Genomic DNA, 72,089 nt, shown 5'->3' on the forward strand with positions numbered 1-72,089 from the left:
CGATGTATACAGTCCGGCTTTCCGGATACCCCCTAATCCAGGACTCCCTCAGTAGCCCCTGAACCAGGCTTCAATGACGATGAGTCCGGCGTGCAGTATTGTCTTCTGCATTGCAAGGCGGGTTCCTTCTCCAAATACTCCAAGGTAATTATCGAACACTTCAACCGTGTTCGGATCCGCAAAATGATCCTCACATATCGCCGTAGAGAGAATGATATTTCACAAATGCAATCTGCTAGCAACTTTCTAGACAACATGACATGTCATCAAGGTCGGGTCATTATCCGAACCGTTTTCCCACATCCAGCCTCAGCGTATATTGTGAGGCGGTTTCCTTGGCACGTCTTGTCGAAGCAAAGATCGTGTCCCCTTATCACAGGATTCTCATCGATACGGGTATGGGTAATCCAACCGCACCACTAATCGCGGCGAGTGGGAGTCGAACGGGTTCCACTAGGCAAGTGGGTAGGCGCAAAAAGCATTTACCGCCCCCATAAAGAGATAAGGTCTCTTTCTCTTTACCCATGCCTTCTCCTTCCGCTAGCTCATTTCCCTTTGTTCGAGCCCTAACGCCCAAGCACTCTTCTTTTCCATCAAAGAGAAGTTTTCCAAAGATGTTCGGATCCAGAGCAGGAGGCAGATGGATGGCCTCTACCGTCCGGGAGAGGATATCAAGAAGCTCCGGGAAGCCGGGTATCTGGCCAAGAAGATCGGCCACCGTCTCCCACCAGCGGGACAGGTTGTCCCCACTCCGGAGCCTCACGAGAGAGTCGTGTTCCTTCCCCACTTCGTCCGCAGGCTCGGGTTTCCCCTCCACCCATTTTTCCGTGGAGTCATGTGTTACTATGGGATTGATTTTCATGATCTTTCCCCCAATTCTTTTCTCAATATCTCGACGTTCATCATCGTGTGCGAGGCCTTTCTCCGGATTCTGCCTCACTTCGGCCTGTGGCTGAAGATTTTCAATGTGAAGCCCAAGGTCGCAAGTGGCGAACACGCCGAGTGCGGCGGCGCCATGGTGAGCAATATGCCCAAGGCCGTTTGGCCGAAGGGCACCTTCAACGACTCCGTCAAGGAGTGGCAGCAATAGTGGTTTTATATCACCAAACCACGCGGCAAAAAGTGGCTGCAGCTCCTGAGTTCAGATCCGGAGCTCCACTGCGGCTCACGTCCTGGCCCAAGAAGGGCCCGAACTGGACCTCATCTGATGAGCTGTCACTGATCCAGACACGCGCTCAGAGCATGGTTGACAAGGACGGCAAACTCGTCGATGTAGTCCAGGTGATGCTAGTTCACCTGGTTCTCCCTTGCCAGCGTTGAGCCTGCACTTTGTGGGAGTTCGACCCAACCGAGCACCAAACCCTTCGAGAGCTCTATGATTCCTCCCACAAGGATATCTGTAAGGTGCTCTTCAAGTCCGGCAAATCGTGGCTGGACTCCACCGAGGACCGGGGGTATCAATTATCCCATTCTGCAAGCCCGGTAAGTTACAACCACGCCCAATCCATCCATGCTTCAGTTGGCATGTCATGAGGGAGATATTTTAATCATGTTTCATCGTGACCTCAGGGATGGATAAAGAAGGTGGAGCGGATACATTGTTCGGCCCCGCTGACGGAGGAACCGGTCGGACCTCTTCTAATGAAGATGCTGGTCCCCTGCGCCTTACGAGGCACCAAAGAAGGAGGCCTCCAAGAAGGTCAAGAAGACCCGGAGTGGCCTCCGTCGCCGCGAGGCTTCGGACGCCAAATCCGAAGACTCCAGCGACACTCCTTCTTCCTAAGACGAAGAGGAGGAAGCAGAGGAGGACGAGCCTCACTCTGAAGGTGGGAAGAAGCATGCAGCTTCCCCGTCCCTGGAGGCCGAATCGCCTAAGAGGGGGAGAGGTGCCCATCCAGAGGCATCCACCCCGGCTGCCGATAACAGCCCGGAGTGGGATCCCAGGGCCCAGTCCCTAGAAAAATTGTAAGTAACCAAAATCCGAATGCACCTATGCATCTAGGGTCATCTGGGTACAGTAGTTTTAACTGTCGCCACATCTTGTACAGCCCGGCGAGGTCTCCTGCCGGACAGTCCTCATCGGAGGATTCATTGAGCTCAGATGCTGTGGCGAGGGAGACGTCTCCGGGGGCTCCCTCTCCGAAATCCAGGCGCGACACCGAGGTGTCATCTCAAAGAGACCCAGAGAAGGGGGGCATGTCTCTGGAGCCAGACACATGGGGGCGGCGGCCCCACGGCGTGTCGACGAGGGGGGCAATCTCGGGTTCGGACCACAGCCGGATAAGGTCCTGGAGGCCTCTAAGGCTCCAGGATCGGGCGAGCGGCCACCCTCAACGGAGGGAGGGTTGCCTACTCTGCCGGTAACCTCTGTCTATTCAGAGCTGCCAGGCGGTCTATCGACGGCGTTTAAAGAATGCGTCTATTGTCGATGAACATCGGAGCCTCATGGGTGCGGTGGTTGGAAAGATTCAGTCTGCCGAAAGCGGGCTGAATGAATCCTGCCTTGGCCTTATAAAGGCTTTTGAGGTATGGTTTCTAAGAAACCTTTGAGGAATCATCATAATATGAGTAGTAGCCCCTGATACACTATCCGGCGAAAGATAGAGAGCCGGGCAGGGGATCAAATCCTCTTTTTTCGTGTGAACCTTTGTTAATGACGTGTACCTCTTTGTTTGAAAACAGGCGTCTGCGGAGAAGACGGCCGCTCATAGTGCGGAAATTTCCGAACTGAAGCAGAGCCTGGAACGGGCCGAGGAAGAACTTGGTCGTGTGAAGAAGCAATTAGAGGATAAGCAAGGTATGTTGAAACATTGTCTTGCGTTAGGCACGAATGAGAAATTGTGCCTATTGAAAAGTATTTGTGTTGTATGCCCTAGGGGCGAGTGCCGAATATGAGGCACTGAAGAAAGCTGTGGCTGATGCCAACGAGAAGGCTGCCGCTGAACAGACGCTTCATGAAAAACACGAGGCCAGGGTCATCACAGCTGAGCGGGAGCTCCAGGAGGCTGTGAAGAAAAGCGAGGGCTTGGAGCAGAGTCTAGTAGGGAAAGAATCCGAACTCGCCCAAACTCTCCAAGCCGCGGAAGATGCTCGGGAAGAAGCCCTAGGTGCTGTACAGGACATTCAGGAGGCCCCGAAAGTTGTGGCTGGTAAGGCCTGTTGTATTCATGGCTATTTTTACATGATAGTGGGGAGAACTCTAAGCGACAAGATGAATTCTTGTTTTTACAGGTGCGTTTGTGGATCTGCCTCGCAACATATCAGATGCCGCCCAATTTTACCGGACTGAGGAGAAGAAGTCTGCGGAGAGAAACTTCTGGTCGCAGTATTTGGCGCCGAAGTATCCGGTGCCTTTTATCGATCAGCTGAAGCAGCTGGTCGAACTGCACCAGGCGGCCGAACTAGCCATGAAGGACTTGGTTGTCCGGCTGTGGCCTGCGGAGCCAATTCCAAGCAGCTACTTCAGACTCATAAAGCGGATTGTGGGCGCCTGTCCCCGGCTTGATGCTATCAAGTGATCAGTTTGTATAGAAGGTGCGCGCATGGCATTCGCCCGTGCAAAAGTGCACTGGGGGAAGCTTGACGCAGAGAAGCTGATGACTGAGGGGCCGCCGGAGGGTAAGGAGCACCGCAAGCCCGAGTTATACTATGACGGTGTATTGAAAGGGGCCCGCCTTGCGGCGGATAAGTGTACCAAAGACATTATATTTCCCTGAGGGCATTCGTGCCGCTCTTTTTAGTATGGGATAATGGCACTGTCATTATATATTGCCTGTTTTGTTTGAACGTATGTTCTTCCTGTGCGGTTGTTTATTGTATGTAAATCCTGAGAGTTGGCCAGTCGTCGGCTTCTGGCCCCACGTAAAAAGAATACAGGGGTGTTCAGGATATATCTGAACACTCTTTATCATGTTTGGGTCCTTTTAAGGAGGCGTTTCTCACCATGAACCAGGCAATCGGACTATAAAGGCTTTACTACTCTCACTTAGCCATGGGAATTTGAGTATGGTCGACGCAGCCCCTAGTGTTCAGAAGGCCGAACTAGGGGCTCTATTGGTGCCTGATCGGAAGACCGATCCGTCGCACTCTGCATTTATAATGGCATTATGCGGAATAAATCTTTAAGGATATTTCAACCTCTCGAACAGCTGACCAGCTCTCGCTGCATCATGACAGTCAGTTTTCAGCTTTCTCTACTGAGGTGCTCGTCCGGCAGAACCGGGACACAATCGTAGTAGTTCTCCCAGCGCTACCTTAGCCGATAGAACGGAACGTAAGGTACCAAAACATGGGAGCCAGGCAAACCCAACCAATGACCCAAGACATGATTCGGAGCTGATGCATATAATGCTATAAGTTCGTGGTGCCGAGCGACCGAAAAGGTGGTCGGACTTTATTGTCGTACTATGAAGCCCCTGGCATAACCGGGCATAACACGAAGCGTGGTTGCCATTTTTTTGGCAAAGAGGCGTCAGCGATAAACGACGGCTGGTAAGTGTTATTTAAGTCTACGCATTGTAGTAGGATGATATGTCTATGCATATGAGTATGATGTATGATTACGAAAAGAGGTGTTTTTGGCAGAACCTGTGATGTCCGGACTGGGGGGGGGGGTTGTGAGTGGATCAAGAGTGGATCCGAACTGCCTTCTACCTGCATGTTCCTGCCCTTGTGTGTCCGGGCCGATTCCACGCCGCCAATCCTGTTCTGCTTCAAAGTTAGTTTGTAAAGGAAAATGCTTGGAGGCAGCTGAACGCCCTCTTGTGGTCGGTCTAAGGGTTCCTGATCGGACCCTAGAGAACCCAGCCGTTATACCATGAAGTAGCGCAGACTCATCGGTTGGTGTTTGGATAGTTGGCTGTCATATCAAAATTTTGATAGGCATGCGCGACTCGCTACTCCAGCAGCTGTATGATTTCCGCTCTAAGGGCGGGGTTCGGCCTTGCCCATAGGCATGATTATATCACACGATGTTGGCCTAATGGTTTATCACGTGGAATCTAGTCAACCTGGTTCATCCTGTTTGCATACGGTAAATTACCATATGAGGGGAAGGTGCCGAAGAATTACTCTTTGGCGTGGCATTTTTTTTGGTGATTCGAAAACAACCGTTAGGGTGGTGGGCCAATAAATTTGGCCTTTGCGCATGGCATCCATTAGAAGATGTTATTTGTGGTTTCGTACCCATGGGGGCTTTGTGTGTTATGGAGCCCCCAGACTACTAGGTCTAGGAGTATGGAAATTGAATTGCTTTGGTGAGTATGATCGGGGGAGATCGGCCGTACTTTTATTTTCTGGGGGGGTCTCTTGACTAGACGCCTCCCTCATTGTTTCCGACACACGACCGGTTATTTTGTTTTGAGGATTCGGCATTCTATATTGGTATGATTTGCCGTCCTTCTAGGAGTACCGTGAATTTCACACGGTTGATTGAGTGTGTGGCTCAGGCCGAGTAGGCTTGAGCTGTTCTTTGTCCGTTGACCGGACTGGGAGTTGCTGGACTTGGCACCAGCTTCCCTGACTTGACGTTTATGACCATAGCGCCGAGGCTTGAGGATGCCTGTTCGTGTATGCTTCTTACTATCTTGGACCATAGTGGTGTGTGGACATCGGGTTGTGTGCCTTTGGTTCTCCTGCTTAGGTTGAGGTAGCCAGTTGTGCCACGTATGCCCTTTGTTAGGGCGGCCGAGTCCGTACTTTTCGGTGGCCAGGATCTTGGTACACCTGTCCACTAGCAAATCTTGGTCAGCTTTAAGCTGCTCTTGCTTCCTTTGCAGGCTCCTTGCCATGGCCATGAGCCGTCGCTTGAAGCGAACTTGTTCTACTGGATCTTCAGGCACGCCGAATTCGTCATTGCCGAGGCTTACCTCGTCTTCAGAGGGGGTGTATAGTTGTCCCTCTCCACGTATCCCACCGTGGCTGGTCCGGCCTGCTTGAAGGTAGGCTGATTAGGGTTGTATTCCTCTTTGGCACCATCCGGATTGCTTTCATCTCTAGGGCCGGTATTGAAGTGGCGGGTCATGGAGCGGCGCCGAAGACACCCATGCTTTGCTTTCCCTCCTGAGGGGTTATCCTCCGCTGCCGCGTCGCCATTGGTTTCCTTCGGAGTGTCCACCATATATATATCTCATGAGGAGGTGGCTGTCCACCGCCTTATGAGCGGTGGCTCCTATACTTCTCGTGCATCGTCGTCCTATACCATCGATGTCTTCGGGGTCGAAGTCAAGCACGTCGGTTAAATCATCGCCCGTGGCTATGAAGTGGGTGGTGGGTGGGCAGAGAATTCCTTCGTCGCCTGCTTCTCACTCAAGCCGGACATAGTTCGGCCTAGAGCCTCCTGACAAAGAGAGAGACTTTAATGAGTTCAGCGTGTCGCCAAAGGGCGAGTGCTGGAAGATGTCCGCAGCGGTAAACTCCATTGCCGGAGCCGAACCTGGGCCGGCTGGCTCGAGGGTGTGCGGACTGGAACCAACAACCGGATACGAGTCCGGGGGCCTGAGGTTACAGGCCTCCACAGAGGTGAGACCTGTGTTCGGCTCCACCACCGATGAGTGTGCCGCCTGCGGGGCGGGGTCCACCCCTTCGTCCTTAGGCAACGCAACCTGCTCCGGATTTAGATCCGAGGCTACTGCAGGGGTGATATCCCGAGCTTCGTTCGACAACAGGTCTAAGCCGTGCTCATCGTGACTGTTCGGCGCTCCTGGCGCAGGCCCAAATCTGTCGAAGATCAAGTCTCCGTGAATATCCACTGTGTAGTTCAAGTTTCCGAACCCGACCTGGTGGCCAGGGGCGTAGCTATCGATCTGCTCCAGACGGCCAAGCGAATTGGCCCGCAGTGCGAAGCCGCCGAACATGAAGATCTGTCTGGGGAGAAAAGTCTCGCCTTGGACCGTGTTGTTGACGATTGAAGGCGCCATCAAGCCTTGCAGCGGTGACATAGAGGAACTCTCAATGAAAGCACCAATGTCGGTGTCAAAACTGGCGGATCTCGGGTAGGGGGTCCCAATCTGATGTGCCCGGGGTGCTTGCTATGTTGCTGTTTGGTATGGAATGCTAGTCTTGCGCGTAGCCCCTTGCCGAAGTGTGCTGTCGGCGGGGTGTAGGCCTGCGTTTGATTTTTAGTGCTGCCTCCTCGAATTCAGGTAGTAGCCTGCGCTTTGGGTAGTATTTTGTTCGATTCTCGAGTCCGTATTCCTCGGCTGCCCGGGCCTTAGTCCGTCTGTCTGTGAGCAGATTCTGATCAGCGTGAAGCTGCTGCTATTTACTTTTCAAACTTCTTGCAGTGGTTATAAGCCGGTGCTTGAAGCGTTCCTGCTCTATGGGATCTTCTGGTACGCCGAATTCATCGTCACCGAGGCTCACCTCATCTTCGGAGGGAGGCATATAGTTATCGTCCTCCAAGTATCCATCTGTCGCCTGTTCTTCTGGGCTGGCCTGCCCGTGTTCCTGTTCGGCTTGCTCGAAGGTGGGTTGATCAGGATCGTATTCCTCTTCGGCACCATCTGGATTTTCTTCTCCAGTGCCGGTGTTGCTGTGGCGGGGCTTGGAGCGGCGCCGGTGACGCCCATGCTTTGATTTCTTCCCTGGGGGGTTATCTCCTGTTGCCTCATCGCCATTGTTCTCTTTGGGAGTATCCACCATATATATATATATATCATATGAGGAGGTGGCGGTCCAGCGTCCTGTGGGCGGTGGTTCCTGTTCTTCTCCTGCATCATCGTCTATTCCGTCGATGTCTTCGAAATCGAAGTTAAGCACGTCGATCAAGTCATCGACCGTGGCTATTAAGTGGGTGGTGGGTGGGTAACGAATTTCTTCGTCGCCAGCTTCCCACTCGAGCCGGACATAGTTCGGCCAGGGATCTCCTGACAGAGAGAGAGACCTTAATGAATCTAGCACGTCTCCGAAAGGTGAGTGCTGAAAGATATCCGCGGCGGTGAACTCCATAACCGGAGCCCAATTAGATTTGATGGGCACGGATGCGCGCGGTCCGAAACACACGGCCAGAGACACAGATCTCCTTAGGAGCGGAGTCTGTGTTCGGCTCAAACGCCGATGAGTATGCGGCCTCCGGGGCGGGGTCCATCCACCCGTCCTCGCAAGGCACGCCCTGCTCTAGAACAAAGTCCAGAGCCATAGCAGGTGCGATGTTCCGAATACTGTCCGACTGCAGATCTAGGTCATGCACGTCGTGATTGTTCGACGCTCCTGACATGGGCCCGAATCCGTCAAAGATCAAGTCACCGCAGATGTCAGCAGTGTAGTTTAGGTTTCCAAACCTGACCTGATGGCCAGGGGCGTAGCTGTCGATCTGCTCCAGATGGCGAAGCGAGTTGGCCCGTAGTGCGAAGCCGCGAAACACAAAGATCTGTCCGGGGAGGAAAGTCTCACCCAGGACGATGTTGTTGAAGGTTGGAGGAGCCATCGAGCCTTACAATGACGACACAGAGGAACTCTCAATGAAAGCACCAATGTCGGTGTCAAAACCGGCGGATCTCGGGTAGGGGGTCCCGAACTGTGCGTCTAAGGCTAATGGTAACATGAGGCTGGGGACACGACGTTTACCTAGGTTTGGGCCCTCTCAATGGAGGTAATACCCTACTTCCTGCTTGATTGATCTTGATGATATGAGTATTACAAGAGTTGATCTACCAGGAGATCAGAGAGGCTAAACCCTAGAAGCTAGCCTATGGTATGATTGTTGTTGTTGTTGTTGTTGTTGTTGTTGTTGTTGTTATGTCCTATGGCCTAAACCTTCCGGCTTATATAGACACCGGAGGGGGATAGGGTTACACATAGTCGGTTTACAGAGAGGGAGATCTACATCCGAATTGCCAAGCTTGCCTTCCACGCCAAGGAGAGTCCCATTCGGACACGGGACGAAGTCTTCTATCTTGTATCTTCATAGTCCAACAGTCAGGCCAAAGCATATAGTCCGGCTGTCCGGATGCCCCCTTATCCAGGACTCCCTCACACGTACAAGCCTAAGTTGGTGTTCCTTTCTGAAACACGGCAGAGCAATGCGTACATCAATAAGCTCAGATGGAGGCTTGGCCTCAAACATTGTATCATGTAGGCCGGTACAGTAAAAGGTGCTGGCATTGCACTTTTCTATGATGATAGTGTTGAGATAATAAAGCTCGCCGTTGGCCCGAGGTACATCGATGTGTTAGTTCATTTGACACCTAATGGTTTGAAGTGGCGGGGCACTTTTATCTACGGAGAACCAAAAACTCATGAAAGACACCTCATGTGGGAACTAATGATTAGGATAAAAGATAACTCAAGTGCCCCATGGTTGATGGTTGGGGATTTCAATGAAACGATGTGGCAATCCGAACACCTATTAGCCACGAGGAGATCGGAGAGAAACATGGAAAATTTTAGAAGAGTCCTCTGTGACTGCAGCCTGTTCGATATTGGTTTCAAGGGACCAGCATGGATATATAACCATAAATAGGACGGAGGTCAGAACGTACGTGCGAGATTGGATAGAGGGGTTGCGTCTGCAACCTGGACAGAACATTTTAGAGAAGCCATAGTCGAACACATCTGCTCGAGCCGGTCCGACCACCTGCCGGTCCTGATCAGATGTGGAAAGAGGAAGGAGATACATGTGGGTGCAAAATCATCCCGACCCTTTCGCTATGAGCATATGTGGGAACGAGTGGAGTCGCTGCAGACAGTGATTGATGAGGGGTGGAGTGGCCCAGGCAAAGCTACAGACCTCCGGGATGTGAGAACAAAAATCAAAAAAATGGAGCATGTGTTGAGGATATGGGCTGAGAGGGATTTTGGATCAGTACTAAAAAAGACGGCAGAATACAGAAGAAATCTGAGCATCTTATGGAACTCCCCAAACTCGGCTGAAAATCAACAGAAGATAAAGCAATGCGAGGCAGAACTAGATGAACTTCTTCTGCGGGAAGAACTAATGCGGAGACAGTGTTCACGAGCTACCTATTTGCGTGAAGGGGGTCGTAATACAAAATGGTTTCAGAGAAAAGCAACTTGGAGAAAAAAGAAAAATGAGATCAGCAAATTAATGGATAGTATTGGAGTGTGGAAAGAGGACAGAGAGGGGATACATGAAATCACGAGCAGTTTCGTCAAAAATCTATATGAGAAGGAACGTGGGGTAAAGGTAGATGATGTGCTGAAGCATGTGGAAACAAAGGTCACGGAAGAGATGAATTCCTTTTGAACAAAGCCTTTCACAGAGAAAGAAGTGAGTGACTCCTTGTTTTAGATTGGACCTTGGAAAGATCCTGGCCCGGATGGTCTACCGGCTAGATTTTACCAAAAAAATTGGGAAGTCCTGCATGATGATGTGGTCAGAGGGGTTCTAAGCTTTTTCGAGAGTGGAATAATGCCCGAAGGAATAAATGATACCGTAATCGTGTTGATCCCTAAAGGCAAAAACTCTCAGTCACTAAAAGACTACCGACTCATCAGCCTCTGCAACATAATTTATAAGGTGATATCAAAGGGCCTAGTAAATCGATTGCGGCCTTTGCTGGATGGAATCATCTCTGAAACTCAGAGTGCGTTCGTACCTGGACGTATGATCACGGACAATGCCACTATTGCATTCGAATGCTTCCATAAGATCCAACATAGCAAAAATAAGCATGACACATATTGTGCATATAAGTTGGACTTAGCAAAAGCATACGACGGGGTGGACTGGGGCTTTCTTGAGGGGGTCTTGTTAAAACAGGAATTCAGCTAGAAGTGGACAACCTGGGTTATGGAATGTATCCGCTCAGTGAGATATTCAGTCAGATGTAACAATGAGCTATTGGAGCCATTCATACCATCTAGAGGCCTATGGCAGGGAGATCCTGTCAGTCCATATCTTTTCGTCTTTGTCGCTGATGGTCTGGTTAACCTCATGAACAAGAATATTAGAGAGAGTAAGCTGACGCCCATAAAAATTGCAAGAAATAGCCCGGGAATATCAAATCTCCTTTTTGCTGACGACAGTCTGATCTTCTTCAAAGCTACAGTGGAGCAGGCACATGCTATGAAAGAGGTGCTAGTTTCCTTCCAGAGAGGCACGGGGCAATTGTTGAGCGAGAATAAGTGCTCTTTGCTTTTCAGTGAGCTATGCTCAGAAGGGATTAGAGAGGAGATTAAGAAAACTTCGGGAGTTGTGTCAGCCTCTTTTGAGAGCAAGTATTTGGGGCTACCAACTCCGGAAGGTAGAATGAAGGATGAGAACTTCCAACCGATCTTGGACAGATTTGGAAAAGGGTGTAATGATTGGTCAGGGAGATTCATGGCCTATGCCACAAAGGAAGTACACGTCAAATCGGTCGTCCGGGCTCTCCCATGTTTCACTATGGGTGTTTTCCTCCTTTTGAAAGGATTTTGTGACAATTTTGAGAAGATGATACATGACTTCTGGTGGGGAGATGAAGAGGGTCAGTGGAAAGTGCATTGGATGTCGTGGGAATGCATGACCCGACCTAAAAGAGCGGGTGGCATTGGCTTCAGGGATATGCACCTGTTCTACGTAGCATTGCTCGCAAAACAAAGTTGGAGGCTCATTCAGAACCCAAATAGTTTGTGTGCCAGAGTGCTCAAATCAAAATACTTCCCACATGGAAACCTCATAGATACGGTGTTTACCTCCGATGCTTCTCCGGTGTGGAGGGGGATAGAGGTAGGTTTGGAACTCTTCAAGAATGGGATTATATGGCGGGTTGGTGATGGGAAGAGTATTCAGATACAAAGAGACCATTGGATCCCACGTAAGAAGGACTTAAGACGACTGCTTTTGTCAGGAGATCAAGATTATGTTGGGAAACCAGCTTATGCAACCGGACAACAAGGAATGGAATGTTGAGTTAGTGAGGCAAATCTTCCACCCCTTCGATGCGGATGAAATTTGCAAAATTCCTATTCCAAAGTCTAATGCGGAAGACCAAATCTCTTGGCACTATGAAAGGAATGGAATCTTCTCAGTCAGGAGCGCCTATAGACTGGCCACCACAATCCAAGATCAGACCCAACAAATTCCCTCGAGTTCATCCAGCGAACCAAACACTAGAAGCATTTGGGATCTCATATGGAAGGAAAATGTCCCACCCAGAGTTAGCATTTTTGGGTGGTGTGTGGCTACGAATACGCTTGCTACAAAAAGGAACAAATTCAAGAGGACGCTGGAAGTGAATGCCACATGCGGTATATGTGGGTGTGGCGAGGAAGATGAATTCCATGCGGTGGTCGCTTGTACCAAGAGTAAAGTGATGACCTGCAAGTATATGGGATAGTTGTAGCCTCTTTCGATAAGTAAGAATGTCGAACCCAACGAGGAGCTAAAGGTAGAACAAATACTCTCTCAAGTCCTATTGGCCACTGATACGACTCTACGCACGCTTAACGTTCGCTTTACGTAGAACAAGTATGAAACTAGAAGTACTTTGTAAGTGTTGTTTGATAGGTTTGCAAGATAATAAAGAACACGTAAATATAAAGTAGGGGTTGTTTAGATACAGAAGCAATAAAGTAAATATTAGTAGAGAGCTTTTTGTTACGAGAAAGTTATTTGTCCCTAGGTAATCGATAACTAGATCGGTAATCACTATTGCAATTCTATTTGAGGGAGAGGCATAAGCTAACATACTTTCTCTACTTGGATCATATGCACTTATGATTGGAACTCTAGCAAGCATCCGCAACTACTAAAGATTCATTAAGGTAAAACCCAACCATAGCATTAAAGTATCAAGTCCCCTTTATCCCATACGCAAACAACCTACTTACTCGGGTCTGTGCTTCTGTTCACTCACGCCACCCACCATAAGAAAATCATAAACATATTGCAAAACCTACAGCGGGAATCCCTCACGCTTGCGTGACACGGAGAACACCACAGGATAGCACCAATAAAAAAACATGCAACTCAAACCAATCACGATCATCAATTAACCCATAGGACAAAACGGATCTACTCAAACATCATAAGATAGCCATACATCATTGGGAAATAATATATTGCGTTGAGCACCATGTTTAAGTAGAGATTACAGCGGGTAAGAGAGAGGTTACACCGCTGCATAGAGGGGGGAAGAGTTGGTGATGAAGGCGGTGAAGTTGTTGGTGACGATCGCGGTGATGATGATGGCCCCCGGCGGCGTTCCGGCGCCACCGGAAGCAAGGGGGAGAGGGGGGCCCTCCTTCTTCTTCTTCCTTGATGTCCCCCTAGATGGGAGAAGGGTTTCCCCTCTGGTCCTTGGCTCCCATGGCAGTGGGAGGGGCCGAGAGCCCCTCCCGAGATTGGATCTATCTCTCTGTCTCTCTCTGTTTCGCGTTCCCAGATTCTGCCCCTTCACCTTTTATTTTATATCCAGAGATTCGTAAGCGCTTGATTGGATGGAAAACCTTCGCCCAGATTTTTACAAAAAAATTAAATTTCTTGGCGGTCAAAGAAGGGCATCAACCGGCCTACGAGGGGCCCACGAGGGTGGGGGAGCGCCGCCCCACCTAGATGGGCATGGGCCCCTGTCTCGTGGCCACCTCAGGCACTGTTCCGCGTTGATTTTATTCCCAAAAACTCACAAATAATTCCCAAAATAATTCCTCCCGTCCATTTTTATTCCCGTTTGGACCTCCCGGTTTTGATATGGGGTTTCCTGAACCATAAAAATGCAACAGACAGGAACATGGCAGTGGGCACTGGATCAATATGTTAGTCCCAAAAATAGTATAAAAAGTTGCCAAAAGTATATGAAAGTTGAAGAATATTGGCATGGAACAATCAAAAATTATAGATACGACGGAGACATATTAGCATCCCCAAGATTAATTCCTGCTCGTCCTCGGCTAGGTAAATGACAAAAAAGATAATTTTTGATGTGGAATGCTACCTAGCATAATCTTGATCATATGTCTAATCACGGCATGAATATTAAGACATGAGTGATTCAAAGCAATAGTCTATCATTTTACATAAAAACAATAATACTTAGGGCATCCCAACAAACAATCATGTCTTTCAAAATATTAATGCTTCCAAAATGTTATCCCTACAAAATCATATAGTGTTGTATGCTCCCTTTTCTTAACACAAGGTACCCCTCATGCCTATCCCGGTGTCAGCCAAGAAGTTGTTTCATACTTTAGTATTCTCAAACTTTTTCAACTTTCACGCAATACATGAGCGTGAGCCATGGATATAGCACTATGGGTGGAATAGAATATGATGGTGGAGGTTATGTGGAGAAGACAAAAAGGGAGAAAGTCTCACATCGACGCGGCTAATCAACGGGCTATGGAGATGCCCATCAATTGATGTCAATGCGAGTAGGGATTGCCATGCAACGGATGCGCTAGAGCTATAAGTGTATGAAAGCTCAAACTGAAAACTAAGTGGGTGTGCATCTAACTTGCTTGCTCATGAAGACCTAGGGAATTTGAGGAAGCCCATCGTTGGAATATACAAGCCAAGTTCTATAATGAAAATTCCCACTAGTATATGAAAGTGATAACATAGGAGACTCTCTATATGAAAAACATGGTGCTACTCTGAAGCACAAGTGTGGTAAAAGGTACTAACATTGCCCCTTTCTTTTTCTTTTCTTTCTTTCTTTTTCTTTTTTTTTGAATGGGCTTCTTTGGCCCCCTTTTTTTATTTAGGCTTCTTTGGCCTTTCATTTTTTTTAAATTTTTTGGGGGCCAATGCTCTATAATGATGATCATCACACTTTTATTTACTTACAACTCAATATTACAACTCGATACTGGAACAAAGATATGACTCTATATGAATGCCTCCGGTGGTGTACCGGGATGTGCAATGATCTAGCGTAGCAATGACATCAAAAAGGACAAGCCATGAAACATCATGCTAGCTATCTTACGATCATGCAAAGCAATATGACAATGAATGCTCAAGTCATGTATATGATGATGATGAAAGTTGCATGGCAATATATCTCGGAATGGCTATGGAAATGCCATGATAGGTAGGTATGGTGGCTGTTTTGAGGAAGATATAAGGAGGCTTATGTGTGATAGAGCGTATCATATCACGGGGTTTGGATGCACCGGCGAAAGTTTGCACCAACTCTCGAGGTGAGAAAGGGCAATGCACGGTACCGAAGAGGCTAGCAATGATGGAAGGGTGAGAGTGCGTATAATCCATGGACTCACATTAGTCATAAAGAACTCATATACTTATTGCAAAAAGTTTATTAGCCCTTGAAACAAAGTACTACTACGCATGCTCCTAGGGGGAAGGTTGGTAGGAATTAACCATCGCGCGCCCCCAACCTTCACGCAAAGATAAACAATCCAAATACAATGCACGCCAATTTGGTTACATAGTTAATAGACCATACGTGCATGCTTCAGGAATCACAAACCTTAACACCAACATCCTTAATAAACACAACCATCTACTAGTACCTCCCACATATTATCATCTCTATATCGCAAAACTATTGCAAGGAATCAAACATATCATATTCAGCGATCTACAAGTTTATGTAGGATTTTATGACTAACCATTTGAATGACCAATTCCTGTCATCTCCCTAAATTGATATAAGTGAAGCAAGAGAGTTTAATACTTTCTACAAAAGATATGCCCACGCTCTAACAAATATAAGTGAAGCAAAAGAGCATTTTACAAATGGCGGTTTTCTATGTGAAGAGAAATAGGCAATCCAAACCTCAAATGATCTAAGTGAAGCTCATGAAGCATTCTATAAAGCCATACTCAAAAGAATTAAGTGAAGTGCATTGAGCATTCTATAAATCAACCAAGGACTATCTCATACCACCATGGTGCATAAAAGAAAAATGAAAACTGAATGCAAAAAGACGCTCCAAGACTTGCACATATTGCATGAATGAAACGAATCCGAAAACATACCGATACTTGTTGAAGAAAGAGGGGATGCCTTCCGGGGCATCCCCAAGCTTAGACGCTTGAGTCTCCTTGAATATTTACTTGGGGTGCCTCAGGCATCCCCAATCTTGAGCTCTTGCCTCTCTTCCTTTTCCTCATATCGACACATCCTCGATTAGACACTTCATCCACACAAAACTTCAACAGAAAACTCGGTAAGATCCGTTAGTATAATAAAGCAAATAACTACTCTAAGTACTGTAGAAAACCAATTCATATTTTGTTTTTGCATTGTGTCTACTGTAATATAACTTTTTCATGGCTTAATCCACTGATATAAATTGATAGATTCATCAAAACAAGCAAACTATGCATCAAAAACAGAATCTGTCAAAAACAGAACAGTCTGTAGCAATCTGAACATTCACCATACTTCTGGTACCCCAAAAATTCTACAAACATTAAGAGAAATAAACAAGTTGTATAGAAAGACAGTGCAAAAAGAATCAGAACCGTTTGGCGTTCCAGTTAAAAATGTAAATTCACGCACTACAGCCAAAGTTTCTGTCCTGCACCGTACAAACCAACAAGCATTGTAAACATCCTAAAGGCAAACCTTGGCACATTATTTTTATAATACAATGGAATTATACAAGGGGATAATTATTTTTTATGAAAAGTTTCTGTAATCAGGATTCACAAAGTTTCCGTGAGCATGAACAAAGTTCAAGGCTAGCTCCCACTTCAACAATGCTTGTCTCTCTCACTTTCACTTTCCTTTTTGAAAAGTTTTTAGGTTCCCCTCTTTATTTTTTTGTTTTTAAACTATATAAAATCACTCAACAGAAATAAATGACTCTCTAAAACTTCCGGATTGTCTCCCTGGCAGCGCTTTCTTTAAAGCCATTAAGCTAGGCATATAGTGCTCAAGTAATGAATCCACCCGGATCCCAAGGTATATCAAAGCCAATTTTAATTAACAATGATTTGTAATTTAGTAGTGAGCACAAAGTAATATATATCAAGAAACAACAAAGTCTAACTCTCTTCCTATGCATCGGCATGTCATAAAGGAACAATTCATGCACACATAGTAAAGGCCAATGCATAGTATAAGAAGATTCTTGCAATTTTATCATATTGGAAACATAAAGAGGCGGAGATGTAGTTCCTCTCTCATAATAATTGCAAGTAGGAGCAGCAAGCACATGCATATTGTATCTATCAAAATCATCATATGCAATGGTAAAAGGCAACCCATCAATATAATCCTTAGTAAGCACAAACTTCTCTGATATAGTGTAGTCGGGAGAATTCAAAAAGATAATAGGACTATCATGCGTGGGTGCAATAGCAACAATTTCATGTTTAACATAAGGAACTATAGCAAGTTCATATCCATAAGCATAATTCATATTGGCATCTTGGCCACAAGCATAGCAAGCATCATCAAAAAGGGATAGTTCATATGAATTAAAGGGATCATAACAATCATCATAGCAATCATCCTTCGGTAAGCACGAAGGGGAGTTAAACAATGTATGAGTTGAAGAGTTACTCTCATTAGAAGGTGGGCACGGGTGATCAATCCGCTCTTCCTCCTTTTGTTCTTCGCTCTCCTCCTCATCTTTTTCATCCAATGAGCTCACAGTTTCATCAATTTCTTCTTCCATAGTGAAAGTGCGTTATATCGACTAGAGGGGGGTGAATAGGCGATTTTTATAAATTCTTCACTGAGGAATTTGCTGGTGAGGAAATTCCTAAATGAAGAACTACTTGCAGTGGAATAAGTACTCAGAAAGGAACATAACAGAACACAAGCATAGTCATCAAGATGAAATGAAGACAAACACAGAGTACAGAAAGCGTAAACACGGGATAACACACGGAGGAAGATGGACAGACTAAAGAAATAGAACTGAGGAAATTGAGAAAGTCTTCAGTCAATGTCTTCAAACAGACATGAACAGGAACACAACAACATACATGGGGAAATGAAGGAGTTGAGGAGATAGAACCAGTTAGCTCGGTGGAGACAATGATTTGGTAGACCAGTTCCAACTGCTGTCTCAGTTGTACATCTGGTTGGAGCGGTTGAGTATTTAAACTCGAGGACACCCAGTCCCGGACACACAGTCCTCACCGTATTCTCCTTGAGCTAAAGTCATAGAGACCTCGCCCAATCACTCGTGGTAAGTCTTCAGGTGACTTCCGAACCTTCACAAACTCGGTCACTCGGCGATCCACAATTCCTCTTGGATGCTCTAGACCTTGACGCCTAACCGTCTGGAAGAAGCACAGTCTTCAAAGGAAACAAGCATCGGATCCATGCAGGATCAATCTCTTCAGTGATGCTCAATCACTTGGGGTTTTGTAGGTTTGGGTTTGGGATTTCCTCACTTGATGATTTTCAGTCAAAGTCCTCGGAGGATGGGTTGCTCTCAAATGACAAGTGTCAGTTTCTCTCGTAGCAGCCAACCAACTAGTGGTTGTAGGGGGCAGCTATTTATAGCCGGGGAGTAGCCCGACATGATAAGACATAAATGCCCTTGTCTGATATGACCGTTAGGTTGGTAGATATTTTGGGACAGCTGGCGCGTAGCACAGCAACGGTCGGAATATTTGAGGTTTGAATTACTCAGGGCTATCATGTTCCTCACTATGTAGGCAATTCACACAGGTGAATACTAACTCTTCAGTCAGAACAAATTCCTCAGAGACTAGAAGAACTTCGTCTCTGTCACTGAAGAATATGACCGAACTGTGCGAGATTTCCAATGGCTTCACTCGAAAGGATTGGTAGGTGTAGGATTTGAGTTGAGCATCACATGGAAATTTTTCCTTAGTATTTCCTCGACCCCCTTTAACAGTATGGTGTTTCCTATGACTCAAGAAAGAGAAAATGAAATAGTAAAAACAAGAGTCTTCACTCTTCATGTTCCTCGAACGATTACCAAGTCTTCAAGGTCACACCAATTTCTTCACTTTCAAAGTCTTCGGAAAGTCTTCAGAAATCCGAAGTCTTCAGTTGAAGAACTTCATTTTTAGGGGTCGACTTTCTCTGTAAATATCAAACTCCTCATAGACTTATAGACCTGTGTATACTCACAAATGCATCAGTCCCTTAACCTATAAGTCTTCAATACACCAAAATCACTAAGGGGCACTAGATGCACTTACAATCTCCCCCTTTTTGGTGATTGATGACAATATAGGTTAAGTTTTCAATGGGGATAAAGACGTGAAGTGTAAATACTGATATTGAGGAATTTGATTGCAAGATATAGAAGAACTCCCCTTGAAGATGTGCAACGTGAGGAATTTGCTTTTGAAGCAATGCACACTTGAAGAGTATAATCATGGAGATCTCCCCCTATATCTTGTAATTCATACACGCATTTGATATATAATAAGAAGAATTTGAAATGCATGATGAAATATGGTGACTGATGTAATTCAGCATGCGTGCATTAACATTAATGAGGAATAAGCATGCAGAAAATCACAGCAAAAGTATCAAGCCACCATAAAGTTTAAGATTACAACTCGATCCAGCAAAGTCATCAGAAGAACGAGAGTTGTAACTTAGCAAAAAAACACCCATATACATAGACCCGCTTGAAGACTAACTCAAATTTCTCCCCCTTTGTCATCGAATGACCAAAAGGGTTGAAACTGAGGACTAACGCCCCTGAAGAATATCATGATGATGGAGGAGTGCCAGCGTCGTCAGGGTTTTGAGTCGTTGTAGGCACTACAAAAAAACGACACATCCGTGACATTTTGGGCCGAACAATTTTTTTTCTGTCATACATATGACACTTCTATGACGATAATTGTGACAAAACCCGGTATCATCATAGATGTGGTGGGTTCCTACTTCTATGACAAAAAATCATGATAGAAAATGGGCTTTTCGTCCTGGGCGGGCTGGAGACGCAGCTTCATGACATTCTTTGGGCCGTCCATGACGGAAAAACCATGGTAGAAGCGAGGGGGAGGAAAATTTCGGGGAGTTGCCGGTTACGGTGGGAGGGGGAGCGATGCGCGTTTCTCTCGTACAGGTACGCGCGTGTGTGCGAGGCGTTGGCTCTAACTGAAGCCGAGCGAGGCGTTGGGCTCTAACTGAACCCGAGCGATTGCACTGCAGGCTACGCGTTACTGAACCCGAGCGATCGATCGATGGCTGTTAACTGAACCCGATGGAGCGATTCCTTCGCTACTGCTGCTAACTGAAGCCGATCGATGCTGCCTCTGGGATGAACAGTGAGCGTTGCGGGGGGGGGGGTTGGATGAACAGTGAGCGGTGGCGTTGCCTCTGGATGAACAGGAACCCGTGGTGTGGAGGGCTGGATGAACAGTAGACGGTGGAGGGGTGGCCGTGGAGGGGTGGTTGAACAGGACCCCGTGGTGTGGAGGGCTGGATGAACAGTAGACGGTGGAGGGGTGCCCGTGGAGGGGTGGTTGAACAGTAGCCGGTGGAGTAGCGCGGTGGAGGCTGGATGAACAGGAGCCCGTGGAGGCTGGAGGAGGTCGACGGTAGCCCGTGGAGGCTGGAGAGGTCGACGGTGGAGATGAACAGTATCCCGTGGAGTCCCGTTTTGCGGTACGCCACACCCCTCCCCCCGTTTCGACCGTAGCGCTCCAACACAAGTCCGTTTTGCGTACGCCACACCCCTCCCGATCAACAGGACCCCCGTTTCGACCGTAGGAGGTCCGTTTTCGTCCGTTTTGCGGTACGCCACACCTCCCGATCAACAGGACCCCGTTTCGACCGTAGGAGGTCCGTTTCCTCCGTTTTGCGGTACGCCACACCCTCCCGATCAACAGGACCCTTTCGTGTCGAACACAAGGAGGTCCGTTTCCTCGTTGTGCGGTACGCCAGGCCTCGTTTCCATCGCCTGTTCCGTCCAAGCCCTCCGATGAACACGACCACGCATTCTGTTCCCATTACATGACGCATTCCGTTGCTCCCCATGAACACGACGCATTCTGTTGCATCCCCATGAACACGAGCCCTCGTCGTACGTATGTGCGACTAGGCGTTCGAGACCCCGCCCGTATGTACACATATGTGGCCGTATTTTCTTTCTTGCACCCTGGTCGCTGTACGTACGTGTACATGCTACGTGCGTGCCTCTACTACGACACGTACGCGCATCTACTATGACACGTGCGCGACTCTACATCGACCAGTATATATGTACGTACAAGTTCGCGACCAGAATGACAACGCTACGTACGCTTCGACCAAGTGGGTCCCAACTGTCAGGCAGTTCCTTGCATGCGAAAATGTAGCTAGTGGGTCCCAGCAGTCAGAGGGGCGAATCGTTTTTTTTTGCCTGGATGCACTTCCTTTGCGTGCGAAGATGTAGCTGGTGGGTCCCAGCAGTCAGGGGGTGAATCATATTTTTTGCCCGGACGCACTTCCTTGCGTGCGAAGATGTAGCTGGTGGGTCCCAGCAGTCAGGGGGGCGAATCGTTTTTTTTGCCCGGACGCACTTCCTTGCGTGCGAAGATGTAGTTGGTGGGTCCCAGCAGTCAGGGGAAACTTTCTTTTGCGAAATACGGTGGCCCGTCCGGTGGGCCCCGCTGTCAGGTGGAGGAATCATTATTTTCCGCGTAATAAGGAGGCACTTCCTTGCTGCGGTCGTGGACCCAGCAGTCAGCCTCTCCACGTACAGTCCACGTCCGATGGAAGTCGTTCCTTGACCACACCGCGCCGAGAGCACCACGGCGGTGGACGACGGCGAGGCCTAGGAAGGGGACGACTCGGAGCCGGGGAAGACGCAGCAGTGGATGCCCACGCGAAGAGGAGTACGAGGGTTCACTGGTTCGGCTGCGGTGTGAGGCTGCTGTCGCCGTAGATTAACAGGGGGTGTGGGTGAGTAGAGGGATGGCCTGGCCAGCGGTGGGAGTAGTAGGGGGCGGTGAGGCCTCCGCGGCATCACAGCCGGCCACGGGAGGCAGGAGCACGCGGCACGACCGGCGCTGGTTTGGGCGGCTGGAGCAAGAAGACCAGAGGTTGAAGAAGCACTACAACCGTTGGATGAACATCGTACGGTAACAGGAGCTAGAATCGTTCATATTGACTAAGTTGACAAAGCCCTCCGTCCCCGTCAACTTGGTAGGCCCACAAGTCAGCCTCCCAGTATGCTGGGTTCCAGCTGGCAGGGGGAGTATTCATTTTTTTGTGCGTAATAAGGAGGCACTTCCTTGCGTGCGAAGATAGCTGGTGGGTCCGACAAGTCAGCGGGGGCACGTTTTTTTCGCGAAATACAGAGGCCCTTCCGGTGGGTCCCAGATGTCAGGTGGAGGAATCATTATTTTGCGCGTAATAAGGAGGCATTTCCTTGTGTGCGGCCGTGGACCCAGCTGTCAGCCTCTCCACGCACAGCCTACTTCCGATGGTGTCGTTCGTTGACCACGTTGACCACGCCGCGCCGAGCGCATCCAAGGTGGTGGACGACGGCGAGGCCCCGGACAGCAACGAGCCGGAGATGGGAAGACGCGGGAGTAGAGTCGCAAACGGAGAGGTGTACGAGGGTTAACTGGTTCTAGTGCGGTGTGGTTCGGCAGTCGGTGGAGAAGAACAGGAGGTGTGGAGGGTTGGAGGGATGGCCTGGCCAACGGTGGAGTAGCGCTTCATAGCGAAGCGTGCTAAGCAGAGCTGCTAGCAGCAGGAGGCGGGAGGTGGTCCCGGCGGCGCTGGAGGAAGAAGACGAGAGATTGAAGATGGATGCCGGCCGTTGGATGTAAATCCAACGGCTAACATGTCAGAATCATTTGTTGACTAAATTTACAACGACTTGCGTTGGCTTCGACCTATTGGCCCACATTTCAGCCTCCAAAAATGTGGCACGTATTCAACCCATTTTTTCAGAATTTACAGTCTTTTTTTGCGCGGTAGAATTTACAGTCAATTTGATCTTTTTTTTGAATTACAGCCATTAGCTGGGCTGGGTGAACAATTAATGTAGCTTTCATGCGGCCCATTTATTTTATTTCCTAAAAAATTACAGGCCATTTGCACTTTATCTAGATACACGATTTTGCTGGGCTGATTCTAATTATAATGTTGGGTTGGGCCAGCAATGTTATCAAAAAATAAAAAAGGGCTGAGCATTTTGTTATAAATATATTTAAATAATAAGTGATATTATTACATTCGTCCTTAAATCTTACCAAGCTTTTGTACACAATCACTAGGATTTTCGTGCCAAAACAATCCAGGATTTTATTTGTTAAGAAATTATTTTTATAAGTTAATAAGATGTGGGATATTGTTTTCTTACATATGTAAGTATCTGTTAAATATATGATGACAATAAAAATAATATATAATAACATATAAAATAATTTAAATATATATAATATAGTTAAAAGGGAAACATAAGTTGTACCTGGCGTTCCTATTCTTATATAGAAAAATAGAACAGACCGCTGCGTTTTCTTCAAAAAAATACATAAATTGGGCTGCCAAAAATAAAACCTCGGATGGGAGGTCCATAGGCCGGTCGATACATGACGGCCCTAAGAAAATACAAACAGGCCCTCCCATCCGAGGTCGTGGGCTGCGCATGTTAAAAATGAAAGCCTAGACGGGGCAGCCCAAAACCACGTCCAACACTTGCCAAAACTCCGTCCCTCGTTTTCTCTGTGTTTCGCACACTCAACATTGTGTGGGCATTTTGACTGTGCATCATATGAAGATGTGCTATGCATGAATGTTGATCAGCATGATGTTAACTGGCTGGTAGTTCCATTTTCGACCACGAATAAAACTTCCAACATGATGTTAACCCTGTTTGAAAAGGCCGTGTTAATATAAATGCTCTGCCTCTGAAAGTTGCAGTTTCTTATCTGAAACTGAACTTGCAGTTTCTTATCTGAAACTGAAACTTGCAGTTTCTTCTCGTCTGCACTTTTATACTCCTATGAAACTACATTTTTTAAGTGCTAAAAATAGATCTCTAGAATTCATAAAATTCTTCATATGCTCAATACTGCAAATCTGAAATTCAAAAGACATTCATATCTGAAAGTACTCTCAAAATACACAACACAAAACACAATTCACAACCTGCAAATACTGACAACCCTAAGCTCCTCCTGACAATTCACAACCTGCCCGACTATTGGGCTGGGGGGCAGTCCCCTCCTATTCCTCGGCGGCAGACAGCCGCCCCGTGAGACGATGTGAACGGCGAGGGAGACGATGGCGGGGAAGCGTCGTCGGGCCAACTGCTTTTCTCCTCTTGCAGTTGGGTTCGGTCGACGAAGACTCCACCGGCTCGCTCTGGCAGGACACCCTCACAAACGGCACCCTGTAGATGCTCGATCCTTCAATCTCTGGTGGATGCTCCATCTGGGATCGATACTCCCACCACCGCTCCCTCACGATCGGATTCGGTGAATCTGTTTGCTCCATGGCCCAGAGGAGCAGCTCTATGTACTCCGGCGCGACTCCCTCCGGGAGTATCGCCGCCTTTTCGCTCTGTTGCAGATATTTGGCCATGGATGTCGCCGTCGCCGCTAGTTGGTCCTTGTTGTCAAACCAAGACTGTATCTCCAACATCCTAGCTAGCTTCACAGGGTCGCCGTCTGCGATCCTCACGTATCGGTTGTACTCCTCCATCGATCTACTTCTCCACAGCACCTTCACTCGCCGGCGGTGGTTTTTGAATGGAAGAGGAGAGGAGCGGCGCTGGTTTTGGATTAGAACGGGAGAGGAGCGACGCTGGTTTTGGACTGGAACAGGAGAGGAGGGGCGGTGGTTTTGAAATGGAAGAGGAGAGGAGCGGCGCTGGATTTAGATTGGAACAGGAGAGGAGCGGCGGTGGATTTAGATTGGAACAGGAGAAGAGCGGAAGAGCGGCGCTGGTCTTGGAAGTATTTTTTTGTTGTTTTGCGTATTTTGGGTCAAAGTTTGACCACGTACTGTATGTGACAAGCAAAATGTGAATGCATGTCACCAAAAATTGTATCGTTTGGTTCGTATCTGAATGTACTTTCAAATTATATTATTTTTGCAACGTATAACATATATTTTATGTGCGAAAATCATGGTCAATTATGACCCAGAATAAAAGGGAGACTAGTTAATGTGGGGTCGCTTTCTTAATTGAAGGGTAAATTGATTTTGATTTTGATCCAGTCACAGCGCGCCGGCCCTCTCGCCCAATCCTAAATCGCTGCCGCACGCTCCTCTCCCTCTTCTCCATTGCAAAACCACCTCCTCTCCTCTCCATCATCTCCATTCCAAAACCACCGTCTCGTCTCTCCCTCTTCTGATCTTCTCCATTCCAAAACCACCATCTCGCCTCTCCCTCTTCTGATCTTCTCCATTGCAAAACCACCTCCTCTCCTCTCCATCATCTCCATTCCAAAACCACCTCCTCTCCTCTCCATCATCTCCATTCCAAAACCACCGTCTCGCCTCTCCCTCTTCTGATCTTCTCTCCATTGCAAAACCACCTCCTCTCCTCTCCATCATCTCCATTCCAAAACCACCTCCTCTCCTCTCCCTCTTCTCTATTGCAAGACCACCGTCTCTCCTCCCATCTTCCAAAGCTAGCACCGGACCACTCAGAACGACATCTATGGAGAGGATGCAGCAGCGAATCAGGCAGATCGCCGGCGGCGACCAGGCAAAGTTAGCCAGGTTGAAGGAGATCCTTAGTTGGTTTGACAATGAGTGGGAGATTTCGAGGACGGTGCGGGCCATGTGGCAATGTATGCGAAAGAGCGAGACGGCGGCGATGAGGGCGGCGATGTACATGTACTCCTCGGCGGCAGTCACGCCGCAGTCCTCCGAGTTCATCGAGTATCTCCTATGGGCGATGGAGCAGACAGATTCGCCCGAGGCGACAGTCAGGCGGAGGTGGTGGGCGTACAGGTCGAAGGTCGAGCACCCAGAGGATAACGAATCGATCGAGTATGGTGTGCCGTTCGTGAGGGTGCAGAGCCAGCCGGAGCCACAGGAGTATTCGTTCTCCCACCGCAAGAGGAGGCCGGATGGCGCGACGTCGCTTCCCCGACGTTCTCCACGGTTCCCTCGACGCTCGCCTCGTTTCAACGGCGGCGGTAGGGTTTAAGGTAAGCTTCGCACTAACCTAATCTTCCACCTGCTCATGCTTACAATCAGTGTGACAGCTAATGAAAATCATGCTTACAATCAGTCTCCGAGTACTACGCCAATCACCCTAAAATAGCTCTGGACCTTTGGGTCAAAGTTGTGACACAGTGTACAAATAAAGAAAAATAGATTGGTGCTTCTTTCAGAAAAGAGTACTCCCTAGAAAACTGCCAATATAAGCTACTAGTATTTGGTTAGAGGATTTGCTGCCGAGAAAGATCCGTCCACATAGAGCGCCACACATCCCACTGGTTGTGGTGGATGCCAATGCGTGCATGCAGCATGGTTGGTGTCGGTAATTTTTACTTGGCACACCTCGCACTCTGCATATATGCCGGTTCCATACGTACATTTGTGCAGTTCCACCAAAATGCAGCTGAATAACCCTGTTTGCACAGATAATGAAAAAGCGTGATTACATTATAGTGGCACTAGTTGATGAAACACACAAAATAAATAGAAGAAAATATTGCGATAGTATCATAGTATGCCATGCTGCGAGGGCGAGATGGGCCCTGCGACGCCTCATACGGTACGCCTCATACTGGACATCGTCCCAAGTCTCCCAGATACACCTTCTGCCAGTGATGAACATCAGTGTACAGCAGTAGTACAAGGAGGCGCCTTGAGACATTCAAATCTCTATTTTTGTACATATCAACTAAAATTAAGCACCCCAGTTTGCAGAAACGCTTAAACATTAACAATGGGACTAGTTGATGAAACATACTTTAACAAAGAGAAGCACTTTCTTTATCTACATTGGAAATGAAATGATAGAGATGACACTCGCTCTATTTTAACTGTATTATTACTTCATTTTATCAGTGACACTAGGGTCGAGCAGGTGGCAAACGAGGTGTACCGTGCGTCGCAAGGATGGAGGCCGGGGGTGCTTAGACTGGGATGCTGAAGCTGGCTCTTTCAGTCACCAACATGGATGATTCAATTCATGGGACCTTTTGGTGCAGTTCACCTAAAATGAAGCAATGTCCCGTGAGCTAGCAGCTTCTTCTTCAAATTTTTTAAGAAAAGGGCTCCAGCCCCGGTTCCATTTCCATCAGAAAACGAAACCCACAGAGCTTCTTCTTCATTAGTTGCAATAAAATTGAGCAACATCAAGGTTGGTTGTGAAGCTCCTGGAATGCTCAACTATAATTTGGATATCATTTGTGCAGTTCAACTAAGATCGAGCGTGAAATGTATATCTCTGTTTGCACAAAAAAGGTGGAAAGGAGGGTGACTAACAAGTAACAAGTGATGAAACATGCATCAAATGAAAAGAAGCATGTTCCTTATCTGAATGGCAATCCTACAAGGACAGTAGCAATTTCTAAAGCAGTGGCATTGCTAGATATTAGTGTGGGCATCAGGATTAACTATGACAACCGTTAAATACGACATTACTTTGGGCACGGGAGAGTAGGCGGACCAGGACAGTTGCATTTCTAACGAAAAGAACCAACTTATCTTAATGGGAAATTTTAGCAGGACATGTAAAGAAGTGCCATTGATTCATATTACTGGAGGCATTACATTGAAAACAACATTGGTTTAACGTGTCCTTACTTTTAACAGTGCGACTGCTACATTTTACCAGTGGCATTACATAAGAGTGGCTCGGGGCAACAAACATCAGAACAGGATATCTGGGTTGGTCCCATTTTTGTTCGGTATAGCCACCTTATACTGTGTGAGGCTAGCAAATCTAGTGCTGGACTTACTCTGTTGACTTGTCCCCCAGTCCCCACTTTCTTTCCTTTTTCAACCAATAGATCGGGTTTATATTGAGTTTGTACTGCGTTTCCCTTTATTTCCCTATTAGACCTAGAGACCAGTTGGATAGCCAGTCTCTGCTACTTTTCGCCCCCATTATTTCCTCTTTCGACCAAGTCCTAGATTCAGGTAACAAATCCTCCCCCACCCCCACCCCCTTTCTTCCTTGTTTGAACCAAGTAGTACTAGATTCGAGTGCATGAACTAGTTTTACCTCTTAAACGTAAAAAAATTAGGTGGTTTTCGAACAGCCGATCGATCCTATCTACGAGGGGGCCTGAGAAATAGTAAAAGTTACAAATGCAGCGACGTCAGGAGCTCGGGAAGTAGAGCAAGGCCGGTTTCGAAGGAAGTTATACCTGATGGTCGCCGGGATGTCGCTAGGTGGGCGGCGGGAGGCCGGATCTGCCCACACTACGGCAGCGAGGAAGAAGAGGTCGGAGGCCCTCCCTCGCCAGCGGTGCTTGGGAGAGAACGGCAAGGCAGGCTGATCGGGACGCGCCCAGCAGTGGGTAAGAGCCGTCGCCGAGGACGACCGCGTGAACGTTGCACCTTCTCACCTTCCCCGGCGGAGAGGATCCGGCTGGATCTGTGACCAGCGGTGAGCAGAGAGAGAGAGAGAGAGTGTGGCCACCGCTGTCGTGTTTAGATCTGGAGAGGCCGAGACGGTGTGAAGAGAGCAACACTAGCAAGCAAGCGCGGAGGCTCCTGCCTATATAGTGGAGTAGTACTTAGTTTTCTTTTGTCTACCGGAGCCGGCTTGACCTCGTCAATGACTGTCGAGAAGTCTTCATGCACGTGGCCCGGAGGCGCAGTTGTCGTCATTTTGATCTGAAGCGCCGGATTATAACATATAACACGAAAAAATGCCACATGACAAGAAATCATAACCTCACTGCCCAAAGGAGACAACATGAATCCCGACGGACAAACTAGACGAGGAACAAAGCTCAAATTAAAGATAAACTCGTAGAAAAGGGGTCCGTCGATAGATGTCCTAATTAACATAGCCGGCTTGACCTAGATGGCAGCCGAGTAGTCACTGTTCGTGCATGTGCCCCCAATGACTAGCCCAACTCAGTTGTCGCTGTTTAACCCTCGCAGTGATCCGAAGCACATGACACATAATTTTGCGAGATGACAAGAAACCTTTTTTTAGATTTCTCACCACAACTACAGCCATGTACAACACAGCCTGCACGATATGTAGACGATAGCCAATCCAGGCGTGTCTGCTGGAGTCTGGTCACATGCATGGACGAACTGATCTTCCGTGTCTTGCAGGGATCGTCCAGGCACCAACGTAGTACAACACTTCTCTAGTACTATCGCTCGTCTCCCTCTTCTATTAAGTCACCCGACTTGCGGGGCCGGGGAGTGTGCCTATGGTCGGTTCTCAATTGCCGTCCCACATGTGTGTGCGAACGCAATATGACGCGCGTTCCATTCGGAGAGCAGCGTGCCAGACCGACCGACCGTCTGGGGTGCGACGCGAACGCGACGTGCGTGCTGTATACTCCGTACATGTGTACCGCCGTTTTCTAGACGCTTTGCTCCATGGCGCGGGCGCAATCCATGGATACAAAATTAGTATACTGTATACTATTTAAAAGTCGAGGGCGGGGCTTTTCCTGCCCGGTAGGCGGCGGGACAGTTCCGCCTAGTCGGTTCGACAGAGACGCGAGAAGACGAGGGAGTAGGCTGCTGCAAACGTAGGGCTGTGTGATTTGACAGCGAGTTACTGCTGGACAGGTGGGGCCCCGTGATTTGACTTGCCATTATCATTTTAACTGCGGCGCTACGACCGGCGTGAGTCTCCCGATTCCTGACCACCTCCATACAGGTGCCTCTCCCAATGCTCCACCATGTAGTAGTAGAGGCTGGCTCTTGCATGAGAGCCCACTTCTCCACTTTTTCCTTGCCTCTCTTTCCTCCACATATGCAAAAATGCCATGTAAAGCGCACTATTGTACTTACTTGCTCCTACAGGTGCTTAAGCTTGCCACATAGGCATAAAGTCTGATGTGGCAAGTTAATCAAGAAGAGAGAGACTAGTTTGGTGACCCAAGGAAGAAACGGTGCTAAGCGCGTGTACCTAGGTGAAAAGACAATTTTGAGTCTATAGCTAATTAAATGAAGCAAACTTAGCAACACCATTTCATTGGAAGAGGTCACTCCTTGGCAAATGCAATAAATACTAGTACTCCCTGTGTCCCATTATATAAGAACGTTTTTGACACTACACTAGCTAGTGTCAAAAACGTTCTTATATTATGGGACGGAGGGAGTACGAAGAAAGAGATAGAGAGGAGTAAAAAAATACACTTATAGCCAACCTTGTTGTAGTATGAGTGACTAAGTGATGACTATGTATGACATGCCAACATCAGATAGCCTAACGCACCGTGTTAAATCTCCAAGGGCGCGACCACGCGAGCGACGCGACGGTCGTGGTAGGCGCGACCATGATACGGGCTGCTGGCAGCCCTTGGATCTGAGATCAAACGGTCGCATGCTAAGTTGCTGAAAATTTTAAGAATAACCCTCCAGGATAGGATATTCACCCATAGGTCTAGAATCACGCCATGCAACCGTTCGATCTCAGATCCAAGGGCTCTCGGAAGCCCGTATCATGGGAGAATGGAAAGCCACTACCCTGCCGTTCGCACGCTGGCAGTTCGCTCCTACTCTTTCCCGCACGTCCTTTAATACTACGGCGGTTCGCTCCTAGTCGTCCCGTCCATTCACATTACGGCAGTTCCACTAATCCTAACCCTCCTCCCAAATCCATGGCGTCCCAAATCTCCCCGATCGGCGGTGAGTACAAGGTTAGAACCATCACCGGCGATGAGTTCGACGTCATCTACACCCGTACTTCCGCGACGGTGAAAGGATGCCTTTCTCGCTTCAGACGCATGTTCGAAAACTCACATGATGAGTGGGTCGCTGGGCTAGATGTTGAGTACACCACAGTCGTGGGACGAGAGAAGGATCTAAAGGACGAAGAGAGGAAGAAGCCCGCCGTGATCCAGGTTTGCGTACATAACGTTTGCTTGGTCTACCACATATGCCATGCCGACGTTGAGTGCCAGGATTTTAAGAACTTCCTCGAGGACAAAACAGTCAAATTCGTTACTGTAGACTTTAAGAACGACAAAGAAGTCCTGCGTCGGATAGGCCTCGTTGTAGGCAACCCCTTCGACCTCCAGAAGAATCGGCTGGTGCCCTCTCGTCAGCCCTCAATGCTGACCCTGGCAGGAGCCATGGTTCATCCTTCGTACCGCAAACTGGAGAAACCTCATTACACGTTTCATCGTCATGCATGGCAGCGGAATGTACTAGATATAGACCACATCCACTACGCTGCAATGGATGGCTACCTTTGTTTCAATATCTACAAGGGTTGGATGAAGAGCAACAGCCAAGTTGGCGGTTCAAGCAAAGAAGTATCGGCCAAGAGGAAGAGGGACAAGGACGAAGTCGAGGACGTGGACGAGGACTCCGAGTAAGGTGGCAGTGTCGTTGCTCATGGCGGTTCTAAACTTCTAATGCAGTGTCTACCGGATTAGTTGCATAGTTTAATTTCAGGTGTGCTTAGTTTAATTTGAGGGGTGTGTTGTGCTGAGCCCCCAGCAGAACTATGTTATGTTTCTTCTCGTTACTTTAACTCTTCAGTATGTACATACTAGTACTAGTATTTCTTTAATAGAATTTAGCACCCCAATTAAGCACGTACTAGCTTTTTTAATAGTACTATATGCATAATTTGGCGACGAGCGCTCTCTATATGTACCACCTTTTTTTAAAATTTCAATTTTTGCTCCATGGCGCAATCCATCGATAGTGGAGTACTACTGTACAAAAGTATACATTTTTTAAAAGGCTAGCGTACTGTTCATCACATATATATATATAGCCAGTTAAATTCTCAACCTAGAACGACGTGCATGCCATGTAGTAAACCGATCCGGAGGAAGTATAGTAAAAATGAGGTGATTTTACCCAGCGATCGGCGGGGGAGCATGGCCTGTCATGCGGTCCCACGTGTCATGATGTACCAAGGCGATGCGCGTGTCCCTCTTGAGGCAGAAGCAATACTAGTACGTGGTTTGAGATGATGTCGAACCGAAGTGTGAAATAATGGTTGCTTCGTCCGTCTGGGAAGGTGCGGCATTGTGATTTGACGTCTCATTGCTCATTACTAACACTGGGCCGGTACGAGTGGGGTGCGTCCCCCCTGCTGTTCTGCACTGTTATTTGGTGCTTGACACGTCGACCCGGTTGCACATGAGATGACCCCCACATCCTTTGTCAAAATAAACAACACCCCGATCAATGCATTTCACTCTTCCGTGCAACGGACGGGCACCTTACTTGCTCCTACAGGTGCTTAAGCTTGCCACATAGGCATAAAGTCTGATGTGGCAAGTTAATCAAGAAGAGAGAGACTAGTTTGGTGACCCAAGGAAGAAACGGTGCTAAGCGCGTGTACCTAGGTGAAAAGACAATTTTGAGTCTATAGCTAATTAAATGAAGCAAACTTAGCAACACCATTTCATTGGAAGAGGTCACTCCTTGGCAAATGCAATAAATACTAGTACTCCCTGTGTCCCATAATATAAGAACGTTTTTGGCACTACACTAGTGTCAAAAACGTTCTTATATTATGGGACGGAGGGAGTACGAAGAAAGAGATAGAGAGGAGTAAAAAATACACTTATAGCCAACCTTATAGCCAACCTTGTTGTAGTATGAGTGACTAAGTGATGACTATGTATGACATGCCAACATCAGATAGCCTAACGCACCGTGTTAAATCTCCAAGGGCGCGACCGCGCGAGCGACGCGACGGTCGTGGTAGGCGCGACCATGATACGGGCTGCTGGCAGCCCTTGGATCTGAGATCAAACGGTCGCATGCTAAGTTGCTGAAAATTTGCAGAATAACCCTCCAGGATAGGATATTCGCCCATTGGTCTAGAATCACGCCATGCAACCGTTCGATCTCCGATCCAAGGGCTCTCGGAAGCCCGTATCATGGGAGAATGGAAAGCCACTACCCTGCCGTTCGCACGCTGGCAGTTCGCTCCTACTCGTCCCCGCACGTCCTTTAATACTACGGCGGTTCGCTCCTAGTCGTCCCGTCCATTCACATTACGGCAGTTCCACTAATCCTAACCCTCCTCCCAAATCCATGGCGTCCCAAATCTCCCCGATCGGCGGTGAGTACAAGGTTAGAACCATCACCGGCGATGAGTTCGACGTCATCTACACCCGTTCTTCCGCGACGGTGAAAGGATGCCTTTCTCGCTTCAGACGCATGTTCGAAGACTCACATGATGAGTGGGTCGCCGGGCTAGATGTTGAGTACACCACAGTCGTGGGACGAGAGAAGGATCTAAAGGACGAAGAGAGGAAGAAGCCCGCCGTGATCCAGGTTTGCGTGCATGACTTATGCTTGGTCTACCACATATGCCATGCCGACGTTGAGTGCCAGGATTTTAAGGACTTCCTCGAGAGCAACCTAGTCAAATTCGTTACTGTAGACTTTGGTAACGACAAAGAAGTCCTGCGTCGGATAGGCCTCGTTGTAGGCAACACCTTCGACCTCCAAAAGAATCGGCTGGTGTCCTCTCGTCAGCCTTCAATGCTGACCCTGGCAGGAGCCATGGTTCATCCTTCGTACGGTAAACTGGAGAAACCTCCATACACGTTTCATCGTCATGCATGGCAGCGGAATGTACTAGATATAGACCACATCCAGTACGCTGCAATGGATGGCTACCTTTGTTTCAATATCTACAAGGGTTGGATGAAGAGCAACAGCCAAGTTGGCGGTTCAAGCAAAGAAGTATCGGCCAAGAGGAAGAGGGACAAGGACGAAGTCGAGGACGTGGACGAGGACTCCGAGTAAGGTGGCAGTGTCGTTGCTCATGGTGGTTCTAATGCAGTGTCTACCGGAATAGTTGCAAAGTTTAATTTCAGGTGTGCTTAATTTAATTTGAGGGGTGTGTTGTGCTGAGCCCCCAGCAGAACTATGTTATGTTTCTTCTTGTTACTTTAACTCTTCAGTAAGTACATACTAGTATTTCTTACATTTCATCTTTTAGTTGGTATAGTACTACCACTCGTTTATTCACATTATATACGTACAATATATATGGCCAACATCATATAGCCAGCAGTTTAGTTGTCAAAGAATTTCAGGGTGCTTAGTTTTGTCAAAGAATTCCAGGGTGCTTAGTTTTATTTGAGGGGTGGGTTGTGCTGGACACCATTATTGTGACTAGCCTTTTTAATAGTACTATATGCATAATTTGGCGACGAGCGCTCTCTATATGTACCACCTTTTTTTAATTTCAAGTTTTGCTCCATGGCGCAATCCATCGATACTACTGCTGTACAAAAGTATACATTTTTTAAAAGGCTAGAGGGCGGGGCAGTCTAGCTTGGTCGGTTTCACGAGAGGCGAGGGCCTTTGTGATTTGACGGCTCATTACTGCTGGAAGGCGGGGCCTTGTGATTTGACTGCTCGTATAAATGCGCCGACGACCTGATCGAGGAGGAGCAAAGAACCGTGCGGTATACTCAAGTTTTCCACTGGAGTAGTACTGCGACGGAGGAGCACGAAACACGGCAGCCCAGTGCCATATGGCGATAAAAAATGATCTAATTTGCTAGTCATCTCATTGTTAGCATTGTTCTATTCATTCCCTCAAAAAACAAAAACCATTGTTCTATTCATGCCTCGCAGAGAACGTGACACGTGCGGCGAAACACCCGAAGCAAAAGATGAAACACAGCAGCAAAAGAAGAAGGAAGATTATCACCCCAAATGATCTAATTCGCCGCGGAGTCGTAACTGCTTCTTCATCGCCTCCACGACCTCCATCTCCTTGCGCGTCTCCTCCGCCATCTTCTTCATTCTGTCCATGACGCGGGATTTCTCGACGCGAGCCTTCATCATCTGTTCCACGGCCGCATTACGTACCTTGACAGCAGCCGGGTGCTCGATGCGGAGCTTCGCCAACTCCTCCTTCTGTTCCATGACGAGGGCCTGCAGCATCTTCATCGAGGAACTACTATTCTCATGCAGCTTCTTCCAGCCGGCGTTCTTCTCCTTCAACAGGTCGATCTCGTGGCAGAGCTTCGCCTTGTCCTCCTGAAGTCGCAGGATTTCGCCGGTCGCCTTCTTCTCCGAGGCAATGCTCTTCTTCAGCAGCATCACCAAGCCGGCGGTCAACTCCCCCTGCTGATTGAGCTCAGCGGGCATGTCGTCGAGGCTCTCCTTCAGCAACTCCGTCAAGCCTTGGATGAACTCCTTCTGCTTATTGAGGTGCTTATTGAGCTGATCGGGCATGCCGTCGAGGGATAACGACTCCAGCTCCGCCGGCTCGGCATGTTCGCCTCCGCGGCTAGGGCGCTCCTGGGAGCCATCGCCTGCCCGTGAGAGATCTTTCGAGGTCTCTGCGTGGCGGCGAGCCCTCTTTTTTTTCCGCAGCCTTGGTTGCCGCTCCCTTGTTACGAGTAGTTCTCGACCTAGAGCTCTGCTCACCGGCCATGGCAACGACGGACGAAGAAGAAGCACTTATGAGGAGGAAAGGTAGAGTAATTTTCGGTTAGGTAGTTCCCCTTTTTATAACCTAAGTACTAGCACTAGTAGTACTAATACCTGCATAGTGGGAACACGTTCAGGTTTGGTACGTAGTACTAGTAGGTGTGAGCAGGCTTTCGAATGTGATGGGAACAAGGTAAAGATTAATTGATGGTTTTGGTTTCGAGGCCCGAAACGGCTCCCGATGAGTTTAGTGGAACATAAATTTCAAGTAGACTACACTGCTCAAATGCGTAAATATTATGTTACTGTCAAAAATTGGCACAAAATACGAAGGAGACCAATGGAAGTACTACTAGCAACCCACGATTTAACTACTCGCATGCGCGCAGTGGAGTAATAATGTCTTTCTTCCGCCCTCACGTCCACTCAATTTGCATGCGCTGTATTAATTGACCATCAATGAAGTGAACGACTTTACACGCGTCAAATTATCACATGGGGTGGATCTTGGTACAAAATTGCGTCCGCCCGTGTACCCGCGTGTGCGTGCGAGGGAATGAGTGCGTGCGTGGCGTGCGTGCACATCTTCGCTTCGTGCATGTACCGCCAGTATGGCTCAGGGAGGACGAGTACATTCTTCTGGAACCAGCAGCACGTCACTGTGATCAATCCACGCAAGGAGGTCGCGACAACGCCTCCACATGTGCCACGTGGCTTCATGAACTGTAAGAGAGACACTGTGTAGCGTGCCATTGGTATTCTAATTTACGTGTTTTGCACATACTCGAAGTACTAGTAATTTACACGTGCATTGCACGCATCAGATTTTGCAACCAAATTATGAATAAATACCACACTATAGCATGTAAGCTCTTAGTCATATATGCGTGATGTAGCCCTTCGTTTAATTCTTATAGTTCATCTCATTCAAAATCAAATTAGTTTTTATAAAAAAGCTAAGAACGCGTGAATAGGAAAAACATGGGATTATAGTGGAATGTCGTATTGAATCCTACAGGATTGTACGAGTGTTTGATTGTGCATAGAAAAAACGCAGAATTCTTTCAAAGAGGTTTGAGTGGATGGGATGTTTCCTATGAAATCTAGTGCAAATGAATCATATGGAAAAATTCCTATGGTTTACAATCCTACGAATCAAACAACCAAGATAGGAAAAATTCCTAATGATTAGAATCCTCCAAAATTCCTTTGAGAATCCTTTGAATCAAAGAAGCCCTTAATCTATTTTATGATTCATGGAATTGTGCGTTGTAAAGCATAAAGTAAAAACAAATAATGGCAATTCAACTAGAAAAAAAGTTTGGGCAGTTATGATACGGAAGATTCTAGAACAAAAGAGAACCACTGTTGTTTTGAGGTTTGTGCATTATGCTTAAGTTCAACCATGGAGTCTGCTAGATTGTACATGTGGCAAAATCCGGTGGGGGGCTAGAAGATGGTGCGAGGGGCCGAGTGGAGGGAGACTATGAAGGAATGCACAAGTGCGAGATCGATATTTAGAGAGAGGGGGCGAACACGTGCGCTGTTGCACGCAGTGGCGGAGCCATGAAAAATAAATGAGCTAGGGGGCCAAGCATTGCTAATCCTTTACGAGGAGGGTCAATTCATGAAATTAAACCTTTTTAGCAGCAATTGTCTAATGATCACATTCATATTAGCCTCGATATATAGTGATGTTAGGGGGGGGCAGGGCCCTTACTGCCCCCTGTCTTCGCCATTGTGCACGCATCTGAGAGATGAAGCGGAAGGCATGGATGATGAGAGGGGGACGTTGGATATATAATTAATGTGGGTGTATTAGCTATTTATGTTAATCCTATATAGAGAGGTATAGATTGATCGATGTGGACGTGGGAGAGGTATAGATTGATCGATGTGGACGTGGGAAAGAGGGTGAGACCTCACTGGATATATCGATTGATCGGTTTGTGTGGAAAACTATGAAAGACCTAGCTATATACACACATACATAGAGGAACATCGATCGTTGCGCATGCACGCGTGAGAGATAAAGAATGCCCGGTATGAGGGAGAGGGGGATGTGTGTGGGTGTGTGCCTTCATGGGAGACCGACCTGAAGAAAAAGATTGCATGCGTGCGATAGATAATGCCGACTGGTAGTGTGTGTGCATGCATGCACGAGAGAAAGTTAGTGGTACAATTATAAAGAGAAGACTACTGTGTGGGTGTAAAAGAATAGGTGAGGTCATAATCAATGTAAAGTTGAATTCAAATATTTGAATAAGAGATCCTGATGTTTGAAACCCATGCATGCATGAATATAACGGAGATCTGCGCGGTGTGCTTTGGAAACGAGCATGTTGTAATGTATACACATTGAACAAGGTCAGACTGATTTGAATTTGAGATACCGATGGCAGACATCATTTGCCCATGTCGCATCCGTGCATGTAATTGGAGATGATGGGCGGCTTTCGCATCACATATCTATATCTATACCCCTATATATATATTATATTATATATATTTTTATATTGTGAGCGGGTAACTTTAACTTTGAAAGATGGTCGTTGGATGAGGCGAATCCGAAGGTCCAAAGATGGCAAATTTGAGCACTATTGGCCGTTGGATATCATCTAGATTCCACCAGATTTCGCCACATGTATAATCTAGAAGACTCCATGGTTGAACTTAAGCATAATGCACAAACATCAAAACACAAGCACTTCTTATTTGTTCTAGAATCTTCCGTATCATAATTGCCCAAATGTTTTTCTACATGATTTACCATTGTTTGTTTTTACTTTACGTCTTACAATGCACAATTCCATGAATCTTAAAATAGATTAGCTTTCTTATAAAAACTAGATGATTTTGAATGAAATGAACTATAAGAATTAAACGAACATCTACATCATGCATATATGACTCAAAGCTTGCGTGCTATAATGTGGTATTTATTCATAATTTGGTTGCCAAATCTCATGCGTGCAATGCACGTGTACCTTACTCTAGTCTAAATGGTGTTTGTGTGTGTGTGTTGTGCGTGTTGAGGTGCAAATTGTCTTTTTTTGGGTACACATTAAGCTTGTTCTTCCGAAATTTCAAGCCACGCCTTGTTATGCTGAAAATTGAAGCTAGCGTCTCTGTCTATCGTGCTGCGAAACTCCCGCCTCTTCAACCCGCACCTTGTTAGCCCGAAATATTTAAGATATATCTTTGTCTCGTTGTGCTCCGACAACTCCCTCCATCTCAACCCGCGCCTTGCTACACGCGCGAAAACTCCCACCTCCTGTGAAATCCTGACACGTGAAATGCCCGTTGTACCCCTAAACCGAAAGAACCGCCTCAAATCGGTGGGGGGTACTTTCATAACTTACCCCACATTTTGGACAAACGCGTCTCTAAGCCATGGTTCCCCACTGCCATCCCATCCACCCACCCATTCGTACACCGAGGCCGCGAAAACCCGCGACGAAACCCCACACCCTCCTCCGTTCGCCACCCAGCCGGAGCTTCTTCGCCGACGATGTCGTCCATAGCAACATCTCGACATCCCTTATCCACCATACCGGATGAGGATCCGTCGTCGATCTCATCGTCCCGCCGGTTCAGCCACCCCATCCTCCACCTCGAAGGAGCTGCCCTGATGTTCCCCTCGTCTTTTGTGCCACCTCCATTCCCACACCGTCGTCTTCACCTGCACCATCGGAAGAGCATCATCATCACCATTTCCTCGGATGAAGCTGCGGCCTAATCGGTGCCACCAAAGAGGTTGTACACTAATCGCCGCATTTTCTTCTTGATTCGATCTCATAGTGCTGCCGGCGCTCGGTCTCGAGCCGACACGGCGCGGCTCCATCCACAGCGGTGTCGCCGGCCACTTCCTACATGGCGTCGCTCCCTCGGTGGCGACGTCCACATTAGTAGGAGCTGCTGCTGCTTTAGCTCTCGCTCGCGCTGCTGCTCTGCTCTTGCTCTCGGTCCCCTGCCTGGTCTGCTCTTGTTATTGCTCTTGCTCGCGCTGCTGCTCTCGCTCTTCCTCTTGCTTGCGATGCTGCTCTGATTTGGCTACACTTCAGTCGACTGAATCGACTTTTGGGTCAGTCGATTTCCAAGGGGTGGGCTCGCCGGGGTGAAGGAAGAACTAGCCGCAGCGGGGAGGGGGGGCTCGCAGGAGAGGTACCCCACTATCTATCTTAGGGTTTAGGATGGGGGCGGTGGCGGGGCGGTGGCTTGGGGATCGCTGGAGAAAAAGCTCGGCACGGGGGTGGCCTAGAGGGATGGCCGGGGCGGTGGTGGACCAGCGGTGGGGAGTGTTTTCGGGGCGGGCGGGGCGATGCACCACCGGCCACGGGTGGCGGGGGGTTGCTGTTTGGCCGGTGGTGGCTGGCGGCTCAAGGGGGTGGAGGTTGAAGATGAAACGCAGGCCCTTGATTTCGTATCCAACGGCTGCAAAATTGACTGACTAGAGATGAAAAAGTCAGTCGACCAACGTGTAGCCTCACCTTGCTAGTGCGTTCAGTTTCGACAGCAAAATTCAGTTTCGATAGCAAAATTCAGTTTGGACAGTTAGGTTCAGTTTCAACAGTTAAGTTTAGTTTCGACAGTTAAGTTCAGAGATGAGCGGATGATGTATTTTACATCTAGCACTTTGTGGTTATGTATTTTACGTCATGTATTGGAGATGCTATTAGAATTCCACTCAGGTTAACGTTGTTCATTATCTCTCTTGTCCTGCTTCAGCCTCGGCGTTGTACAACTCACCGGAGCTGCTCCAATGACGAAACCCTCCATCACAGCGGAGCAGTACCTCGGGCTCCATCTCCATACGCCTAAGATCTTCTTCCCCTCCTCCGACAACAAAGTCAGTCGGAGCATCCTCACCGGCCAACCCAATCGTGCTGAGATCGACATGGCTTCGCCAAAGAGGTTGTACACTTGATGCATCTCTTTTTTACTCTACATGTTATATATATTGTCCACTCAGCACTCGTAGTAAGGGGAAATACGATTATTTTATCCTACTATATGACAAGCAGTGAGGTACCAGGCAACTTAGCTATCCGTGATGGACTCTCTTGAACACCATCATTATTTATCTCTGCGCGTTTGAGCTGTGCATTTGTCGATGGGCCTGGGAGTTGAGCTAGTATGGCAGTGGCCTGGGTCCAAAGTAATAGAAGTAGCACAAAAACATTTTTTTAGTGTAGGATTTTCCTTGCTCAAGCCTGCCTACTAGAATCGCCAGTGCTTGAAAGGAAAAGTGAATGAAAAACATAGGAATTGGAAAGTTTCCTATGGTACTACTTTTCATGAATTTGGTGCAAAGGAATGGAGCAAAGGAAAACTGTAGGATTTGTTCCTTTAGTGTCTCCTTGAAATAAAAACCGTAGGAATTCTAATTTCCACTTCTCCTCCTTTTCATATTCCTATTCATCAAGCACAAGACTAAGAGATAGTAGCATAATAGCATTATAACCGTACATTTTCTTGTGGTTTGACTTAATCTCACCATGCTTTTTTGCATCCTGTGATCTTCCAATTGTTGTGAATCAAACACCCAGATTGGTAGAAATCCTATGTTTTTAAATTCTCTATTTTGCACGTGCATTCCTATCCTATTCCTGTCTATTTCCTATCCCTGCATTGTTAGAATCCTCAAATTCAAACAAGCCCTTACTCAATTACTTCTGTTACAGATATGTGTCAAAGAAAACTTTGTGTGGTTCGTCCTGCTCAGCTGCTCCACCCCAGCTCAGCTGCTCCAACGACGGAAGGGTTCACCACAGCAGGGATCCGCTCTCCAGACTGTCTTTCGCCGCCTCAGATCTTCTTCCCCGCCGCTGGCAGCCACGACAACTGCATTACCATCATCAACTGAGCAGATGACCTTGAGGACTACACGGGTCCGCAAGAGAGGTCGCACTCTTCCGTGTCTGCTTACGTTATGCGTCACCTAATATGATGACATGCTACATTATCGCCGTGTTCACCTATTAGACTCTGAGTCAGGTCCAAACTAATGCTGAAACTTGAGTTTTTAAATGGTTGTGGGGTACATATTGGGGCAGCAATCAGTACTATCTGTCTACTATCTGGTTAATCTCTGGTGTCTACAATGAGTTTCATGTTGGGTGCAAACAAACATTAAAGGAGCCATTATATGTATTTTTTTAACTAAAGCTATTATCTGCCTGCTATCATTGGTTTTGGGTCTATCCACAGTTTGGTACCATCACTCTGGATTTGTGCATGCACTCCTTACATAATCTCACTATGTTTTTCCTATGCATGCCAGTTATTGTACACAATGGAACTGATCATGTAGAGCAAAAGAGACGAGCCTTGCATGGCAATAAAATTTCATGCAGACGTCGTTCCATGGTGGGCGCAAAGGCAGCCCCCCTCCACCCATTTCGGATCGTAATCAAGAGGAAGATAACTGTTCTGAGGGGGATTCAGAAGGAGAAGACCACTCCTATTTACCCCATGAGGTCTTCGCTCTAACTTGGCATGCCGATGTTGGTAATATCATGCATATGGTGCCTTGCATTGCTTATTGTATACATTAAAGATGTCATCTGCTTAGTTTAGACATGCTTTGTGTCAATGCCATCTGTTTTGTTTCTTTATCGTATATGTGAATCATGCAATGCCATCTTGTCTAGCCAGGCATCATATATGTGAATTTTGCAATGCCACCCTGGTTAGCTAGTCATCTTATATGTGAATTATATCATGCCATCATTTTTTTATTATGTGTTAAATTTGTCAACAATTTTAGTACATTCAATTACTCTTCCTGTGCATCAGCCATTCGGCACGGTCATGGAAAAATCTGGAGTGGAAACAAGGTCTTCAGAGCAGACAATGCTATCTGACGAAGCGCATGTCTTGCTGGTTACCGATAGCTCCTCAGAGGAGGATTCAGAGACAGATGACCAGTCATATTTCCCCCCTGAGGTGCATGCCCTAACTTGGCAGGGTTATGTTACTCATATCGTGCGTATGGTATCTTGCATTGCTATGTCATTTGCTTAGTTTAGACATGCTTTGTGTGAATGCCACCTGTTTAGTGTCTAATTACCATATATGTGAATTATGCAATGCCATCTTGTTGCAAGACATTATATATGTGAATTATGCAATGTTATCTTGTTGCAAGGCATTATGTATGTGAATTATGCAATGCCATGCTGTTTAGGCAAGCGTCATATATGTGAATTATATCATGCCGTCCTTTTTTTGTATTTCTCATTGCTTTTGTCGACAATGTTTGTATATTCAACAGCTCTTCCTGTGCATCAGCCATTTGAATTGGTGATGGAGAAATCTGGAGTGAAAACAAGGTCTTCAGAGCAGACAATGCTACCTGCTGAAGCAGATATCTTGCTGGTTACAGATAGCTCTTCAGAGGAGGATTCAGAGGCAGATGACCAGTCCTATTATCCCCCTGAGGTGTATGCTCAAACTTGGCAGGGTTATATTACTCATATAATGCATATGTTGTATTGCAATGCTTATTTTTTACATCATATACACAATATTGAATGCCATCTCCTTAGTTGACACATCATATATGCAATTTCCCTCTGCTCACTTCCTTAGTATATAAATCATATATTTGAATTATGTCATGCCATGATGTTTACATAGACAGCATGTATCTGAATTATGGCATGCCAACCCATTTTCTAAAGACATAATATAGTTATATCATCTCATCCTGTTTACATAGTCATCATATTTTAAATTATGTCATTCTATCCGTGAATTATATCATGCCATCATGTTTCCATCGACGGCATGTTTGTGATTTATGGCATGCCAACCACTTTAATAGACACATCATATAGTTATATCATGTCATCCTGTTTACATAGTCATCATATTTTGAAGTATGCCATTCTATCCTGTTTAGTTAGCCATCATACATGTGAAATTGTGGCATGATATCCTATTTAATTAGCCATCATATATGTGAAATTATGTCCTGCTATTCTGTTTGCTTAGACAACATAAATGTGAATTATTTCATGCCATGTTTTCTTCCCTACTATCCATTGCACCTGTCTATCTTACAATGTCTGTACATTCAATTACTTTTCTTGTTTATCAGCCATTTCAATTGGAGGGAGTGATGGCAGTATCTGTGGGAGTAAAAACACGGTCTTCAGAAAAGATCGTGCTACCTGTCGATGCAGATAGAACCACGGTTATACTTTCCCAAGAATCAGCCCCACCACACATAACCCACACTCATGCAGATTGTACCCCTACCCAGTTGGACAGAGAACCAGCTACACCCCTTCTAACCCCAACCCCAGCAGATAGACACCCAGTTCCCGTTGACACAACACCGTCTCCACCACAGAGCATCCAAACACGAGCAGTTAGTAAGGCAACTGCAGTACCCAAATCACGAGGACCACCACTCCAAACCCGAAGTCAACGCTTAAAGCAGAAGAAGAATTTTTCTCAAGTTAGGTTCCGTAGCTATGGTTCATACTACTTTGCTCTTGCATCACTGTATTTACTAATACCAACCAATTTCAAATTTGAAGGATGCAATTGAAACTCCAATGGTGCAACAGGTATGTTTTAAACCTGTTTCTTCAACGTGTTTGGATGTTTGCTGTTGTAACTTGCTCTATGTTGATCTCTGTTTCAATTGAATAAACAGTTATGTTCTCATGCCATGCACATTACAAGTGTTGTTATTGTTGTGTAGTTTCCCACACTTATATTCTGTCTATGTTGCTTTGTCTTAAATAGATATGATTCGAACTGTATCTATCTTGATTTGGAAACATAAACTAGAATGATATAGACCATACAATGACCATACTACATAGATATATGTTTGTTTCATGCTGTTATCCTGTCCACCTTACTACTGAACTGGTTTACCAAAATGAGTTTCATATACTACATTGTAAACCTGAGATGTGTTTGTTTGTTTCCCTTTTAGAACGCGGATAAAATATTGGAGAAGAGTACCCTGTTATGCAATGGTAAAGGAAGTAATGCAGATAAGGTTCAAGATAGTGAGACATCCCTGTTGGTCTCCAACAAAGCTGATAAAAACTATATTGAGGACACTAAGACAACCGCAAAGTCCTGTCTTGATGTAGTGTTCGAGTTACTGGCTACCACTGCTGGCACTAGCTCTTCGAACTCGTTGCCTGAATCAGTTCGGCTTCTTGAGTCTCAACTTCAAGTTGAAAGACATATATCAGATGTTATGCGACAGGAAGCCGAAGGACTGAGGAAGTCCCTGCAGAATTCAGATGCATACTTTCTGGTGCAATAGCAGGCGTTGGAGGACTTAAGCGCCAAACAAGAGAAAGTTAATAAGCTTGCTAAGCATCTTGCAGCATTATGGGTACCTAGGATATTGTTTCTTGAGCTCTTCTGAAGTGGTTTCAGTTCTGGACTTGTTTTGCTGCGGCGTTTATATGCTGCTGTGTTCCCTATATTTGCACTGGTGGCGAACTTTGATGCCCAGTGGATGTAATATGTGTAATAGCTGTGATAGCATAGTGTAAGTTGCTTGCTTATTTATTTCCTTGTTGTCTTGTTTATTTGTTTGCTTGTAGTCAGTGCAGTTCTTTTTCTGCGGTTTGCTAGTGGCCGCAACAACCTATGTTTTAAAACTAGGCCACAATAACCATGGGCTAATATTTACTGTAGTGACACTGCACCTACGGGCCGTAGAAATAGTGGGCCTTCTATGGGCCGTATAAATAGTGGGACTTCCACGGGCCGTAGAAACAATGGGCCTTCTACGGGCCGCAGAAACAATGGGCCTTCTACGGGCCGTATCATCAATGGACCTTATACGGGCAGTATGATCGATTGGCCAAACATGGGCCAATAACAGGCCGCATTATGGCCGTAAACGGGCTAGAGTTGGAATCTTCCATTCATGGGCCGACCATAACGGGCCATCGTTAATAGGCCGTATTTCATGACACTATGAAAACGGCCCAATGTGTTAATGGACCACAAACGGGCCGACAGTAACCACGGGCTGAATTTGGCCCATAAGGAAAAAATGACAGTAACGGGCCATGAGTAAACGAATGCTGGAAATGAGCCCAAGAATAAATGGGCTCTGAGAAGGCTGAAAGATAACATGGGCTAGAAACGGCCCAACGGAATAACAGGCCCTTAATGGGTATAAAGTGATACACTGTTCATTACGGGCCAGTTTCACCACAGGCCGTTAATGGGTGTAAAGTAGTATTACTATTCATTACGGGCCAGTTTCACCATGGGCCGTTAATAGGCCAAGAGTTACATAGGGCCTCTTATGGGCCGAAAGACGTCATGGGCCATACATGGGCCAGAAGTGAAAATGGGCTGGAATCATATTGGGTGGCCCAGATGACGTTACTGGGCCTAATTCGGATAGGGCGTAACGGGCCTTGGGTTAGCGGGCTGTAAATGGGCTATATGCGAACAGGCCATTAACAAGCTTTACATGGGCCGACCCGCCACCTTTTGACCAAGTCAAATGGGCCGGTCTTTTCACAGGAATGGGCCTCTGTTGGGCCGTGCCACGTGTCGACGTATCATAGGCGCCTTCTGTCCAGTGAGTGGATGACATCTTTCCCAACGATGAGCCGACAAGTGTTTCCTCCAGCCAATGATGATTTTACACGTGGAAAATCCCCATTGGTCGGGGCTGTTAACGGGTTATCGGATCCAAAACCCGACCCGATAGCTTAACGGTGTTCCATTATGGTGGATGCCACGTGTCGGTCACCCTTGACGAAAGCACTTCTATGACGCGTGATTTATCATCATGGAAGTGGACACTTCCGTGATGATAATTTTGGTAATGTCGTGGAACACTTCTACGACAACACAGGTATGACTATCTTGATTCTGTCATAAATTTGTCATGGATGTACATGCATGACAAAAAACGCAACCTACTGTGACAAACACGTATCATCACGGAAGTGTATTTTTTTGTAGTGAGGGCCTGTTGCAGTGTCGTCCAAGTCTTCATGCTCGTCTGTGGCGCGTGATGAAGAATATGAGCTTGCGACCAATGGAGGAACCTTGACCTTCTTGAATCTCTTCGGTGGAGGTGCAGACCAGTCAAAGTCTTCCTTGAAGCCCATTTGCTTCAGATCTTCTTCACCATATAGATGTGACAGTATAGCCCAGGTGCGATCAAACACTTCATGGAGGTAGTACTGGTTTTTCTTCACTGCATTATGTGTAGAAGTCATGTTGTGAAGAATAGAGCCAAACTAACGCTTAACCCATTTGTGATTCCGATCGACCTTCTGGTGAAGACTTATAAGCAGTTCACGGTCAGTCAGCACACGAGGAGCAGTAGCTTGAGTACTTGACTTCGGAGCATTGGCAGCAGAATCATGTGTGGCAGAGTCATCATTGGTGGAGTAAGATGCAGCTTTGCGGAACTGACCATCCAATGGACGAATGCCTTCATCGATTACAGTAGGTCACTTGCCCTTCTCATCAGATGAGGAAATTGTCCATTTGAGGACTTCAATAGTGCGCAAGTAGCTGAGGTGATTCTGAAAATCAGCCTTGTAGTTGAGTGAAGACCTTGTTCTAAGGAATCTCATGATCCATGGCGCGTAAGGCTTCAGCTCAAACGGTGAAAGTGCAACATTTTCCAGAGTCCTCATGAAGAAATCATGGTAATTGATAGGGATACCATGCATGATGTTGAAGAGCATATTCTTCATCATCCCCACAATTTATTCATCTGATGAATCATGGCCTTTGATTGGACTCATGGTCTTCATCAGAATTCGATAGATGGTTCTGGGCACATATAGAAAATCCTTCACGAGGAATTTGGTCCTTTGGGCTTGTCCAGGCTTCAGCGGCTTCATGAGCACTTGCATATAGTGATCAGTAAGTTTAGGTTCATCATACAGACAGCGAGCGCCTTCTGGTGGAGGACTGATTGGCAAGGCATGAAGCAATTCAGAGGCTGGTGCCTTGTAGTGAGCGTTTTCAGTCATCCATTCCAACACCCACGAGTTGACGTCAGCAGCATTGCCTATGATATGCAAGGTTGCGTAGAACTGAAGAATAAGCTCTTCATTCCAATCAACAATGTCAGAGCAGAAATTGAGCAAGCCTGCATCATGAATCATGCTGAGGACTTGAGAGAAGCAAGGCATAGATTCCATGTCCACGTGAGGAATGTGCTCATGATCGAAGACTTTGTCCTTGTCAAAGAGAACTGAGGAATAGAAGTTGGCCTGGCTGGCAGTCCAGAAGCACTTCCTTCTAAGACGAGCATTGTCATAGGGGTTGAATTCAGTGAAGAATACATGCTCACCGAAGAAATCACCAACCTTGAATTTTGGCTTCTTGGAGAAGGGATTCTTTGGCTTTGGTTGAGGGGTGTCAGTGATCTGCAGAACCACCTCAGGAATCGCAATCTCAGGTTCCTCATGTTGAGGAATTTCTGTTTCTTCTGCAGTTGCAGCCTGGGTCATCACTTCTTCATTCACATTTTCTTCAGCACTAGTGGATGGAATTTCTTCATGGACAGACGGGGTTGCACGAGGTTCATCAGTTTCCACTTGTACTTCAGTAGCGACTGGGGACTGAGGAACAACTTGGAGAAGAGTGAACAACGGAGAGTTAGGGTGCTGACTTTCCCAGAAGTCATCATTCAGAACTGGAGTGGTACACCCAATGTCCACATCCTCATCTTCAATTTCTTTAACACCTGCCTCTTCAGCAATAAACTGAGGCATAGGTGAGGAAATGACTGGGGTTGAAGGGATCTTATACTCTTCAATTTCTTCGTCCAACTGCTCTGTCGAAGCAGCAGAAGGAGTTTCTTCATCAGATTCCTTGGGAATCTCATAGTCTTCACCAAAAGGAACAAGGTCCTTTGATGGCATTGATGAGACTGGAATGACATCAATTGGATTGTCAATTGAACTGATCGGAGTCTTCATCTTCTTCAGAGCTGAAGAATTTGAAGAAGTTGATGCCTTCCACTTTTTCATCGCTGCATGCTCTGCAGCCTTGGTATTCTTCACATCTAATGCAGATGAAAGGATCGGAGTTGGGGTAGGTGCAGAGGACTTTGGTTCATTTACTTTAGGAACAACTGATGCTGTTGTCCTATCTTGTTCACTTTCCTCAGGCGCATCACTAGTGGATGCCCTGGCAATATCATCAGCGGCTGGAATGGAGTCATCAGCCCTGGTACTCTCCATTTTCTTCAGCAGCCATACTGACATCAGCGGTGCTGGCATGTTCTTCAGTAGGATGGGCAGATGCTTCAACCTGAGGAATTTCAACATGCACCAGAGCAGTGGCAGTTGAAGAGAAAGTCTTCGTCAAATTGACGAACTGAACCTTGGCGCCCTTCCAATCAGCATAGTAGCGAGCAAAGTCATCGCTCAGTTGTTTGATTTCCTGTTGCAAGGCAAGGAGCTGATCTGGAGTGAGAGTGAGGACATTGTCCTTGAGGTAGCACTATTTCTTGTATTGTGCTTTCTTCAGTCTTCGTCCTTCTTCGTACTTCCACTTCTCTTCCTCAATGAAGTGAGAGAGAACATGACTTTGACCAGGAGTGAGGTTCATCTCCGGCAAAGGTGTAGTGGGGTCCTTGTGCCATAAGTCAATAAAATCAAGGAACAACTTGGGATCCAGCATTAGTGGCACATTCTACCTTTGGCTCTAGCGGTCTTGGCGTGCCTGTCCCTGATGATTTCAGCAAGTTCTTCATCATCAGCCTAATAGTCATCAGAGGGAATTTGGAAGGCAAACTGCTTCTTGTGAGGACTTGGGCGAAGGCCTCGTCCAGCAGTGGCCTTTTTCTTCAATAGAGATGGACCGGCTGAGGAACTTGGTGCAGTAGTGGAGCTAGCAGATGCTCCTGAGGCAATAGAGATGCCTTGAGTCCTTTGGTACGTGGCGAGATGCACAGGTGCCGAAGATTTGGTCAGAGCAGCTAAGGACTTTGATGGAGGAACTGAGGACTTTGGAGGAGGAGGAGCAGACTGAGGAATTGGCCGTGAGGGATTTGAAGAATCTGGCCTTGAGGGCATTGCTGAGGAGCTTGGCCGTGAGGGCATTGAAGGAGAAGCACTGGACTTGTGGGCAGGCTTCTTTGGCATAGCCTTCCTGGGCTTACTACCAGAGGCCTCAGCAGCATTAGCAGCAGTAGCAGAATCTTCATTGAACTTCCTCACTGCTTCTTTTGCTTGCTTGGCCAGTTTGGCCTGGCGCCTAGCCCATTCAATAGCATAGTCCTCACCGCGCTTGAGGCTGGTGGGATCCGCCAGTTGGCTAGGTCTCAGTGGAGGTCTTGAGCATGGAGGGTTGAGCGTGAATTTCTTCATGTACTTGGGAGTAACATACTTGTGCTCCCTCCATTCTCGTGCCCATCTCCTCTCAATACAGTGTATGTGCACCTTGCGCTGATTCTTGTCCTCCTTGCCAAACTTGGCCTCATCAGGAGTGCAATATCTAGCATAAATATCCTCAGGGGTTTCAAACACCGTATTAACCTCATGCCTCTTTCCTCCCTTTTGTGGCTTCTTGTCGTCAGCCATTTTCTTCAACTGAGGATGAACAACTGAAGTTTGTGAAGATGTATGCAACTTTTCTTTGAGGAACGCTGCAAATGAGTTAAGTTGATGAGAACCTAGTGATTTAGCAGCGGACATTTGTACCTGTGAACAGAGTATAGTTGCTAGAAATTTGGAGAGGTCATATGAGTTCTCAGAAGATTTTCAAAAGGAGAATAGGTTTGAGGAATTTGACCGATGAGTCTTGAAGAATTTCACTAAGCATTCTTTATCTTAGGTTCCAGAGTTGTATAGATTTGAGAATCCACAAAATTGAGGAATCCTGAAGAAAATCATTGCTTAGAGAAATGAATCAAGAATAGATAACATGTGAGGTGTTTAGTGTGTGAAGATTTGAAGAATAAACACCTTTGAAGATTTTTTTAAGAAACACATGAATCAAAGCGGGTAGTAAAAGTAACTTTTAATTACCAGAAGTGAAGAACACGACGAACTGGTAAGTGTTGAGGTGAAGTTCGTTCGTTCAGATCTTCCACGACGTACTCGGTAGAGGAAGACAACTACGGCGGCGGCGGAGTGAAGAAATCCGCAACCGGCGCGAGTACGACGGCGACGAGGTCGAGGCAGTGAAGCTCTTCCTCATCGGCAACGATGAAGTAGCAGCGACGCTAGGGTTTGGGAAGCTCGAGCAGGAGAGAGGTCGAGCGGAGTAAAAATGAAGTGAGGAGAAGGCAGGGGTATTTATAACGGCAGTGAAAAACTGTGCGCCCGAGGATTTCGGATGAACGTGCCCCTGGCTTTTCTCATTCACATGACATGTGTCACCCACGTACTGTGAGGTGGCGATCGTGTAGGATCGTGGGTGAATAGATAAGTATTTGTCGTGAGAAGCGGAACAGTTTGAGCGGCAAAGCCGAAAATTTAGATAGGATAAGTTTTAAGTTACCGTTCGCAATTTTCTTCAGCTGTCAAGGACACAGTGAAGATTTTGAACGAGTTTCAAATCAGAATGCATATGAAGAATTTGTGAAAAGATTAGATTGAGTTTAGCATAGAGGGGGAAGGGTCCAATCACATTCACTTAGCGAAAAAAATCAACTTGAAGAATTAGCAATAAGTGAATGCTATAGAGGACATAAACTCATATATATATTCAGATGAAGACAAACGACGGAAATAGTGAAGACATTGCAAGTTGAAGAATTTGAGAAAACTGAGGAATTTCAAAAATGAAGAAAAACTCAAATTGAAGATTTTCAACTTTGGTTGGTGGCGTAACCCACCATATAAGAAAGCTGATTTCAGACACCGTGTACAATTGTTGTAGGGCTCTGAGAATCAATTTCTTCATTAGTTTCTTCACACTTAGAGGGTTAGTCTTCATTGATTGAAGAAAATTGTTACTTCGTGTGTTGCGCATCTAAGTCATCAAGTCAGCATAAGTGTTAGGATGAGTGTCCATTTCAGAGAACATTCGAAGATTCTAGGATATTTAGCTCACACCGCAACTTGCTAAATCTCTTCTCATCCAAGGGCTTAGTGAAAATATCGGCCAGCTGATCTTCAATTCTTGATTGGCAGATGGAGATATCGCCCTTCAACACATGATCATGAAGAAAATGATGACGAATCTGGATGTGCTTTGTCTTCGAGTGCTGAACTGGGTTGCGAGAAATCTTGATAGAACTCTCATTGTCGCAGTAGAGAGGCGCATTCTTCACGTTGATGCCATAGTCCTTGAGTGTTTGCTTCATCCATAGTAATTGAGCACAGCACGATCTAGCAGCAATGTACTCAGCTTCTGCAGCGGAGAGAGATACGCAGTTCTGTTTCTTCGAGGACCAACAGACCAAAGATCATCCGAGGAAATGGCATGTGCCTAATGTTGACTTGCGGTCCACGCAATCGCCAGCATAGTCAGAGTCTGAATATCCAACAAGATCAAATGAAGAGCCCTTGGGATACCAGAATCCAAGTGTTGGTGTGTGAGCTAGATATCAAAGAATATGCTTCACAGCCTTATGGTGTGATTCCTTCAGTGTAGCTTGAAATCGAGCACACATGCAAACACTAAGCATAATATCTGGCCTAGATGCACATAGGTACAATAAAGAGCCAATCATGGAGCGGTATACCTTTTGATCAAAGTCTTGACCATTTTCATTAGTGCATAGATGGTCATTTGTGGGCATAGGAATTTTGACCCCTTTGCAGTCTTGCATGCCGAATTTCCTCAAAACTTCTTTGAGGTATTTCTCCTGAGATATGAATATACCATTGCGTTGTTGACGAATTTGAAGACCTAAAAAGAATTTCAATTCTCCCATCATAGACATTTGATATTCTTCACTCATCATATAGGCAAATTCATCACTATAACGTTGGTCAATACAGCCAAAGATAATATCATCAACATATATTTGGCACACAAACAATTCACCATCATAAGATTTAGTGAAAAGAGTTGGGTCGAGTGAACCGGGTTTGAAGCCTTTGTTCATGAAGAATTCCTTCAAAGTATCATACCACGCCCGAGGGGCTTGCTTGAGGCCATACAGGGCCTTGTTGAGTCTGAAGACTTTTTCGGGATTCTTTGGATCTTCAAAACCTGGGGGTTGAGCAACATATACTTCTTCCTCAAGCTTACCATTGAGGAATGCACTTTTCACATCCATTTGTTGTAAGATAATATCATGATGGTTAGCGTAAGCAAGTAATATGCGAATAGCCTCAAGTCTAGCAACAGGTGCAAAAGTTTCATCGAAACCAATTCCTTCAACCTCTGTGTAGCCTTGAGCTACAAGCCTTGCCTTATTCCTCACCACAAGGCCATTTTCATCTTGCTTGTTGCGGTAGATCCACTTTGTGCCAATGATGTTGTGCTTGCGAGGATCTGGACGTTTGACCAGTTCCCAGACATTGTTGAGCTCGAACTGATGTAATTCTTCTTGCATAGCGTGAATCCACTCAGGCTCCATAAATGCTTCATCTACCTTAGTGGGCTCTGAGATAGAGACTAAAGCAAAGTGCCCACAAAAGTTAGATAAATGTGAAGATTTTGAGCGAGTGAGAGGACCTGGTGCTTCAATGTCATCAATGATCTTCTCAATTTGCACTTCGTTAGCAATGCGAGGATGAGTGGGTTTTCTTAAAGGAATTTGATCAGCATTCCCTTCAGGAGCATTTTCTTTAGCACCATTTTCTTCAGGTGCGCCAGCCCGGTGATCATCATGATCAGGAATGAATTCTTCAGCAGATTCTTCGGTAGGAATGACATCCTCAGTAGCCTTGAACTTGATAGAATCTCAGGTGCTGGTTCATCTATCACAGAAGGTAGGTGCTCTCTTTGCGAGCCATTAGTTTCATCGAACCGCACATCTACAGTTTCAACAACTTTGTGAAGAACGCTGTTGAAGACTCTGTAGGTGTGCGAGTCCTTTCCATAACCAAGCATAAAACCTTCATGTGCTTTCGGTGAGAATTTGGAAGTGTGATGAGGATCTCTAATCCAACATTTAGCACCAAAGACTTTGAAATAACTCACATTTGGCTTTTTGTCAGTGAGGAGTTCATAAGCAGTTTTCTTGAAGAATTTCTGAAGATATACCCTGTTGATGACATGGCACGCAGTATCAATTGCCTCAATCCAGAAGCGACGAGGTGTCTTGTATTCATCAAGCATAGTGCGAGCCATTTCAGCAAGGGTTCTGTTCTTGCGCTCCACGACGCCATTCTACTAAGGAGTATAAGGAGCAGATAACTCATGAGTAATACCAAGTTCATCAAGATAACCATCCAGACCGGAATTCTTGAACTCGGTCCCATTGTCAGTTCTGATGTGCTTGATCTTCACACCAAAGTTGGTTGAAGCCCTCGAGGAAAATCGTTTGAAGACTTCCTGCACTTCATGTTTGTAAGTGACAATGTGCACCCATGTGTAACGAGAATAATCATTAACAATAACAAATCCATATTGAGATGCATCATTAAGAATTGCAGAATAGTGGTTAGGACCAAAGAGATCCATGTGAAGCAATTCAAATGGACGAGTGGTAGTCATGACAGTCTTTGCTGGATGCTTGGCCTTTGTCATCTTTCCAGCTTCACAAGCTCCGCATAAGTGATCCTTGAGGAATTTGACATTCTCAATGCCAATGACATGCTTCTTCTTCGCAAGCGTGTGCAGATTCCTCATGCCAGCATGACCAAGTCGTCGATGCCATAGCCAGCCTTCTGAAGCTTTTGCAAGTAAGCACACGGCTGGTTGTGGTCCTGTAGAGAAATCAACAATATACAGATCTCCTCTCCTAAAGCCTTCGAAGACTTTGGAATGGTCAGCTTCCATGATCACAACACAACGATATCTTCCAAAGACAACAACCATATCGAGATCACAAAGCATTGAGACAGACATGAGGTTGTATCCTAAGGACTCGACAAGCATGACTTTGTCCATGTGTCGATCCTTTGAGATCGCAACCTTACCTAGACCCAATACCTGACTTTTGCCTTTGTCAGCGAAGATGATATGCTTCAGATGTGATGGTGATAAAGGTGCATCCATAAATAGATTCTTGTCACCCATCATGTGATTTGTACATCCACTATCGAGGACCCACTCGTTTGCTTTAGTTTGATCATCCTGCAGATGAATTAGTGCAACTTACGAACTCATATACTTCATCAGTGAAGAATATGACATCAATATCATCAGATCAATTTCATCAAGCAATAGCACAGATAAATCAGTATGAGGACGTGAGAAATCAAAATTCATTTCTTCATGATTAGCATGCGTCCTTTTAGGCACATTCAGGTCTCCAGCAAATTCTTCAGACGTTTTGAGCACGTCTGGAGACCTGACCCTGCATAAGAGATTAGTTCTTTTTCTTCATCACCCACATCTGGAGGGGTGGCAAAGAATTTATCACTCTGCGAGCACCATATGAGAAAGGTGGGATAGAAGCCAGTCCGCTTCATTTCACATAAGAGGGGCTAGGGTAAGCATATGAATAAGCAGAGAAATTCTTCGAGGACTTATGAACATAATGATTTGAAGAATAATGCTCATATTCATAGCCCTTAGCTCTACCCTGCGAAACAGAAGGGTTAGCACGATGATGATCATATGAGGACTTTGATCCTTTTGAGGAATTTGATCCATATGAAGAATTAGGTCCATATGAAGAATTTGATCTGGGGTTCATGTTCTTCACAGGTGGTGTCATGAGGACATTCACCTGAAGACTTTCAAGATAACTTTTGGGAACCCATATTTTCTTCATAGGGGAACCGTTCCTGCAGTTAGTGCCAACATATCTAGAAAATACTTCACCATTCTGATTTTTGAACAGTTTATAGTTGGAGTGAAATGACTCATCAGTAGAATGAGGAGATTCACATGTAAAGCCAGATAAATTGGATGGATCAACTGGAGGTCCCTTTGCAGCAACCCATGAGGTTTTGGGGTACTGCTCAGGCTTCCAATATGTTCCATCAGCATTGAGTTTCCTCTCAAAGACAATACCCTCTTTCCTAGGATTCCTGTTGAGGATCTGCCTTTTGAGCACATCACAAAGAATCTGATGCCCTTTGAGGCTTTTGTACATGCCTGTCATGTACAATTCCTTCAGTCCTGCATCATTAGTAGTACTAGCAATGTCCTCAGATGAGGAATTAGTGATAGCAGAGACAGGTGAAGAATTTGTAACATTTGAAGCATTTGAACATTCAGGTGAAGAATTAGCAGATTCACATTCTATGCACTTCAGACATGGAGGAACAAATTCTTCCTCAGTAGCGCTGATTTGTTGAGCAAGTAATGAATCGCGCTCCTTTTGAAGATCTTCATAACTCACTCTTAGCTTCTCAAGATCTTGCTTTCTTTGAAGAAGTTCAAGAGAAAGCTTCTCGTGATCATATAAGAGAGTGTTATGATGACCTTGAAGGTCGTCAAACTTGGAGTGGAGTCCCTAAAGACTTTCAGCCAAGGCTTTTAACTGATCTATTTCTTCACCCAACATATCATCGCTCTTATTTAGCATGTATTGAACTTTTTCCAAATCTCTTTGTTGTTTAGTGGCAAGGGAAGCAAGCTTGACATAGCTTGGTCCAAATTCATCACCTGATTCATCAGCACTAGATTCGGAAAGGTAACATTCAGATACCTTGGCACCCTCTGCCATGAGGCACGGTGAAGAGGATGATGATTCAGGTGCGAAGGTCATCTCTTTGAGAGAATCCTTGTAATCCTCAAACCAAGGATCATGTCGAGTATGATGACCTTCATAGACCTCAGAAAGCCGGTCCCAGATTAGCTTCGCGTGATTGAGGTGCATGACGTTCCTAAACTGATTTCGGGACAAACAGGAGCAGATGACATCCTTTGCCTTGAGGTTCAGTAGAGTGTACTTGTGAATGTCATCAGCCTCCGCCATCTTGCATAGATCGGTAAGACCAATCTCAGTGACGGTCCACAGTTCGATGTCCATAGCCATGAGTCGCTTCTTCATCATGGCCTTCCACCGAGGATACTCATGACCGTCAAAGATGGGGCAAGAAATGTTCCTCGATCCTGCAGTAGACATAACTAGAACTCCAGGTGGTTAAACCAAAATCACACAGAACAAGGGAGTACCTTGCTCTAATACCAATTGAAAGTGCGTTATATCGACTAGAGCGGGGGTGAATAGGCGATTTTTATGAATTATTCACTGAGGAATTTGCTGGTGAGGAAATTCCTAAATGAAGAATTACTTGCAGCGGAATAAGTACTCAGAAAGGAACATAACAGAACACAAGCATAGTCATCATGATGAAATGAAGACAAACACAGAGTACAGAAAGCGTAAACACGAGATAACACAAGGAAGAAGACGAATAGACTGAAGAAATAGAACTGAGGAAATTGAGAAAGTCTTCAGTCAATGTCTTCAAATAGATATGAACAGGCACACAACAACATACATGAGGAAATGAAGGAGTTGAGGAGATAGAACCAGTTAGCTCGGTGTAGACAATGATTTGGTAGACCAGTTCCAACTGCTGTCTCAGTTGTACATCTGGTTGGAGCGGTTGAGTATTTAAACTCGAGGACACCCAGTCCCGGACACACAGTCCTCACCGTATTCTCCTTGAGCTAAAGTCACACAGACCTCGCCCAATCATTCGTGGTAAGTCTTTAGGTGACTTACGAACCTTCACAAACTCGGTCACTCAGCGATCCATAATTCCTCTTGGATGCTCTAGACCTTGACGCCTAACCGTCTGGAAGAAGCACAATCTTCAAAGGAAACAAGCGTTGGATCCATGCAGGATCAATCTCTTCAGTGATGCTCAATCACTTGGGGTTTTGTAGGTTTGGGTTTGGGATTTCCTCACTTGATGATTTCACTCAAAGTCCTCGGAGGATGGGTTGCTCTCAAATGACAAGTGTCAGTTTCTCTCGGAGCAGCCAACCAACTAGTGGTTGTAGGGGGTGACTATTTATAGCCGGGGAGCAGCCCGACATGATAAGACATAAATTCCCTTGTCTGATATGACTGTTTGGTGGGTAGATATTTTGGGACAGCTGGCGCGTAGCACAGCAACGATCGAAATATTTGAGGTTTGAATTCCTCAGGGCTATAATGTTCCTCACTGTGTAGGCAATTCACACAGGTGAATTCCTAACTCTTCAGTCGGAACAAATTCCTCAGAGAGCAGAATAACTTCATCTTTGTCACTGAAGAATATGACTGAACTGTGCGAGATTTCCAATGGCTTCACTCGAAAGGATTGGTAGGTGTAGGATTTGAGTTGAGCATCACATGGAAATTTTTCCTTAGTATTTCCTCGACCCCCTTTAACAGTACGGTGTTTCCTATGACTCAAGAAAGAGAAAATGAAATAGTAAAAACAAGAGTCTTCACGCTTCATGTTCCTCGAATGATTACCAAGTCTTCAAGGTCACACCAATTTCTTCACTTTCAAAGTCTTCAGAAAGTCTTCAGAAATCCAAAGTCTTCAGTTGAAGAACTTCATTTTTAGGGGTCGACTTTCTCTGTAAATATCAAACTCCTCATAGACTTATAGACCTGTGTATACTCACAAACGCATCAGTCCCTTAACCTATAAGTCTTCAATACACCAAAATCACTAAGGGGCACTAGATGCACTTACACATAGACTCCTGCAAAATATTAGTCTCCTCTTGGACAGCGGAGACTTTCTCAATAAACGCATCAATATTGGAGTTATATTCATAATTCTCATAGCAGTATTTCAATATAGCATAATTTTCAGGCCTATAAACATCATCATCAAAAGCTTCATACTTTTCAAACAAAGATTCAATTTCATAAGCACCTTTAAAAGCAACAAATTCTTCTATTTATTCCACATCATAGTAATCATATATACCATAAGCATAAGAAGCCAAGGTTTTATCATCATTAAATTTGCATGAAAAGTGAAGGTGTGGAGCCTTTATCCTAGAGCAACAAGTAATATCATATCTCAAGCATAGTTGCCTAGCATACCAATACAGCATATAAATTTGATCCCATAATAGTTTCCCTTTTTGTGTCGAGCAATAATCCCTAAAGTATTCACGTTGATAAAACATTACTCCCATAACATAGTTGAATGGGGTTTTCTCAGGATTATCAAAGTAGTACATAATTTCTTTCACATAACGAGCATCGAGGGTTTTAGGAGGTTCCCCATCTCCATGAGTAGCAAGTACACCTAATTTTTTTGGTATTTCGTGTTCCATATCCATAACTAAAGATAGAGAACAACTAAGGACAATAAATAAAAATTACTTAGTGATAAAGCAAACAAGCACACACAAGAATATTCACCCCACGCTATGACTCCCTGGCAACGGCGCCAGAAAAAGGACTTGATGACCCGCAAGTATACGGGATAGTTGTAGCCTCTTTCGATAAGTAAGAGTGTCGAACCCAATGAGGAGCTAAAGGTAGAACAGATACTCTCTCAATTCCTATCGGCCACTGATACGACTCTACGCACGCTTGACGTTCGCTTTACCTAGAACAAGTATGAAACTAGAAGTACTTAGTAAGTGTTGTTTGGTAGGTTTGCAAGATAATAAAGAACATATAAATATAAACTAGGGGTTGTTTAGATAAAGAAGCAATAAAGTAAATATTAGTAGAGAGCTTTTTCTCATGATAAAGTTATTTGTCCCTAGGCAATCGATAACTAGACCGGTAATCACTATTGCAATTCTATTTGAGGGAGAGGCATAAGCGAACATACTTTCTCTACTTGGATCATATGCACTTATGATTGGAACTCTAGCAAGCATCCGCAACTAATAAAGATTCATTAGAGGTAAAACCCAACCATATCATTAAAGTATCAACTCCCCTTTATCCCATACGCAAACAACCTACTTACTCGGGTCTGTGCTTCTGTTCACTCACGCCACCCACCATAAGCAAATCATAAGCATATTGCAAACCCTACAGAGGGAATCCCTCATGCTTGCGCGACACGGAGAGCACCATAGGATAGCACCAATAATAAAACATGCAACTCAAACCAATCACGATCATCAATTAATCCATAGGACAAAACGGATCTACTCAAACATCATAAGATAGCCATACATCATTCGGAAATAGTATATAGCGTTGAGCACCATGTTTAAGTAGAGATTACAGCGGGTAAGAGAGAGGTTACACCGCTGCATAGAGGGGGGAAGAGTTGGTGATGAAGGCGGTGAAGTTCTTGGTGGCGATCGCGGTGATGATGATGGCCCCCGGCGGCGTTCCAGCGCCACCGGAAGCAAGGGGGAGAGGGCCCCCCTTCTTCTTCTTCTTCCTTGACCTCCCCCCTAGATGGGAGAAGGGTTTCCCCTCTGGTCCTTGGCTCCCATGGCTTGGGAGGGGCGAGAGCCCCTCCGAGATTGGATCTATCTCTCTGTTTCTGCGTTCTGGGATTTTGCCCCTTCACCGTTTCTTTTATATCCGGAGATCCGTAACTCCGATTAGGGTGAATCTTTCGCCCAGATTTTTCTCGTAAAATTAGCTTTCTTGCTGCAAAAGAAGAGCGTCAACCACCTTACGTGTGGCCCAGGAGAGTGTGAGGCACGCCCAGCGGGGGTGGGCGCGCCCCCTATCTCCTGGCCACCTCGGGCACTGTTTCATGTTGATTCTTCCTCCAGAAAATCCCAAATATTCCAAAATAATTCTCCGTCCATTTTTATCCCGTTTGGATTCCATTTGATATTGGGTTTCTATGAAACATAAAACATGCAACAAACAGGAACTGGCACTGGGCACTGGATCAATATGTTAGTCCCAAAATAGTATAAAAAGTTGCGAAAAGTATATGAAAGTTGAAGAATATTGGCATGGAACAATCAAAAATTATAGATACGATGGAGACTTATCATAAAGCTCTAAGGTATGAAATGAGGAAGGAGTGGGAGCTTCCTGATGAATGTTCCTTAAGGTATACTGGTCCGGACTGGTTACAAGTTCTTCTAGATAAATGTTCGGATGACGTGCGGGCAAGGGTGCTGATGCTATTATGGAGAGGGTGGAACCTGCGAGACAATTGTATCCATGGGAAAGGCGACGAGACTATCAGAAAATCTGCCCTCTTCCTCCTGAAGTATGAGGAGGATCTCCAACTCGCAAATGCAACATTGACAGAATCTAAAATGGGGAAGGCAGTGTGGCCATCAGCCACCCTAGGGCCATGTCCAACTGGCCAGACACCTAAGAGATGGACTACCCCGCCACAGGAGATAATAAAGATCAATTCTGATGCCACCTTCCTACCCGTCAGTTGACAATGTTGGGTGGGAGCGATCGCAAGGTTTGATGTCAGTTTGTGAATAGATTGGCATTGCAGCAAGTGTGGAAGAAGCTGAGGCCCGGGCGACTTTGGTCGGCCTGAAGGTGGTGGTAGAAGCTTACAGAGGGGCAATTGTGCTTGAAATGGACTGCATGGTGATAGTAAATGATTTAAAAGGTGAAACTCAGAGCCTATCACCATGTTATGGAGTGCTACAGGACATTCTGGATGTCTTGGTTTTTTTTACTGTTGGTGATCCTTGCGGAAAATAAAAAAAATTCTACACATCACCAAGATCAATTATGGAGTCATCTAGCAACGAGAGAGATAGGAGTGCATCTACATACCCTTGTAGATCGCAAGCGGAAGCGTTCAAGAGAACGGGGTTGATGGAGTCGTACTCGTCGTGATCCAAATCACCGAAGATCCTAGTGCCGAACGGATGGCACCTCCGCGTTCAACACACGTATGGAGCGGAGACGTCTGCCGCGCCTTGATCCAGCAAGGAGGAGGGAGAGGTTGAGGAAGAGAGCTCCAGCAGCAGCACGACTGCGTGGTGGTGATGGAGAGGCAGTACTCCGGCAGGGCTTCGCCAAGCGTCTGTGGAGGAGGAGAGGTGTTGGGGAGGGGAGGGGCTGTGCCTTGGATGTGGTGTGCAGCCCTCCCCTCGACCCTCTATTTATAGGGGAAGGGGAAGGGCCCGGCCCCCTCTAAATGATATCTAGAGGGGGGCGGCCAAGGGGAGGGACTTGCCCCCCAAGCAAGGGGGGCGCCCCCCTTAGGGTTTCGCCCCAACCCTAGGCGCATGGGCCCAAGGGGGGTGCGCCCAACCCTCTAGGGGCTGGTTCCCTGCCCACTACAGACCATGAGGCGCTCCGAGAGAGGTGGCCCCTCCCGGTGGACCCCCGGAACCCCTCTGGTGGCCCCGGTACAATATCGATAAGCCCCCGAACTTTTCTGGTGACCGTATAACAACTTCCCACATATAAATCTTCTCCTCCAGACCATTCCGGAACTCCTCGTGACGCCCGGGATCTCATCCAGGACTCCGAACAACATTCGATAATCACTTACAAGTCTTCCTAATAACCCTAGCATCACTGAACCTTAAGTGTGTAGACCCTACGGGTTCGGGAATCATACAGACATGACCGAGACAGCTCTCCGACCAATAACCAACAGCGGGATGTGGATACCCATGTTGGCTCCCACATGTTCCATGATGATCTCATCGGATGAACCACGACGTCGAGGATTCAAGTAATCCCGTATACAATTTCCTTTGTCAATCAGTACGTTACTTGCCCGAGATTCGATCGTCGGTATCCCAATACCTCGTTCAATCTCGTTACCGGCAAGTCACTTTACTCGTCACGTAATGCATGATCCCGTGACCAACCACTTGGTCACATTGAGCTCATTATGATAATGCATTACCGAGTGGGCCCAGAGATACCTCTCCGTCATACGGAGTGACAAATCCCAGTCTCGATCCGTGTCAACCCAACAGACACTTTCGGAGATACCTGTAGTATACCTTTATAGCCACCCAGTTACGTTGTGACGTTTGGTACACCCAAAGCACTCCTACGGTATTCGGGAGTTACACGATCTCATGGTCTAAGGAAATGCTACTTGACATTAGAAAATATCTAGCAAACGAACTACACGATCTTGTGCTATGCTTAGGGTTGGGTCTTGTCCATCACATCATTCTCCTAATGATGTGATCCCGTTATCAATGACATACAATGTCCATAGTCAGGAAACCATGACTATTTGTTGATAAACGAGCTAGTCAACTAGAGGCTCACTATGGACATGTTGTGGTCTATGTATTCACACATGTATTACGATTTTCGGATAACACAATTATAGCATGAATAATAGACAATTATCATGAACAAGGAAATATAATAATAATCATTTTATTATTGCCTCTAGGGCATATTTCCAACAGTCTCCCACTTGCACTAGAGTCAATAATCTATTTACATTGTGATGAATCGAACACCCATAGAGTTCTGGTGTTGATCATGTTTTGCTCATGGAAGAGGTTTAGTCAACGGATCTGCGACATTCAGATCCGTATGCACTTTGAAAATATCTATGTCTCCATCTTGAACATTTTCACGAATGGAGTTGAAGCGACACTTGATGTGCCTGGTCTTCTTGTGAAACCTGGGCTCCTTGGCAAGGGCAATAGCTCCAGTATTGTCACAGAAGAGAGTGATCGGCCCCGACGCATTGGGTATGACTCATAGGTCGGTGATGAACTCCTTCATCCAAATTGCTTCATGCGCTGCCTCCGAGGCTGCCATGTACTCCGCTTCACATGTAGATCCCGCCATGACGCTTTGCTTGCAACTGCACCAACTTACTGCCCCACCATTCAAAACATACAGTAGCCGGTTTGTGACTTAGAGTCATCCAGATCTGTGTCGAAGCTATCGTTGATGCAACCCTTTACAGCGAGCTCTTCGTCACCTCCATAAACGAGAAACATATCCTTAGTCCTTTTCAGGTACTTCAGGATATTCTTGACTGCTGTCCAGTGTTCCATGCCGGGATTACTTTAGTACCTTCCTACCAAACTTACGACAAGGTTTACATCAGGTCTGGTACACAGCGTGGCATACATAATAGACCCTATAGCCGAGGCATAGGGGATGACAGTCATCTTTTCTCTATCTTCTGTCGTGGTCGGGCATTGAGTCGAGCTCAATTTCACACCTTGCAACACAGGCAAGAACCCCTTCTTGGACTGATCCATATTGAACTTCTTCAATATCTTATCAAGGTATGTGCTTTGTGAAAGACCTATGAGGCGTCTCGATCTATCTCTATAGATCTTGATGTCTAGTATGTAAGCAGCTTCTCCAAGGTCCTTCATTGAAAAACACTTATTCAAGTAGGCCTTAATGCTGTCCAAAAGTTCTATATCATTTCCCATCAAAAGTATGTCATCTACATATAATATGAGAAATGCTACAGAGCTCCCACTCACTTTCTTGTAAACGCAGGCTTCTCCATAAGTCTGCATAAACCCAAACGCTTTGATCATTTCATCAAAGCGAATGTTCCAACTCCGAGATGCTTGCACCAGCCCATAGATGGAGCGTTGGAGCTTGCATACCTTGTTAGCATTCTTAGGAACGACAAAACCTTCCGGCTGCATCATATAGAATTCTTCCTTAAGATAGCCGTTAAGGAATGCCGTTTTACGTCCATTTGCCATATCTCATAATCATAGTATGCGGCAATTGCTAACATAATTCGGACGGACTTCAGCTTCGCTACGGGAGAGAAAGTCTCATCGTAGTCAACTCCTTGAAATTGTCGATAACTCTTAGTGACAAGTCGAGCTTTATAGATGGTAACATTGCCATCCGCGTCCGTCTTCTTCTTAAAGACCCATTTATTTTCTATTGCTCGCCGATCATCGGGCAAGTCTGTCAAAGTCCATACTTTGTTTTCATACATGTATCTCAGATTGCATGGCTTCAAGCCATTTGTTGGAATCTGGGCCCGCCATCGCTTCTTCATAGTTCAAAGGTTCACCGTTGTCTAACAACATAATTTCCAAGACAGGGTTGCCATACCATTCTGGTGTGGAACGTGTCCTTGTGGACCTTCGAAGTTCAGTAGCAACTTGATTCGAAGTACCTTGATCATCATCACTAACTTCCTCTCTAGTCGGTTCAGGCACCACAGGAACATCTTCCTGAGCTGCGCTACTTTCTGGTTCAAGAGGAAGTACTTCATCGAGTTCTACTTTCCTCCCACTTATTTCTTTCGAGAGAAACTCTTTCTCCAGAAAGGACCCGTTCTTGGCAACAAAGATCTTGCCTTCGGATCTAAGGTAGAAGGTATACCCAATGGTTTCCTTAGGGTATCCTATGAAGATGCATTTTTCCGACTTGGGTTCGAGCTTTTCAGGTTGAAGTTTCTTGACATAAGCATTGCATCCCCAAACTTTTAGAAATGACAGCTTAGGTTTCTTTCCAAACCATAATTCATACAGTGTCGTCTCAACGGATTTAGACGGTGCCCTATTTAAAGTGAATGTAGCTGTCTCTACAGCGTATCCCCAAAATGATAGCGGTAAATCGATGAGTGACATCATAGATCGCACCATATCCAATAGTGTGCGATTACGACGTTCGGACACACCGTTACGGTGAGGTGTTCCAGGCGGCGTGAGTTGTGAAACGATTCCACATTTCCTTAAATGTGTACCAAATTCGTGACTTAAATATTCTCCTCCATGATCTGATCGTAAGAACTTTATTTTTTGGTCATGTTGATTCTCTACCTCATTCTGAAATTCCTTGAACCTTTCAAAGGTCTCAGATTTGTGTTTCATCAAGTAGACACACCCATATCTACTTAAGTCATCAGTGAGAGTGAGAACATAACGATAGCCACCGCGAGCCTCAACGCTCATTGGACCGCACACATCAGTATGTATAATTTCCAATAAGTTGGTTGCTCGCTCCGTTGTTCCGGAGAACGGAGTCTTGGTCATTTTACCCATGAGGCATGGTTCGCACGTGTCAAATGATTCGAAATCAAGAGACTCCAAAAGTCCATCTGTATGGATCTTCTTCATGCGTTTGACACCAATGTGACCAAGGCGGTAGTGGCACAAGTATGTGGTACTATCGTTATCAACTTTACATCTTTTGGTATTCACACTATGAATGTGTGTAACGTCATGTTCGAGATTCATTAAGAATAAACCATTCACCAGCGGGGCATGACCATAAAACATATCTCTCATATAAATAGAACAACCATTATTCTCGGATGTAAATGAGTAGCCATCTCGTATTAAACGAGATCCAGATACAATTTTCATGCTCAAAGCTGGCACTAAATAACAATTATTGAGGTTTAAAACTAATCCCGTAGGTAAATGTAGAGGTAGTGTGCCGACAGCGATCACATTGACCTTGGAACCATTCCCGACGCGCATCATCACCTCGTCCTTCGCCAGTCTCCGTTTATTCTGCAGCTCCTGTTTTGAGTTACAAATATGAGCAACCGCGCCGGTATCAAATACCCAGGAGCTACTACAAGTACTGGTAAGGTACACATCAATTACATGTATATCACATATACCTTTAGTGTTGCCGGCCTTCTTGTCCGCTAAGTACTTGGGGCAGTTCCGCTTCCAGTGTCCGCTTCCCTTGCAATAAAAGCACTCAGTCTCAGGTTTGGGTCCATGCTTTGGCTTCTTCCCGGCAACTAGCTTACCGGGCGCGGCAACTCCCTTGACGTCCTTCTTAAAGTTCTTCTTACCCTTGCCTTTCTTGAAACTAGTGGTTTTATTGACCATCTACACTTGATGTTCCTTTTTGATTTCTACCTCCGCTGATTTCAGCATTGAAAATATCTCAGGAATAGTTTTCACCATCCCCTGCATATTGTAGTTCATCACAAAGCTCTTGTAGCTAGGTGGGAGCGACTGAAGGATTCTATCAACGACCGCCTCATCCGGGAGGTTAATGTCCAGCTAGGACAAGCGGTTGTGCAACCCATACATTTTGAGTATGTGCTCACTGACAGAACTATTTTCCTCCATCTTACAATTGTAGAACTTGTCGGAGACTTCATATCTCTCCACACAGGCATGAGCTTGGAAAACCATTTTCAGCTCTTCGAACATCTCATATGCTCCGTGTTGCTCAAAACGGTTTTGGAGCCCCGGTTCTAAGCTGTAAAGCATGCCGCACTGAACGAGGGAGTAGTCATCAACATGCGACTGCCAGGCGTTCATAACGTCTTGAGTTGCGGGGAAAGCGGGTGCTTCACCTAGCGGTGCATCTAGGACATATGCCCTTTTGGCAGCTATGAGGATGATCCTCAAGTTCCGGACCCAGTCCATGTAGTTGTTGCCATCGTCTTTCAGCTTGGTTTTCTCTAGGAACACGTTGAAGTTGAGGGCAACATTAGCATGGGCCATTTGATCTACAAGACATATTGCAAAAGTTTTAGACTAAGTTCATGATAAATAAGCTCATCTAATCAAATTATTAATGAACTCCCACTCAGATAGACATCCCTCTAGTCATCTAAGTGATCCATGATCCGAGTCAACTAGGCCGTGTCCGATCATCACATGAGACGGACTAGTCATCATCGGTGAATATCTTCATGTTGATCGTATCTTCTATACGACTCATATTTGACCTTTCGGTCTCTTGTGTTCCGAGCCCACGTTTGTACATGCTAGGCTCGTCAAGTCAACTTAAGTGTTTTGCATGTGTAAATCTATCTTACACCCATTGTATGTGAGCATTAGAATCTATCACACCCGATCATCACGTGGTGCTTCGAAATAACGAACTTTCGCAATGGTGCACAGTTAGGGGGAACACTTTCTTGAAATTATTATGAGGGATCATCTTATTTACTACCGTCGTTCTAAGCAAATAAGATGCAAAAACATGATAAACATCACATGCAATCAAATAGTGAAATGATATGGCCAATATCATTTTGCTCCTTTTGATCTCCGTCTTCGGGGCGCCATGATCATCATCGTCACCGGCATGACACAATGATCTCCATCATCATGATCTCTAGCATCGTGTCTTCATGAAGTTGTCACGCCAACGATTACTTCTACTACTATGGCTAGCGGTTTAGCAATAAAGTAAAGTAATTGCATGGTGTTTATTCAATGACACGCAGGTCATACAATAATTAAGACAACTCCTATGGCTCCTGCCGGTTGTCATACTCATCGACATGCAAGTCGTGATTCCTATTACAAGAACATGATCAATCTCATACATCACATATATATCATTCATCACATCCTTTTGGCCATATCACATCACAAGGCATATGCTGCAAAAACAAGTTAGACGTCCTCTAATTGTTGTTGCATGTTTTTACGTGGCTGCAATAGGGTTCTAGCAAGAACGTTTCTTACCTACGTCAAAACCACAACGTGATATGCCAATTTCTATTTACCCTTCATAAGGACCCTTTTCATCGAATCCGATCCGACTAAAGTGGGAGAGGCAGACACCCGCTAGCCACCTTATGCAACTAGTGCATGTCAGTCGGTGGAACCTGTCTCACGTAAGTGTACGTGTAAGGTCGGTCCGGGATGCTTCATCCCACTATGCCGCCGAAACAAGATAAGACTAGTAGTGGCAAGTAAATTGACAACATCTATGCCCATAACAAAATTATGTTCTACTCGTGCATAGTAACTACGCATAGACCTAGCTCATGATGCCACTGTGGGGATTGTTGCAAAAAATAAAAAAAATTCTACGCATCACCAAGATCAATCTATGGAGTCATCTAGCAACGAGAGATAGGAGTGCATCTACATACCCTTGTAGATCGCAAGCGGAAGCGTTCAAGAGAACGAGGTTGATGGAGTCGTACTCGTCGTGATCCAAATCACCGAAGATCCTAGTGCCGAACGGACGGCACCTCCGCGTTCAACACAAGTACAGAGCGGAGACGTCTCCCGCGCCTTGATCCAGCAAGGAGGAGGGAGAGGTTGAGGAAGAGAGCTCCAGCAGCAGCACGACTGCATGGTGGTGATGGAGAGGCAGTACTCCGGCAGGGCTTCGCCAAGCGTCTGCGGAGCAGGAGAGGTGTTGGGGAGGGGAGGGGCTGCGTCTTGGATGTGGTGTGCAGCCCTCCCCTCACCCCTCTATTTATAGGGGAAGGGGCAAGGAGGCCGGCCACCTCTAGATGAGATCTAGAGGGGGGCGGCCAAGGGGAGGGACTTGCCCCCCAAGCAAGGGGGGGGGCGCCCCCCTTAGGGTTTCCCCCCCAGCCCTAGGCGCATGGGCCCAAGTGGGGGTGCGCCCAGCCCTCTAGGGGCTGGTTTCCTGCCCACTACAGCCCATGAGGCCCTCCGAGAGAGGTGGCCCCTCCCGGTGGACCCCCGGAACCCCTCCGGTGGCCCCGGTACAATACCGATAAGCCCCCGAACTTTTCCGGTGACCGTATGACAACTTCCCACATATAAATCTTCACCTCCGGACCATTCCGTAACTTCTCGTGACGCCCGGGATCTCATCCGGGACTCTGAACAACATTCGGTAATCACTTACAAGTCTTCCTAATAACCCTAGCGTCACCGAACCTTAAGTGTGTAGACCCTACGGGTTCGGGAATCATGCAGACATGACCGAGACAGCTCTCCGGCCAACAACCAACATCGGGATCTGGATACCCGTGTTGGCTCCCACATGTTCCACGATGATCTCATCGGATGAACCACGATGTCGAGGATTTAAGTAATCCCGTATACAATTTCCTTTGTCAATCGGTACATTACTTGCCCGAGATTCGATCGTCGGTATCCCAATACCTCGTTCAATCTCGTTACCGGCAAGTCACTTTACTCGTCACGTAATGCATGATCCCGTGACCAACCACTTGGTCACATTGAGCTCATTATGATGATGCATTACCGAGTGGGCCCAGAGATACCTCTCCATCATACGGAGTGACAAATCCCAGTCTCGATCCGTGTCAACCCAACAAACACTTTCGGAGATACCTGTAGTATACCTTTATAGCCACCCAGTTACGTTGTGACCTTTGGTACACCCAAAGCACTCCTATGGTATCCGGGAGTTACACGATCTCATGGTCTAAGGAAATGATACTTGACATTAGAAAAGCTCTAGCAAACAAACTACATGATCTTGTGCTATGCTTAGGATTGGGTTTTGTCCATCACATCATTCTCCTAATGATGTGATCCCGTTATCAATGACATCCAATGTCCATAGTCTGGAAACCATGAATATCTGTTGATCAACGAGCTAGTCAACTAGAGGCTCACTATGGACATGTTGTGGTCTATGTATTCACACATGTATTACGATTTCCGGATAACACAATTATAGCATGAATAATAGACAATTATCATGAACAAGGAAATATAATAATAATCATCTTATTATTGCCTCTAGGGCATATTTCCAACATTTACATCCTTCAACGTCAATCATGTGAGTAGGGATTGCAACATCCCGGCCCATGAGCTAGCTGTGGAGGCTAGACAACATGGCAATCTCCGGCTCTCCGCTACGGGTTCCGGCCAGGCTGATGACAATGATGCAGGATGATTTTACTCCTCCCACTTGAGTATTCAGTATACTCGAGTATCTCAAAAAAAGTAGGCAGGATAGGCATTGGGGGGTGAATGGCAGCCGCTAGCGGAGCTACAACGGCCACCACCTAGATCGGTTCCATGGTGATTGGATGAGGCTGGGCAGAGACTAAGGGGTTGCTTTGCGAATCTGAAGAGGAGTGGTAGACGTCTTTTTGCAAATTGTCGCACCTTATCTCGTATGTGTTGTATGTGTTCGATGCAGATCTAATAGTTAGAAGTGATGGATGTCACATACACCATCATCACCAACTGAGACTTTTATAGGAGTAGAGATATGAAATGGCCAAAAGTGAAATGCAATTCTTTGTGTTGGAACCAAATGAGAAGCCCCAAGCTTTCCTTGCTTGCCTTAGGGCAATCGTTGTCAAGTTTCAAAGTTTTGAGTTGTGGGATCTTGAAGTATGTCTAGAGGGGGGGTGATTAGACTACTTGACCAAATAAAAACTTAACCTTTTCCCAATTTTAGTCTTTGGCAGATTTTAGCAAACTTAGCACAAGTCAAGCAATCTTAACACAATTTAAGCAAGCATGCAAAGAGTATATGAGCAGCGGAAAATAAAGCATGCAACTTGCAAGAATGTAAAGGGAAGGGTTTGGAGATTTCAAACGCAATTTGGAGACACGGTGATTTTTGAGCCGTGGTTCCGATAGGTGGTGCTATCGTACATCCACATTGATGGAGACTTGAACCCACGAAGGGTAACGGCTGCGCGAGTCCATGGAGGGCTCCACCCAAGAAGGGTCCACGAAGAAGCAACCTTGTCTATCCCACCATGGCCGTTGCCCACGAAGGACTTGCCTAACTAGCGGTAGATCTTCACGAAGTAGGCGATCTCCTTGCCCTTACAAACTCCTTGGTTCAACTCCACAATCTTGTCAGAGGCTCCCAAGTGACACCTAGCCAATCTAGGAGACACCACTCTCCAAGAAGTAACAAATGGTGTGTTGATGATGAACTCCTTGCTCGTGTGCTTCAAATGATAATCTCCCCAACACTCAACTCTCTCTCACAGGATTTGGATTTGGTGGAAAACAGATTTGAGTGGAAAGCAACTTGGGGAAGGCTAGAGATCAAGATTCATATGGTAGGAATGGAATATCTTGGTCTCAACACATGAGTAGGTGGTTCTCTCTTAGAAATGGTAAGTTGGAAGTGTAGGTTTGTTCTGATGGCTCTCTCCACGAATGAAGAGGAGGTGGAGGGGTATATATAGCCTCCACACAAAATCTAACCGTTACACACAATTTACCAATCTTGGCGGAACCGAATCAACAAACTCGGTCAGACCGACTTAGTAAACCTAGTGACCGTTAGGGTTTTCGATGGGACCGACATGCAACTCGGTAGGACCGATATGGTTAGGGTTAGGGCATAACGTAATCTCGGTGAGACCGATTACACAAATTCGGTGAGACCGATTTTGGTAATAAGCTAACCAGAGAGTTGGTCAGGTAAACTCGGTGGGACCGGTTCGCTCTTTTCGGTGAGACCGAAATGTTACGAAGGGGAAACAGAGAGTTTACATTGCAATCTCGGTGGGACCGATCGCTCATCTCGGTGAGACCGAAACATTACGAAGGGAAACAGAGAGATTACAATCCCATCTCAGTGAGACCGAGATCCCTATCGGTGAGACCAATTTTCCTAGGGTTTGTGGCAGTGGCTATGACATCTGAACTCGGTGGCGCCGGATAGACAGAATCGGTGGGGCCGAGTTGGACTTTAGGTTTAGGTCATATGTGGATGTGGGAAAGTAGTTGAGGGTTTTGGAGCATATCACTAAGCACTATGAAGCAAGAACCTCATTAAGCAACACCTCATCCCTCCTTGATAGTATTGGCTTTTCCTATAGACTCAATGTGATCTTGGATCACTAAAATATAAAATGTAGAGTCTTGAGCTTGAAGCTTGAGCCAATCCTTTTATCCTTAGCATTTTGAGGGATCCACTTTTCTCATCCATGCCATGCCATTCATTGAGCTTTCCTGAAATATTTGTCTTGGAATAGTATTAGCTCAATGAGCTATATGTTGTTAGGAATTACCAAAACCACCTAGGGATAGTTGCACTTTCAATCTCCCCCTTTTTGGTAATTGATGACAACATATAGATCAAAGCTTGGACAAATGATAATAAGATTTAAAAACATCGTCGCTTTGAGAAGTATGTGAAATGTGAGAGCTCCCCCTAAATTTGTGCATAGTTTAAGATTTGCTTTGGATTGCAAATGCATATAGAATTAGGTT

The sequence above is a fragment of the Triticum aestivum genome, chromosome 5B, assembly GCF_018294505.1.
Source record: "Triticum aestivum cultivar Chinese Spring chromosome 5B, IWGSC CS RefSeq v2.1, whole genome shotgun sequence".
NCBI classification, from domain to species: domain Eukaryota; kingdom Viridiplantae; phylum Streptophyta; class Magnoliopsida; order Poales; family Poaceae; genus Triticum; species Triticum aestivum.